Source organism: Trifolium pratense, linkage group LG6, assembly GCF_020283565.1.
Source record: "Trifolium pratense cultivar HEN17-A07 linkage group LG6, ARS_RC_1.1, whole genome shotgun sequence".
NCBI lineage: Eukaryota > Viridiplantae > Streptophyta > Magnoliopsida > Fabales > Fabaceae > Trifolium > Trifolium pratense.
This window is the reverse complement of record NC_060064.1, coordinates 40,054,468-40,126,556: the sequence shown is the minus strand read 5'-3', so window position 1 is coordinate 40,126,556 and position 72,089 is coordinate 40,054,468. Positions and strand designations below refer to the sequence as shown.

Genomic DNA, 72,089 nt, shown 5'->3' with positions numbered 1-72,089 from the left:
CCACTACCATCTGCTCACTCCCTTGCATAGCCACCGAATTCTGCTAGTCATTATTAACAGAGGATGAAGACGAAGACTCGACGGAAGACGTTCGACGACTCACGGAACAAGATCGATTAATGCTATCCCCTCCTCTACGGCGCCGAACATGCTTTTTTAAAATTTTGAGAACCTCACCACGGTCTTTGCTTGGCATCCTAGCTACTTTTTTAATGCTGTGAAGCGGATGACGCAGCAACCCTCCTCCTTTCCTTTTCCTAGGGTCAAGTTGCCTAACCCCATGAGTCTGATCATGAAGCCATTCCAAACTCCACGGCCCCGAGATGACAGAATGACTCACCTTTGGAGGGCAAGAATTGGTACGTTTACTTCGACACAACATTCTATCATTGCGACCAGTACCCTCGGTTTCTTTATGAATAAGCAAACGCTCATGTGAGTCAAGAGTAGAAGGAGCACCACTGGATCTTAACTCCCGGTCCTCATACTCTCCATGTGTAATAGCCAGTGGCACCGCACGATCACTGACCGGACTAAGAGAATCCACAATCTGTTCGGCCTCATTCGCATTTTCCCCCTCAAAAGATAGATTATTAACTGGCTTTCCTGCCTTCTCCGCCCCACTTTGAACAAGGCAAGCTTCACCAATCTCTTTCTCCAGCCCCTCCGCAAAACTCTCAACTATAACGTCGACATAACGCCGGGCTTCTGGGTCAACGTACCCTTCTCCCAAGTCAGATTGAGTCTCCTCGGACCCGCACTCTTCCTCAAAAAGACAAATGTCCTCCCCCAAAGCATACCCCCATTCCTCCATTATCTTAACCTCCACCTGAGTGTCATCCACCAAAACAGTCACAGCCCTCTTAATTATCTCTAATTCGGGCGTGGCTATAAGAACCCGAGCTAAGTCCAGTCTGTCCCTATCAGCGGAACAACTATCCGCTCGTAGGAAACTTCCACAGTCAAAAACACAAAGCTTGAAAAAGTCAACATTCCAAGCATGCAGCGGGATACCATACAAACGAACCCACGCACCTCTCCGATAGGGCGTTACTGCCTCTCCCCAACGTACCCAGTTTGAAAAAACGAGACTGGAAAATTCTTTAGCTCCCTTCACAATTGGCAAAACATCTACTCCCTCGGAGCTTCTTACAAAAACTTTGTCAGCCCCCATGGGGATAATAACGAGATCGCCAAAACCTGCGTCAGATATTCTGTTCTGGATCAGAGGAATTGCTTCACCATTTAACACTGTCCCTACCAACCCATTTTTAACCCACTTAATATCATCTGACTTCGTTCGATAATTTCGCATGAGAATCTTTCCCCCGATCTCCTTCTCAGAATCCTTAGATAACTCCCCGATGTTCTGATCAGCTTTCCGAACTCCCTGCTTCTTACTAGCTCCAAGCTTGACGAGAACTTCCCCCACCTGCACACCTTCCGGATGACCAGAGCCCTCCTTGTGAGAAACTGTGGTACCTCCTCCGAGCATCTTTGTTGAACCCCTTTCCCCCTGAAACAAAGACTCCGTCCCTAATGTATTACCAACACCACCGTCAGAAGAGACAAGCTTCGCGGGAATTTTGGGACCGTCCTTCTTAGGAAGTTCAAAAGATCCCTTCAGTAGGTCAGCCTTTTTCTTCTCAGAATACTTCTCATCCCCCGTATAATGACGATCGAAAATGGCCACACTGGCGCGAACACGGTAGTGTCCGAACCAAACATTGTTAAGGGCCTTCGTCATCTTCGAAACATCTTTTACTTAAGAGAATTTTACAAATCCATAGGGTTCGCCGTATCTATTCATTTTTTTAGCGACAAAAACATCCTCCAAAATACCACATACTTCAAAACCTTTTCTTAGAAAAAAATTCAACAATAATGGTGGAAAATTCGTGAAATAGAACGTAACGTACCGGTCGGAGCCTAATTTTCCACCATCACCATGCTTACCTTGCTTTTCGCCATCACCAAGCTTACCATTCTCACCTCCCCCTCCAAATTCCGATTGTTTCTTCTTCTCCAACCTCGGATCGCTGCCATAGCCATGAAGCTTCCTCACGCCATCCTTCCTAACTTCCGGCCGCCGCTGATCATCGCTGAAGCAAAGGTTAATACCGGCGCGGTTTGAACGACACCGATCATATGGCGGTCGCGATGAACACCCACCCCTTGTTGAACGCCGCTCACGATCTGATACCTCATTGTAACGCGTTTGGCTCCTTCCTCTGAGAAGATGATCGCGCACGCCATGGTTGTTGGGATCATGATGCCGATCGTGCAAAGAATGAAATCTGGGAATGGAAAGCGAACGATCATGGTGTCTTCTGGTGCAACGCGTTCTGTGACAACCTCTATCCTCCTGTCTAAGCTCTCTCTGATTTCGCCGACTCACTTCGAACCATTCCCCGCTATCTGCTAGAGAGCCCTCCCGTTTGTGCCTTGCTTCCGGTGAAGGCGGTGACCGTTGCCGCCGCTTTAAGCTTACCCTATAGGTGGCGTAGCGCTCTCTCTCTTTATCCCTCTCTCTCATCTCTTTCTACTATAGTCTTGCGAATGATATATTTTTGCGTAAGATCTTTGAAAGATTTGATTGAAGAATTAATCCACGCCTTTTAATTTGTGTGCCAACACACAGGTGTTTCCAGAATCTTCAGAAAGCGGTTTATGTGTTATTTGTTCCTCGAGATTGTCATAAAAGATTTGATTCTAAAATATATTTTGTGAAGATTGTTGTAGAAAATATAAAAGATTTATTTCAAATAAAAATAAATCTTTATGGTTCAAGGAGATTATTATTGAAAATATATTCAAGGAGATTGCTACTGAAAATATATTTATGGACAATAAATATATTTATGGAAGGAATAAATATTTGGTGAAAATATATTTGTGGAAAATATATTTTTCTTCTACAAGGTTGCTTTGAGCTGAAGTATTGTGCACTAAGTAGCGCCTTTTCTGATGTTCTAGAAAGCGGCCATGACCTAGTTTTGTTTCTCAACAAATCAACTATTTTAGGAAACAAAACATTTGATACAAGAATATTCCTTGAAGTAACTTCTGGACCTGCTGCGTTTTTGAAGCCCAATTCAAGACCTAGCTCGTGCTATATAAAGGAAGATTGAACCCTTGTGCAACTTACTGAAGCCGAAATTGAGTTTTACAAAGCGTGTGTTTAGGGTTTTAGTATTGTTAATTGTGTTCCTCTTCTTGTATTACCTTGATGCAAGATTAAGGACTGTGTGTTACTGTGTTGTAATATCTCCGGAGCTTCTAAGCAAGGAGATAGTGTGTATGAACCATTCCAAAGATTTGAAGTACGGAATTGGTGGATGTTTTAAGAAGTGTGTCTTCATCTGTAAACTGTAACGTGTACGATCACAGTGGCTGTGATTAAGAGGAGTTGAGCGGAGGTTCTCATACCTAGGTGTGACTTAGGTAGAATATAGCACGGGTGGTGATTAGGTGAGAAGTCATAAACGGGGCATTTATTGAGGGCTTTGAACTAATACTATCATAGTGGATTCACTCCTGGATTGGTATTCCCCAGAGTAGGCTGTTATGCTGAACTGGGTTAACAAATAACTGTGTTATTCTGTTTCGTGCATTTTATATTTCCTTATTGTTCGTCTAGTTCAGTGTTGAACACAGTGTTGGATCATCGGATCAAACATACAGTGTTGGAGCATCGTGTTCAACATCGTGTTACTAGTGTGCCAGAATTTCAGGCATGCATAACAACCAAAAAAATTAGAACAAAAATGGATAATTTTGACATTTTAAAATAATTATGAGGACAATTATGTCAAAATAATTAAAATTGTAATGATATATTTCTCCTTCCCTCCCCTCCAAATCCCCCCAATTTGGGGGGAAGCAAAAATTGGGATTTGGAGGAATTTTGCTCACCTCCTCTCACCTCCCCTCCCCTCCTAAAAATTGAACCAAACACAATTAATTTAAAATATCTCCTCACCTCCCCTCCCCTCCAAAACCCCCGAACCAAACAGACCCTTAATTTCAATATCTCTCTTTCGGTAAAAAGTTTTAAAATAATAATGAGAGAGAGTGAGATTAAGAGAGAGATAGAGGTGATGGAGAGATGGAGAGAAGAGTGAACGAGAAATCCAAATCTGTGTTGATGATCATGATGTTTGTGCATATGATGATGATGATGATTAGTGAAAGAGAGAATATAATTTGTCAATGTTATTCATATTTTATAAAATTTAATAATTAGAATAATTTTTACTAAAAAAATAATTTTAAAAATAAATATTATTGAATTGTTGTAATAAAATAAAATTTTAATGACATGGATGATATTTGGTCAAGTGTGTAGTGCCACGTCATCAATGTTCTTGACATATCATCAAAGTTGTCTTTAAAATTGGGAGGGGGACCAAAACTCACAAAAATATAAAATAAAAGGATCAAAAAGTTAGTTTTTAAAATAGGATGACTAAAACTTCATTTTATTTAAAATAGGTGGACCAAAATTGCATTTAAGCAAAAAAAATAAAAACTATATTAAAATCAAATAAAAAAGGAAACAGCACTTTAAAATCAAATTTTTTTCCTCACAAGTCACAATCCTTACAAATTTGTAGAGAATAAAAATCTGAAAATCTTAATAAAACACACATTTCATTACTCATGAGATCTTTATAAAAAAAAAAGTTCCTAATTTTCCTCCACCTTCCAGTGGCAGAGCTAGCCAAAAAAGTTGGGACGGATCGCTACGAATATAAATCGAATATGCAAAGAAAATACTAAAAAAGACATCATATTGAGGGTGTGTCTAATATGAATATCTCAAAAAGAGTCAATAGGTGGACCATTACCATTTTGAATAAATAAATATAAATTTTTTTAACAAAAGTTTGATCAAACATGAATTGTTATACACAAACTTTATTTTAAATAAAAATTTGAGTACTTTTTTCTCCAAAAAAATATACTTGAATACTTTTACAAAATAAATTACATATTCTAAAATATCTATAAATATTAAACAATAAAACATTAGAAGAGATGCTTGAAAAAAATAAATTAAAAAGGATATTTGAATTATTATTAAATAATGGAGAATTATGGGTCGTCCAAATAGCGGGGGTTTGAAACCTCCGCAAACTGAAAACCTGTTAAAGAATTCTGGTGGTCCAAATTGAGGGTGCTTTAAACCCCCGCAAACTGAGAAGAACAAACGATGGAGCGGGGTTTTAAAACCGCCGCTAAATAGTATACCTAAGGAAAATATTAAAAATCTTGGAGCGGGCCATGACCCTGCCCATGAGGGGCTCCACCCTTGCCACCTTCCCTTTCTATTATCAAACCTAAAAAAACTATCGAGCTTAGATCGCAACTATTCATTTTCACTATGTGTGATACTTGTTAATTTCAATCTGAAAAAACATAAAACATATGATATGTACTTTTTGAAAGATTAAGAAACAATGAGATTTTGTATAAATTTTAACTTTAAAGATAATGCTAATAGTGGACATGGTATGGACTCGTCTGTCAAACTCGGAACAAATTCAAGAAAACTCATATTTGAGAACAAAAAGAGGATTCAAAAGACGAGAATGAGCGAGACGGTCGCTCATTAAGATAGTGTTCTAATTTTTCGTTACAAGAACGTGAGAGGTGTGGGCTAATTTTTATTCCATTTAAATTTGAGTATTTTTACACCGGCAAAAGAGTTGGGGTTAATTAGCAAAAATTAAATTTATTTTTATTTTTTTCTCACTAAAACCGATAAAAAAATAAAGGTGTCCCACGCACACCTGTCCTTTTTCCAAACATTGTGCATGGTGCACAAATTGGACAATTTGTCCAGTCCAGGCCACCAACTTTTGTCTCACTTTATATATTAGGGTAAATCATCCTAATTTAAATTTTGTTGTTATTTGCCTTGGTATTTCCATCGTTGTTTCATTTCTAATTTATTTTAGTTTTTTTTTTTTAGCTAAATCTGTGAAGTGTTTTCTTGTTTGTTCATTTCTAATTTATTTTTGTTTTTGTTTTCTTAGCTAAATCCGTGAAGTGTTTTCTTGTTTATATTTTACACAACACACTAATAAAAATCATTGTCTTCTGAGCCTCTGAGGCATTTGAGTTTCACTTTTGCTTTTGGACTTGTTGCTTGCTATCACCACAAGACTTGTGTAAGGTATCTATCTTTCTATTCCCTTTTTCTTCATATTTGCTTCTTTACGTCTTTCACTATTTATTTAAGATTAGTAATTAATTAATTAATTAATTTAATTCCTTGTAGTGTTTTTTTGACACAATTCCTTGTAGTGTTTTTTTGACACGATTTCTTTACCATTAATATGCTGCTTAATGGGTGGGTGTGTATTGTATGGGATAAGGTTTTTTGTGCGTGTGAACCTTCTAAAGTTGAAGACAATTGGACTATTAGGATGAACATTTAATATTGCACGATATAGTACTTTGTTTGTTTGTTTGTTTTTTTTTTAAGTAGTTTAGCAGTTAGAAATTTCATCTAAAGGTTAATAAATGAATTTGGGGTTCGAATTCTGGCTCCTGCACATATAATGCAATGTAATGTCGCTACTAACTGAGCTAAGCTCACGGAGAACTTTTGTCCCTTATTTTATCTTTTCAAAATTTCATATTTTGTTTAAAAATCAGCTAAAATATTATACCGTTTATTAGTGTAAGATTCAATTGAAGCTAAAGTTATGTTCTGTATGGACTAAATCAATGTTCCGTCATTTTTTTTTTCGGCCATGTTCCGTCATTTATATATTTAAGAAAAATTGTATGCGTTCATTTTATATGTTGATCTTCTAAAAATATTTTTTGTATATTAATTTTTATAAATTTAACATTTCATATTTATGATAAATTAACACGGTTAATAAGAGAATGAGTAAATTTAATTAAATAAACATCATTATTTTTGTAACACACAATTCTAAACATGAAACAAGTTTCTTGTAAAGAAAAATCATGACAAATGTCACATAAATACAACACTTAAAAAATCATTGTAAAATTCGGTGCTTTATAAGCAAAAAATAATATGGAAAAGCTTAAATGGCTAAATTTAACTCTTACTCCTATATAAGAATAACTGACGTTACTAGTACAAAAAAAAAGTGGTTATTTTTTTTAATTTAAAAAATTTCAGTGGTTTCTTGAGTAAATAAAATTAGAAAATAGATTGTTTGTCCTTTTTTGATTTCATAGGTTATCGTGTGTAATTTATTTGGGTTGTAAATGAAGTAGCAATAAATGTCACGAGAAAGAGGGGGTTTGAATTGTGACTCTTTTTAAAATTATTTTATGTTAGTTTAAAATAACTCAAAACAATATTTCTTTTAAATGATTAGTTAACAATTAACAAAGAAATATAGTTAGCAACAATAAAATAGACAATATATAAATGAACAATATAAATACTGAGTTAGTTGCTTGAATAAGTAAATGTTTAAGGCCCAGAGCACTCTGGTATTACTCAGTTAGTTAGTTTAGTATGTTTTAAGGATTTTAGAGTCCAAGAGAAAAACACACAGAAGTTATCCTGGTTCACCCAACTTGGGCTAGTCCAGTCCTCACAGTCCTTGTGAGATTGTCCACTAAAAATGCTCAGATCAGAACTTTCTACTTCGCATAAAAAACTTGATCACAACTGGATCAATACAATCTGTTTTTCTTCGCTCGAAAAGACTTTTACACAAATGTTTTTCTTCACTCGAAAAGACTTTCACTCAAAATGTTTTTCTTCACTCGAAAAGACTTTCTCACAAACACTCAATCTAACATGAAAGAAAGACTTGAGAGGGTTACAATATTTGTGGGGAATATGGGTTAAATCAACTCAAGTAAGAGATTGATAATAGCAAGCTTTATCTATTTGTTTTTCACAAATTTATGAATAATATCTTTGATGATTTGCTTTGCTTTTGAAGAGTTTATGACTTGTTGATTTTTGCTTCAACTAAGTATATGATTGATTCTTTTTGCAAACTCTTAATCTTTCGTTCATGTAGCTCCATTGTATTTATAGGCAAATATAACCTGAAATTCTGGTACACAGTAGACAAGTGTTGTCCACGATGTTCAGACACTTGTCATAACACTTGTCTTAGCTGTAAGAACAATAAAGCAGAGCATTAAAAACAGATACTGAAAAGCATAAACAACACACATAATTATTAACCCAGTTCAGCCTAACAGCCTAATCTGGGGGATACCAATCCAGGAGGAAATTCACTATCAGCAGTATTAATTCAGAGCTAAACTCCCCCGTTTACAACTCCTCACTTAATCCCTACCCAATGCAACTTCTACCTAGGAACTCCTAGATATGAGACCCCGTCTCACTCCCCTCAACCTTACAACCAGTAAGGATTTCAATAACAACAGAATGGAGACACTCTCCTTGACAAAGATGAAGTCGACACACTTCAATAACATCACCACCTAGCCAACGACTAAGTTCACAATTTCGAGTTGCTTAAAAGCTTCCTCCAAATACAATACTCAACTCATTACCTACAGGTTTCTGAGTGAGGACATAGTGACCATCTCACAACCCGAGTGGTTCACTTTACACCAACTCTCCTAGAGAGTGGCTTAAAGACACGAAACCCTTAAAAGACTACATCTTTGATATTCTATTTTTGCTTCAAGTTTCGGTGTATAAAATAGGGTTAGCAGCACCCTTTAAATAGCAGAGCCTCGTGGGCTTTTCACAATGATCCAGCTCCAAGAAATCTTCTAGATGCAAAATATATATTTTTACCAAATCTTTCTTTGCATCAAATATTCCTCCCATAAATATATTTGTTATAAATATATTTTAAAATTAAATCTTCTAATCTTCTTGAAGCACAAAGATTTATTTGAAATAAATCTTTTATATTTTCTACAGCAATCTTCACAAGATATATTTTTGAAACAAATATTATATTTTCTAAAAGTTATTTTATTCCTTTAGAAAATAGAACTAGGGTTCAGCTGCCTTCTGAAACACATTGATCACGTGCGCCTTGTTGAGTAAGAAACCACGAAACAATTCTTCAATCAAATCTTCGAAAGATTGAGTAGAAAATAAAAACGCTAGCTGGCGCGAACAATCAGACATACAAGTGTTGTTACATCTGTCTCAACACTTGGTGTACGCACATATGTCTCAACACTTGGCTAAAAGATGTTTTTGCAAAATGTAGCCAACATACAAAAACCCAACAATCTCCCCCTTTGGCAAATTTTGGCTAAAACAATATTAGACTAGTATTAAGAGAGATACAGTATCACCTTTCCTTCGAGTCAACATGAGCACACAACTAGGAAAGAAAGTAACATAGAAAAGCTACTTCCAAGAGAGCTCTTCAGCTACGAATAACTTGTAAGTAGTAACAGAGGCATGCAACAGCAGGAATAAACACATATAGCCTCACAGAGCAGATAGAGAGAAATAAACTCTCACAGTGGATTCAAAGATAGGAGAAATAAACTCCTACAATCAGAGTACATCCATTCAACAAAAGATCACCAGGGAAAAATAAATTCCCACAAACATAGAACTAGGAAAAATAAATTCCCAGCCACCAGAGAATAAAGCCAAGATGTCTCAGCATCTGGCATCACACTTGTCACTTATTCATACTACCACTCCCCCTGAATTTGTGCATGATAGAGCAAGAGCATACAATGTAGTCAACCATAGGAACTACAACATCCTTGTAATAGCAGAAGCATTCAATCAGAGTGATCAACGCTTAATGGTTGTTGTAGACACACATGTGTGCATTCATAAATAAGCATGTACAAGTTACCCATATTTCTATGACTGTAACTAACTAAGTCACCCATATTGCTATGACTGTGACCCAAATCACCCATATTTCTATGATTGTGATCCTAAGCATAAAAGTCATCCATATTTCTATGATTATGACTAAGCACGATGAATCATCCATATTTCTATGACTATGATTATGATCATGCCCTATGCTACAAGTTTAAATGCTTTTTGGAATTCTTGCATGCACATCACACAGAGCTGAAGGTAACATTTACTCCGCTCAGACATAAGCCTAAAAGATTAACACATCGCGGGAAGAACCGCAACAACATACACACCAGATGTCAGCACATCTGTCCACACATCACGCAGATAGATCTTACATATCACAGATCACTACTCCCCCTTTTTAGCCACAAATTCTGACAAATAAAGTCAGTGTGCATTAAACAAAAGAACAGAGGCAAAGAGGCACCATAGCAGTATCAGAAGTGCAAGTTACATAACAGAGAGAACTAAACTCTCACGAAAGAACCACATAGGGAGAAATAAACTCCCACATACTGAGAAAAATAAATTCTCACACATCAGATCAGGATGTCTAGACATCAGGCATGACATCACACATCAGGAACATAACACTCCCACAACCATCAAGCACACTATTAGAGCATAAGCTAGCAGAACACATTATCAAGCTAGCTACACACTACTACTCCTCCTGAATAACATTACTCCCCCTCAACACATGCATATATATATATATATAACTCACACTCCCCCTCAATACGAGCATAGAAGCATAAGAACATCAATACGAGCATAGAAGCATAAGAACAGCAACTTCACCAAATGTAAGAACATCGGTTCACACATTTGTCCACACACACACTACTCCTCCTTTTTAGTCATAATTTTGACAAACATCATACATATCAGAACACAGAGTAGCAAAAACAGAAATATCCAGAGTGCAGATATTCCAGACCATAGGCACATACAGGTGCTAGAAATCCATGGCCTAGCCCACAAAAGATACGGAGAACAAAAGTAGTGGAAAGAGAACATGCGCGCTTTCATCCACAATACCATGACCAAACTCCAACAGTATAGCATGAAGATCATAAGTAACAAGGCATAAACCTATACTATCTTCATCACATCAACCACATAGTGCACAGAGCTACTACAACCAAATATAACACCATGGGATACATAGTTCATCAGATATATATCAGAAGTGGAGGAACCATATCATATCTACCACATCAAACTCCATAGTTAACACTCATAAAATAGACATTTTCCCCTTGTTTCCACAACATGACAAGAGCATGAGAAAACATTGTTCTTGGAAACAACATGTACCAACCGACAGAGAAAACAATGTTAGGAACATGTGGTCCGACAAAAGAAATCTATAGTCAGAAGTCAAAGACACTCCTTTTTTGGCTTTGGAGTGCTTCTGATCTTTCAATCTCAAAGAGTTGTCTCATAATACTCTTAGAGATTACACCCATAAAGGTTATTGGTAGCTTCACCATAAACGATGTAGCTTGCTTCATAGTTAAAAACATACTCACAAAAATCCAGCTTCTCATAACATTATCTCCTTTAAAACACAAATTTCTATTTCTAGACATTTTCTTCAAAATGAATGAAACATTCTCTAAGAGGACAGAAGAGATGTCAACTTTCTTCCTGTCAAGTGACATGATGCCCAGAACATCATCCTCAATATTTGGCTCAGAGTCAACCACATTTTGGCATTTTGGTGACAGATGTTGTACACAATGTTGGAACACTTGAGATAACACGATGTTGAGATAGATGTTACAACATCTCGTACCAGAACAGACAAGTTATTCAACACAGATGAGTATTATTCAGTGTCAATCTCAAGAGACATATACCAAAAGCATCTTCAACAATAGATATATTGTCATCACATAAGAACATCAAACTAGAGGTTTCAGAAACAGGTCTGAAACAATCACTTACCATAGTAGTAATCACCTTTGATCATCACATATCTGAGCATTATCGCATCTGATCATAACACATTTGAACACATATAATACTTCTCAGCAGAATGCACATCCAAATAATCGTACCATGCTAGTTCTCTTTTAGTCACACTTTGAGCAACAACTTTGGTTAAGTGGAAGATCATCAAGATTAGTTTCTTCTACCACATTCAAAACCTTAATACTCCAAATCACCATTAGTTGATCTTCAACCTCATTAGATTGAGGACTCTCAGAACCATATCAGCATAAGTTTGGGGGATTGCAGAACAGGTTTCAACAACACTAACTGGTTGGTCCAGGATGTTTCAACATCCGATATGACATTAGACTTATGTTAGGTTCCTTTGGGGGACTCAACCACAACTTTAGTGAGGGATGACAAAGTGTCAGAACCAACAACCTTGGAAGATGACACATGCACAATTTCAACAATAGTGTCATCAACAACAGCAATATTCATACTAGATTGAAAGTTCCAGAGGTACATCTGACAGATGTTCCAACACTACCCACAACATTTGAACTGACAAAACCTTTAACATGGGTAACAACATTTGATTCGACATTAGGGGTTTTGATAGGTTCAAGATACAAACATGTCATAGTATGAGATTTATTGACAACAACAAAAGGATCACCATTCCTACCATCACTTTTAAGATTCATCTTTTCGTCTTTGTTCTCTATTAGCCAAGATGTAGCATTTACTCCCAAAGACATAGAAATAATTAACATTTGGTTTTCTCCCCTTCCAAAGCTCGTAGAGGGTAGATGAGAACTCATGACTAATTCCTTCAGAGGAGCAGAAGTTACAAAATTTAGCATTTTCAAATTCCTTCCGATGGTCACTTCTAATCCTGACAATTACACCCTCATTCTCTCTTTGGAGGCGTTGACAAAGGTCTTTGAAGACATGAAAAGTATTTGATTTTTCTTTAATAAAATTTACCCAAGTAAATCTGAAGGAATCATCAACAACTAAAAAGGCATACTTCTTTCGACCAAGGTTTTCAACTTGCATAGGTCTCATCAAATCAGCAATCATCTCTTTTCTGATCATGAAGCCCGAAGTTTTCTTGCCAGATGTTGCAACATTATGTGGAACATTTGTCCCTTCAACTAGTCTATAGTGCAATGTGAGAGGAGATTCCCTCTTACAGACAACATCAGAGCTGATCAAGAATAATACTACAAAGCACAGTGGGAAATGTTGTTGGCATCTTCACAGCCAAAGACTTAGCATGCTTAGTAGTTTAAAAAAAATATAAGAGTCAAAACCTCATTTGGTCTTGGTACCAACAATGTAGATGAAGTTACTCAAATCTATAGCACAGTCAGATAACTCTACCTCAGCTTCAGGATCTTCACTCTTGGCCAAAAACTTATTAATCACAGCAGGTGAAAATTCAACACATCAACCCATGTTAAAAAAACCTTCATGAATTCCTTGCTCAAAGGATCATCACAGTCTTCAGTTTATTGGCTTCAACAGCTCTACTAGACTCAGTAAAGTCAGTTATCATTTTCTACCTAGTGAGAGCACCAGCCTTTTGCTGGACAGATGTACCTACACCGGCATCTACATGTGTCCCAGACAGTAAATTCTTACTAACGGTCAGCTTACTAGCCCTTCTACAGGGAACATCAGCATCCACAAGAATAGTTGGATGTTGGTCAAGTATAATACCACACAGCAGGGTTGTAAATGCTATGGGCAGTTGTAGAGCAAAATAAACAGCATGTTCCAAAGTGGCATCAAACACATAAGAGCCATAATCAAACCTGGCCTTTACTCAGGGTTTTTTAGGGTCATCACAATTGTCAGCAACATTCACTACAAATTCCCTTATCAGCTTATCAAAACAGTCACCTAGATCAGACACTTTTCTCATCAAACCTTTCACACTTCTTCAAGATGTGCCACCAGATGTAGCTACACTTGTCTCCCTTTCAAAGTCTGAATCACTAGAAGAGGGTTCTTTTCTCTTTAAGCTCTTCTTCTTGACCTCAGAAGTTGGAATCACCTTGCTCCTGGTTCTAGGGGGACCAGTCACAATTTTCTTCCCAGCCATTTTAGCAGACTTCTCTGCCTCAGACTGATGGACAGGTGTACTAACAGTTGTCACACCTTTACCTGTCCTACTACTAGTTCTTTTACCAACACCAGTATCAGGCACTTCTGTCACAAGTTTGTCACTTGTAACGTTTTCATGCATGAAGACAACATCAGGATCACTCACTCCCTTACCTTCAGATAGGGTCTTACTGCTTTCATCTGATTCAGAGTAATCCACAAGATTATTACTAGATTTTGCTACCACAGGAGTTCCTTCTTTTTCAGTAGCATCATTATGAACAGTGTCACTTGTGACAATTTCAGGTACCCCAGATGTACCTACACTTGGTACAACATTTGTCTCCAATGCCATAGATGTGTCACCATCTGACACAACATCCGTCTCAGGTGCCACAGATGTGTCAATATTCGGCACAACATCAGTCTCAGGGACAGTTCCCTTGAGAGAATCAGCAACACATTCACTTGTGGTCTTAGTAGAAGCACCAACATCATAATTAACAACAGCAGGGGGCCACAAGAGAATCAACCATCAGTAGTTGATCAACTTTCAATACCAAAGAGCAATAATCCTTTTCTCCCAACAATAATAACTCCTCCTTGCTAGAAACAACTGAAATGCCTATCCTAGGTGATTTGGATGACACTCCAAAGTGCAGATAACAATTCACCCATTGGACATAGGTTGAAGCAGCTCCAATGTTCATAATCCCATGAAGCTCTTTTCACTACAACAGAACAAGAGTTTCATGCTCTCGTAGACTTGATAATATCAAGTTAGAGTAAACAACCTCCATCCTGTTTTAGAGAAATACCACTAGACATATTGAACAAAACAAAATAGGTTCTCAATATAAAGATGTCAAGACATTGAGTCTAACTTGTCTTCAAGATCTCACAACTTCAGAATAAGGACTCCATATTAATAACTTCTCAGAGCACTCTAGAGAATTATACATTCTCCCCTTCAATAGCTGCACATCTAGTGGTTGGTATACGCAAGTTACTCTCCTCCAAACAGAATCTATTTCATGGCCATAAACAAGATTCCATAAATCTGGTTCCTTTGATCAGAAGGATTCTCCAGATGTCAGAGAAGATGTCCTTGACATTTGAGCTTGACCTCCACATAAAGAATCTAAATGAGATACCTTTATCAAGCTTCCACAGGAAAATCAAAACACACATCTGCACCACCACTTACTTGGATCAGAAATAAACTCACCCAAGAAGTCAACCATAAGTTTCCAACAAGATTCTGCATACTACTGGTCAGATGTACCAACATCTGGGAAGACATCAGTCCCCTTCTCAAGGAACACACCAAGAGATCTTTTATCAAAGCCATTGGAGGTTGGCTTTTAGGGTTATAAGCAAAAATAAATTGCTCATAACTACCTTCAGATCTCTCTTCAACAAACTCATGTATGAGTGCCTTTATGAGTGGACTTGAGATCACCCTCAAGTATCGTTGGCATCTCCAACAAGTTAGTTGAACCTCTTCAGAGGAGAACAGAGTGTTGCACACTCAAAACCACCAAGAGTTTTCCATATATATATGCAGCGGAATTCAAAGTAGAAAAACTCCTCAATAAACTTCAGGCACACCATAATGACCTTTGCACAAATTCCACACTCCAGGTGCAACAGGTTAACAAAGGTTTGAAAATAAATCAAACCATACAGAAGCTCAACATCAAAGCTATACACCGTGCCATGAATAGTCCATCCTCCACTTCTAGGGACCATTCAAACAAATATGAACTTCTTCAAGTCCAAACAACTTTTCAGTATTCCTTACTTGTTCATAACCAGAAAGTATCTTCCCTAGGATCTCACCCAGATACAGAACAGGATGCCTGCTCTGATACCAATTGAAATTCTGGTACACAGTAGACAAGTGTTGTCCACGATGTTCAGACACTTGTCATAACACTTGTCTTAGCTGTAAGAACAATAAAGCAGAGCATTAAAAACAGATACTGAAAAGCATAAACAATACATATAATTGTTAACCCAGTTCAGCCTAACAGCCTAATCTGGGGGATACCAATCCAGGAGGAAATTCACTATCAGCAGTATTAATTCAGAGCTAAACTCCCCCGTTTACAACTCCTCACTTAATCCCTACCCAATGCAACTTCTACCTAGGAACTCGTAGATATGAGACCCCGTCTCACTCCCCTCAACCTTACAACCAGTAAAGATTTCAATAACAACAGAATGGAGACACTCTCCTTGACAAAGATGAAGTCGACACACTTCAATAACATCACCACCTAGCCAACGACTAAGTTCACAATTTGGAGTTGCTTAAAAGCTTCCTCCAAATACAATACTCAACTCATTACCTACAGGTTTCTGAGTGAGGACATAGTGACCATCTCACAACCCGAGTGGTTCACTTTACACCAACTCTCCTAGAGAGTGGCTTAAAGACACGAAACCCTTAAAAGACTACATCTTTGATATTCTATTTTTGCTTCAAGTTTCGGTGTATAAAACAGGGTTAGCAGCACCCTTTAAATAGCAGAGCCTCGTGGGCTTTTCACAATGATCCAGCTCCAAGAAATCTTCTAGATGCAAAATATATATTTTTATCAAATCTTTCTTTGCATCAAATATTCCTCCCATAAATATATTTGTTATAAATATATTTTAAAATTAAATCTTCTAATCTTCTTGAAGCACAAAGATTTATTTGAAATAAATCTTTTATATTTTCTGCAGCAATCTTCACAAGATATATTTTTGAAACAAATATTATATTTTCTAAAAGTTATTTTATTCCTTTAGAAAATAGAACTAGGGTTCAGCTGCCTTCTGAAACACATTGATCACGTGCGCCTTGTTGATTAAGAAACCACGAAACAATTCTTCAATCAAATCTTCGAAAGATTGAGTAGAAAATAAAAACGCTAGCTGGCGCGAACAATCAGACATACAAGTGTTGTTACATCTGTCTCAACACTTGGTGTACGCACATATGTCTCAACACTTGGCTAAAAGATGTTTTTGCAAAATGTAGCCAACATACAAAAACCCAACATAACCTTTGGAGGAGCGTATGAGAGAGGGATTTGAATTTCAAATCCAACTTGACATGTCACAATGTTGTGCTGTCAATTTGCTGTGAATAGTGCGTTATCGTTGCTTCAGTAACATTACCGTTATGGCAATCTGCACTTCACTTTTAATCCAATGGTTTCCATTGCATTTACGTGGCCCATATATGTCCATAAGAAGGAATCTTTCCTAATTTAGGGTTGGACAACTTGTATGCAAATGGGAAAAGAGCCATGTGCTCATTTGTACTTGTTTTGGTGACTAATGTCCTTTGTTTCACAAAGGGATAACTGTTGTTGGATTCTTGTCACCTCTATGTTCCCTTGATGAGAAGGAGACTTGCTACAACTTGTCTTACGGTGTGACTTCACCTTGTTGGCCAATTTTCGTCCAAGGCATCATTGTGTGATGTGGCTTTTATTTGAATTTCAAATCTTCTTCAATCATTGATGGAAGCTTCATTTGTTTGTCCAAAGGGGCTTTTAATTATTTTAGTCCAAAAAGACTTTATGGCCCATGATTCAATTTATGCCATGTTTGGCATATATTCCTTACATAAGTGTTTCCTTAAAATGTTACCACTTTTGATGAGGCAAAGGAATAATATTTTTGTGAAGCACTTCATCATTTAAGTCAAGACCTTTGTTTCTACTCATGCTTGTAATGTTTTGCTTGTCCTTTAGTTCCTCATCCATAACGTTACCGTTGACAGATGATATCATTATCGCTGAAACAAATCTTACAAAACACATTAGTAGATAACAAGATAATTATAATTAAAATTAATTAACATGTTTGTTATCTTTAAAACATCAAATAAGGATTTTTGTCCTCAACAGTAAATATGGGTTTTGCTAACGTACACCCACTTGTTTTTTAGAAGGTGTGTATTAGCCGGTCACAACTAAAAAGTGGTAACATACACCTTGAGGTGCATGTTGCTAAAACATTCCTTCTAAAAAATAAAGTGGGTGTAAGTTAGCAACTTCTATAAGCATTTGCTAAAATACACCCACTAGTTTTTTAGAAGGTGTGCTTTAGCAAGTAATAACTAAAAAGTGATTAAATACACCTTAAGGTGTATGTTGCTAATGCACACCTTCATAAAAATGAATGGGTGTGTTATAGCAAAATGAATAAAAAGAACATAAATTTAAATACTTTTGAATAAATAAAAAACGTTTTTTTTTTGTCAAAAATAGAAAGAAGTAGTTTGCTAATGCACACCTTCTAATTTTTTAGTGGATGTGCATTAGCATTACCTCTATATATATATACTAGACCCCTTACCCGTGCGATGCACGGTCTGATGCGTTGTTTTATATTATAACGTGAAAAATACAAAAGTAACAAAATACAATAGTAACAATTTTATAAATAATTTTACCTTTTGTTACATGGAATGTGCACCGGCTTATCCACGAAATCATTAAAATTCCTTCATAAAGAAATGATAAACTAAAGTGTTAAAAACCAATTTGCAAATAAAAGAAAACTACTAAAGTAAAATAGATATAAAATTGCGGCTCACAATAAAAATGAAAATACTTCACATTATCTTTAATATGAATTTCTCAAAATAATCTATTCAAAAGTTTGTATAAAATAATCTTAAAATCACTTAAAAATATGACAAAATATACTTACATGAGCTACCATTTTTCATAAGCAAGGATGTAACAAAAGTGAAAATAGAAGCGTTTATCCTCTTCTCCTAATATATATATATATATATATATATATATATATATATATATATATATATATATATATATATATATATATATATATATATATATATATATATATATACAAGACAATACGTTAAGAATTCACATGAATTTTTATATTTATATTAGCCTTTAGAGGAACATTGTCCTAGCTACCCGAACCAAAAAGACGGCAATACTTACACGACCAATTATTTTTCATAAGCAAGGATACAACAAAAGTGAAAATAGAAGTCTTCTATTCTCTTCTCTCAAGTCAAATATAAAAAAAAAGTCATATAACACAATAGGATTAAAGAAATTAAAAAATAATTAAAGTTAGAAAATATTAGTGTTAAAAGATACACATATACTTACATGAGCAACTATTTTTTATAGACTTCCCGAACAATAATGATGCAACAAAAGTAAAAAATAGAAGCCCCCTCATTTACATGAAAAATAGTCATGAGTAAAATTCTCTTCAAGATATTAAGACCCAAAATAAAATAATTGTACTACAAATAGTTACATTTTCTTGAGAATAAGAATAAAAACTATACAAAGTTATATTAACCTTCCTTCAAAAGAAGTTGTCCTACCTAAACATGAAAACATGAAAGTTGGCAATACAAAATGAAAAGGTCAGGTGTAAGAATGGAACTAAATATATATTGAAGAATCACATCACTTGGTCTTTAATTAGTGCAAATGCAAATAAATATGTAAACTAAAAAGTTACTTTGCGTTAGAGAAAGCCATGTGTAATTAAAATCTATTGTTATGCAAATAAAAGGTCTCATGAATAAGAATTATGGGTAAACTTTCCAATTTTTATAATAAAACTTATTTATAAGAATATGGTTGTAGGTTTATAACATAAAAAAGAAAAGAAAAGAAAGGATAGATAGAGATGACCATTTCTTCTCCTCTTCCCGGCCTGTTGTTGAATATTTTTCGATTAAACTCACTCTTATATTAGACAAGATTAAGCATGGATAAAGGGTTTGATGAAAAACGCATAGTAATTTGATATGAAATCTTCTTCTTTTCTTTTCATCGGATCTTGAATCAATTAATCAATTAATAGAGTTAGTGGATCAAAATCTTTCTTTCCTCACATTGCCATTGATCCAATTTACTGTAATATCGTACCTCTTTCAAATTGGGAATGAGTGAAATGGTGATTTTTCACCCCAATTATTTTTTAACACAAATAATGTAAATAAACTTAAAAGGCATAATTTTTGTTTTTTGAGTGAAATGGCTCCTATTAATTGATTCTAAGATATGAGAACGACGACCATTTACTGATGCCGAAGAACGACGGAGAGGAGACCATGTGCTTAATCGGAGGACGACGGAAACGACAAGAGGGAAGAAGACTAGTGGAAGAAATCGGTGGCAGAGCGGTGCTTAATCGGAGGACGTCGGCAACGACAACGACAAAAGGGAAGAAGACGAGCTGCCGAAATCGGTGACGAAAGTGTGAGAAGAATGAAGATGAACAGTTCTTTGAGTAAGTGAGAAAGAATGTTGGAGTGAGAGAATAGAGTAAGGGAGATGTTATTTGAGTGTTTAAATCTCAACCCTTCATTTTAATCTAAAGGCTAATAATTCATTCTCATATTCTCGTATAAAGATGTCATTCTCATAAAATATGCCCTCTATAGAGTAATGACATCTTTATAGAGGTCACACCCATTAATACACTCTTTTCAACACCTTACCATTTATTGGTCCACATCATCACTTTTTTAAAATTAGTTACTTGCTATCGAACAAAAGAAAATGTGGGGGATTTTCCCTTCTTTTTTATTATTATTATTATTATTATTATTATTATTATTATTATTTGGTTTCACTCATCCCATCATCTTCCCAACTCATTCTCTCACCGATTTCACCTTTTTCTACATTCTCCACTGATTTGTTTTCCTTTCCCTCATCTTCAATTCCAGTTCCACACACTTGTTGCTGCACATGTGCGTAAGGTTAAAGCATCAACAAAAGGAATTTTGTTTATTGCCAAATCTTGTAAGGTTTAAAATTTTGCAGTACTTTTGGCATAACCATTATTCCATCAATTTGGAGATAAAAGAACTAACCCAAATATATCTGACAAGACAATAAGCATTGTAATTTACTCTCAAAATCACAACACACACAACACCAGTTGAAAACAATTTAGCAACTAAATTGGAAAAACCTGCAACATTATTCAACTCAATTCGTCGTCATAATTAGCAAATAAAATCTAATTTAGAAAACGATTTAGATCTCGCAATCGCAAAGCCAGATATGAACTCGAAATCGCAAAGACAGACGAAGGGCGGGTTGACGACGCATGATGGAAGGAACCAAATTGGAGCTCTGCAAAAGAATAGATCTCAGGACAAAGATGATCGAGACAAATCTTCAAAGCCATGGAGCTTGCCGAGAAGGGGACATTCACATTGTCGCTATTTATTTCTTTCTCTCTCTTTTGTTGCCTCACAACCTGTTTAGCAGGTTAACAGATAAAAAAATAAAATAAGGGGCTGACGTGGCTTCAGATGATAGGATATGTTAAAAAAAGGCAAATGCGCCCCAAGGGCATATATTAAGGTGCATTTAATTAACTAATATCTCATTTAATTTACTTCAAAAATAGTAATAATTAATTTTATTAATTAAAAGATATAGTCCACTATATTTATTATCTATTTAAGAGAATTGGAAAGACAAAATATGATATGCTGCCAAATTTGATTTATGATCACGCGATTGGTAATACGACCATAATTATATGCATCCAATTTTTTTTTTGGTTTGTTAACAATCAGACTTATAGTACTCCTGGTAATACTTGATTTATGCCAACTTGTGATTTTTGTTTTTTTTTTCGGTGAACAAGACTGAGTATTATAGTATTATGTTGTAATGGTAACGATTGTTAGTACTATTTTAGGTTTTGAATTGCTAATATGTTTTAGAATTTTATAATACTTACTATAATTTATTTTTTTTTCCATCTTAAAAAAAAGTTTGAAAAAAAAATTTGACCAATCGCGTGATCATAAATCAAGTATTTGGCAAGTATCATATTTTGCCTATGCAATTTTTTAAAATTGGCAAGTATCATATTTTTTTTCGCGTGATCATAAATTGATTATTATTATTTTTAAAGTAAATTAAATAAGATATTAGTTAATTAAATACACCTTAAAATGTGCCCTTAGAGCACATGTTAGCGTAACCCTTAAAAAAAATGTAAGAGGGTGTGTCCCCCCTAGCGCTCCTTTTATATATAAGACTACTTACAATGGTGTTGGGTTTAGGGTGTTGAATGATAATCAACATGTTGAAACCATTGTAGTGGAGAGAAATTCTTAGGTGAGTCCTCACCTAAGCATTAATGATTAGGCACAACCAATCATATAATTATAAATAATGAATTTATTAAATAATTACTAGTAATAATTAATGAAGTAGTCATTAAAATCAAATCTCTTCTCTAAAAATAAGGAAAAAAAATGTGTGCATTAATTATTTTTCCAATCCCTCATATTTTTCTTGTTCCAGCTCTATTTTTTATTTTTGTTTATTTCTTTTTTTTTCTTCGATATTTTTGTTTATTTCTTTTGGTTTGTTTTAAATATTTTTGTTTATTTCTTGTTCCAATTATTTATTTTTTTGAGAAATTGTTCCAATAATGTTATTTTGCACTATTTCTTTATATCTTAAGTTTATCTAGGTGAATAATGTTTTAATTTTTTTTTATTATATAGACGAAATGAACAATTTTTTTTAGAGTAATGACAAAGTTGTTATAAATTGACACACATTAGTGATAAAGTTGAAGTTCAAACTCCGGTCATAAAATTCGGCCTAACAATTTCGACATTTTTTTTATAATACATATTCATATATCTTTGTTTTGTAATGTCTAATTTTGAACTTATAACTTATGGCTTATATCTTATAAACTCATACGATAAAAAAAGAAAAAAGACTCATTTGCAAATAATCTATTCGTTGTGAACTCATCAATAAGCTTGTTTATGAACAATCCACTATTTCTTTTTTACAAAACAAAGCCATAATAGTTTGCAATCTGTAAATTACCCAAAAAATAGAGAAAAAATAATATGTAAAAATAATTGAAACAAATAAATAAATAAATTAAAAAAGACAGATTAGTTAGAACCAAAAAAATTTGAGCAATTAGAATTTTTATAGTTATAAAGTTGTGCACATGTTTTTTTTCTTTCCTTATTGTAGAGATTTGGTTTTAATTACTACTCTATTAATTACTTGTAATTGTTTCATAAATTAATTATTAATTATTTATAATTATATGATTGGTTGTGCCTAATCATTAATGCTTAGGTGATGACTCACCTAAGAATTTCTCTGTAGTGGAATGTTTAATGTGATGTGGAGGAGGGAGATGATGAAATTATTCAACATGTTGAATCTGCCACTTGTCAGCTGTTGATTGGTTCGCTGGATTTTTATGATTTTTATCCTTTGAATTCAATTATCTCATTGCAAATTAATTTTTTATTTTTTTATTTTTTTTCCAAAATTCGTGATTTTTTTTTCTCTACAAATAGAGACTTGGTTCATTTCATTTGGACACAGAAAAAAAACCAAGTTTTTCACTATCTTAATCTATTATTATCTTTCTAATTAGTCTTTCTTTTGAAGTTTTAATTTTTTTTAGTGAAATGGATCCCAACAATTCTTCTAATTATCCCAACAATTCTCAAAATCTCAACAATTATCAAAACTCCAACAATTATCAAAATCCCAACAATTATCAAAATTCAAATCAATTTTTCAACCAACATCCTCAAAACACGCCTAATTTTGGTTTAACACCAAATTTCAACCAATCATCCTTTGTTCCAAACTTTCATCCATATTATGGATCTATGCTGAGAAATTCATCTCAAACACCCCCGTTTAATGGTTACATGCCGATGGTTAATGAAAATTTTTCGAGTGGTTGTATTGCATTTTAAGTTAATTTGTATCGTACTAATTACGTTATTTGTGTGATGTATTGCATTTTAAATTAAGAAAATAAAAAAATATTTAAATAAATTTTGTTAAGTGTATTATTTTAATTTAATTTTAATCGATAATTATAATTTTATTTAATCATAAAAACAAAAATTAAAATTTAAATAAGAATATGAAATAAAAAGTGGTGGGGTAAGGTGTTGAATAGAAAAACCATTGGAGAGTATAAAAGTTGAATGATTAGGTGGAAGAAAGAGAAAATGATGTGGAGTGAAAAAGTGGGTGTTGAAGGTGTTGAATGGTTAAAACCATTGTAAGTAGTCTAAGGGCGAGAGAGATTCTGTGAGATATTCACATGCATCGGCCCACATTTCATTCATGTGGACTATTATTCTTACTTTTTTTGGTAAAATCATGCACTATTATTATTATTATTATTATTATTATTTTGAAAAATGAACTATTATTAATTTTCACAGTCACAATAAAACTGCATGCTACTATTAATTAAAATAATAAAATTTTCGTAAAAAAAATAATGAAATAAAATGTATTACATTGTACAGTAGCGTTTTTCTTCTTCTTCAAACTATATATACTTATAATCAAACGGTAGATTTTATAAAATACTATCAATTAAAATGTTATATATAGACTCAAAAAATGAATATAAAATATTGCACACAAAATATATTTTTAAATTATTTTATTTGTTTATAATGATTTTTAATATTAGGCATATCCTTTATAAAATATTTTACCAAACATCTTTATTTCTATTTCTAAAGTACTTACTTTAAGCTTTGTTTTAAAGTAGCTTTTAAACCATAAAAAAAAAAATATCAGATTAAACGGTACCTTGATTTCACTTTTCTCTCGGTTGAACCCTAAATTATTAACATTCTCGAACTTTGATTGTTTCTTAAAATAATTTAGGACTATTAAAATTAAAATATAATTTATGAATGTAATTTATTTAAGAGAAAAATATGTTAATTTTAAATAATACGAAGCTGCTTTATATATTCGATTATTCCATGAAGGAAATAATATGGTGACCCACCAATCGTTAGTTGGTTTAGTGGTGAGTAGTGTTGAACTTGATAGAGTTGATCACAATTCAATTCCTCATAATTGCAATTGGAAGGGGAATTGAACCACTTGATGTCAAAACTGACCCTCGAATCAGATTTAACTGATGGTTAAAACAAAAAAATGGTGGTCCCTGAGTTGGACAGTCCCCATTAGACTACTTACAATGGTGGGTATTAAACCCCAAAATAAGAGTTGAATAGATGCAATGGTGAGTTTAATGTTGGAGTTGAATGAGATGGAGGAGAGAGGGGTTGAATTTATTCAACCGGGATTAAATTGAAAAGGTGAGAAAGAGAGAAAGTGGGAGAGTGGGAAAGTGGAAAGATGAGGGAGTGTAATGGACACGTGGCACGATCAGATTGGATACTTCCAGCAAGTGTGATGCACTTGCTTAATAGCTAGGTGAGTTTTGTTTTTTCGTTTTTTTTTTTAAATGTATATATATTTGTCATATTTTGATTGGGTGTGTATATTTTTATTTATTCTAATACTTTTAGGGCAATTATTGCATAGTATATTTTTTTAAATATTTTTTTTTTAATACCAAAATTCATAATTTTTAAAACTCTATAAATAGAGATATGGTTTCATATACTTTTAACATGAAAAAAAAAACTCATTTTTACACTTCCTTCTCTAGTTTTTATTTGTGCAATGGATCAAAACAATTACTCATGTAACAACCAAAACATGAATAATCATCCATTTCATAGCCAAAGTTCAAGCAATTTTCCGGTGAACAACCAAAACCCTAACCAACCACAACCTCAAAATCCATCAAATTATGGTTTTGCACCTATGTTTGGTATGCCTTCAACTGTGCCAAATTATCCACCACAATACGGATCCATGATGCATTATGGACACCATTCTTCCCAAACAACCCATTATGCTAATCCTCGTTTCTCAAACCAAAATTCAAATGTTCAAATCACTGAAATTCCTGAATTTTCAACTCAAATGTCGCTCGGAAACGCTAGTGGTGTTAATGTTGAAACTGAAGAAAATGTTGAGGAAATTCGTCCAAGTAGGAAGAAAAATGTCAAATGGACCACTGAGCAAAACTTAAAGTATTTTAAAGTGTGATTTACGAGTTTGGTTTATTTCATGTGTCGAGTAACTTGTATTGTGTGCTACACTTTTTATTTATTTATGTGTTTTACTAATTGTACTCCGTGTGTAACAATTTCTACTATAATCGAGTTGTTTTTGCGTATCTTAATTGAGTTAATAATAATAAAAAAATTATGGTCATATTCATAAATTTAGCTGATAAATTAAGGAAGAATAATAATATTAAATATGTAAAAAAATATTCATTATTTCAAAAAAATATAAATAATAATTATTATTATACAAAATTAAATAATATAAATAAAGAATGTGGGGTATATGAAAGTGAGTTGGAAGAGAGAGTATTTGGTTTAAACTAAACCATTGTAGGAGTGAAAGTTGAATAATAGTTTAATTGGTATGTGGAAGAGAGAGAAAATGATGTGGAGTATTGGGAAGTGAAAAAATTGGGGTTTAAACCCAAAACCATTGTTGATAGCCTTAGAACGACCATGCTGAGTGTACAATCACATATGTAGTCAATGGAAATATAATATTAATAGCCAACCAAATACTTTGTCTTTGTTTGAATTTTGAGCTAAGTGCTCTTAGTATATTATTAAACGTGACACTTACTATTCATGAGAAAAATTCAAATTAAATTGTAAGTGATCAGCCTTTTAAATCATTTTTAATAAAATATCAGTATTTATCACTTTACAAATTAGTCTATTTTTGGTTTAATCATTCATGAAATTTATTTATCTCAATAGTTTAATATTTTTCCATCCATGATTTTTAATCCTTTTAAAAAAAACAAGACACGATATTTTTCCTTTTAATCTTGCATTAAGTGAGTTTTTATTTTATTAAGTGAATTGGATAAAATTGTATAAGTTTATTTAAATTTATTATATCTTAAAACGACCAAAAATTTAATACGGAGAGAGTAGCACTTTTGATATAAAGGTATTTTAATTTGAATAAACTAAAAAGACTCTTTTTAAAAGAGATATGTTAAAAAAAACTATTCATCCCACAAAATACATCATGGACGGTGGCGGATCCACTGCCCGGTCAACCTGGACACTTGTCCAGATTCTGGTAATTATTTTTTGGTATTTTATGAGTTAATTTAAGGTAAAATTGGGATTTGTAAGAGTTAGTTTAAGACAAAACTGATACTTTTTTGTTCAAAATACAGATTTTCAATGTAAAACTAAAATTTTTGTTTAAAACTAAACTAAAATTTTGTCTAGACTTTATAAATTTTCTAGCTCAGCCAATAATCTTAGATTGTTAAAAAAAATGTCATGTTAACATGTATTCTATTTCAAAAATAGTAACTATTTATCGTAAAAATTAAAATTTAAGCTTTTGAAAAAATTGAATGACCACTTTATAAAATAAAATTTCTATATTTGATATCTTAACATGTGCTCTTAGAGTCTAATACCACGGGTTTGTTAAGAAAGCAGTTAATTCATCTTGAAGTTTGTTTTGTTTGATCCTAGGTAGTTAGTTGGTTAGTCTAACTAACTAAAGTTGTTAGGAATTAGTTAGGCCAAGGTAGTTACTTGTAGCTTAAGTAACAAGTATAAATACACCTTAGTGTATCAATTGTAATAAAACTTTTGGCCCATTAAGGATGAATAAAAATTCTATTTTTCTCTAAGCTTTCATAATCAGTTTTCACCAAAATCATCAAGAAACGTTTTCATCTTGTTAAACACAGTTTTTGCAAAACTGTGTGTGTGCTCAAGCTCAAGCCTTCCTCGCCTATGAGCTTGCCTGCAACCATCCTCTGAAGTGCAACAGAGTCAGAGGCATCACAACCTCTGAACCGTGCATCCTCTGAACCAGCCAAACTCTTGCTTCTGCTGCGCCAACAATTGGCATCAAGAGCCTGGTTCAATCACAGGTAACAAGAGTGAATTGTGAAGGAATCAAGTGGAGAAACACAAAGTGAGCTGTGTAGATTGATTTCTTGAAAATTCAAGATGAACACCCAAGGTTTTGGTACAAACATTCTGATTCTTGATGGAAAGAATTGGGATAGATGGAGTGCAGTGATGAAGTCCTTATTTGGAGCACAAGAGTGTCTTGAGGTAGTGGTGAATGGATACGATGAGTTGGGAGCAAATCCAACCAATGATCAGAGAAATACCTACAAAGAAAACAAGAAAAAAGACTGCAAGGCTTTGTTCTATATCCAGCAGAATTGTGATGCACAGCATTTTGAAAAGATTTCAAAATCAACTAAGTCTAAAGAAGCTTGGGATATACTCGAGGGTTACCATGATGGTGGAACCAAGGTCAAGAAGGTGAAATTACAGGCCTTTAGGAGGCAATATGAGTCTATGGTGATGGAAGAGGATCAAAAAGTAAGTGATTTCTTCTCAAAACTTCTTGCACTTGTTCATCAAATGCAAAACTGTGGAGAGACTGTCACTGATGAAATGGTAGTAGAGAAAGTGCTTAGATCCTTAACTCCAAACTTTGATAATGTGGTAATAGCTATAGAGTATGTGAAAGATACAGCTACTATGAAAATTGAAGAATTACAAAGTGCTTTGGAAGCACATGAGATTAAAGTTCTCAGTAGAGGTTCAGAAAAGAAAGAACAACAAGCCTTGCAAGCTCAAACCAACAAGAAAGAAGATAATGGCAAGAACTACAAAAAGAAAGGCAAAGATAAACCAAAGTGGCTTAAAGATCAGAGTTCAAAAACTGATGACAAAGCTGAATCCTCTAAAGGAGGAGGTTTTGCCAAAGGTAAAAACAAAAAGAAGAACTTTGATAAAAGCAAGGTGAAATGCTACAATTGTGAGAAGCTTGGCCATTTTGCAGATGAGTGTTGGTACAAGAAAGATCAACAAGAGGCTAATGTTGCAGAAGAAAGTGATGTAAAGTCAGTCTTGATGATGGCTACTATAGGGGATGAGTGTGAGAAGAATGAAGAATGGTTTCTTGATTCAGGGTGTTCAAATCATATGACACCACATAGAGAATGGTTAACCAATTTTGATGCAAGCAAAAAGTCTAGTATAAAACTAGCAGATGGGAGAAAACTTGCTGCTGAAGGTATTGGTAACATAGTGATCAAAAGTAAGAAGGGAGGTAAAGTGATCATCTCTGAAGTGTTATTTGTCCCTAGTATGAATTGCAATTTGCTCAGTTTAGGTCAATTGGTGCAAAAAGGGTTCTCTGTAAGTATGGAGGATAATGCACTGAAGCTGTTTGACAAAATGAAGAACTTGATCTTGATGTGCAGCTTGTCAAACAACAGAACCTACAAGTGTAGAATCTCAAGTGTAGATATGATGTGCATGTCTACCACAGTGATTGATGAGGTTGAAGCACTTTGGCACAAAAGGTATGGACACTTGAACTATAGAAGCCTCAGTGATTTAAATTCTAAGGAATTGGTGTATGGCCTGCCTAAGTTTAAGACTAAGAAGTCCATATGTGAGATATGTGTGAAGAGTAAGCACAGTAGAAAACCTTTTGTAGCTGAAATGCCCAAGAGAGCTAGTGGTGTATTGCAAGTGATTCATAGTGACATCTGTGGTCCATTTGAAGCTGCATCATTAGGGGGAAGCAAGTATTTCATCACATTTGTTGATGAATACAGCAGAATGATCTGGTTATACACTTTGAAGCTAAAGAGTGAAGCTTTAGAAGTATTCAAGAAGTTTAAAGTCTTAATTGAAAAAGAAAGTGAGAAATCAATTAAGATTCTGAGAACAGATGGTGGTGGAGAGTACACCTCAAGAGAGTTTGAGAACTTCTGTACTAATCAAGGCATTACACATGAAGTTACTGCTCCATACACACCACAGCACAATGGACTAGCTGAAAGAAGAAACAGAACATTGTTAGATATGGCAAGAAGCATGATCAAGCAGAAGAATTTGCCACACAAGTTCTGGGGTGAAGCAGTACTTACTGCAGCCTACATTCTGAACAAATGTCCAACTAAGAAACTGAAAGTTGTGCCAGAGGAAGCTTGGTGTGGGAGGAAGCCAAGTGTGAAACACCTCAAGGTTTTTGGCTCATTATGCTATAAACATGTACCAGATGCTAGAAGAACCAAACTTGAGGATAAAAGTGAAATAATGATACTCATAGGATATCATCCAACTGGTGCCTACAAGCTATACAATCCAGTTACTCAGAAGGTTCACATTAGCAGAGATGTAATTGTGAATGAAGAAGAGAAATGGAAATGGGAGAAGGAACCAGTGTACAATAGTGAAGTGCAGTCAACTTTCATCTATCCAAGTTCAAGTGATGAATCTGATGGAGATGATGAAGGTGAACCTGCTGTTGAAACTATTCAGAATCAAGGTACTGATAGTGATGGTAATATGAATTTATCAAGTGATGATGATGATAGAATTCATATGATTGCAAGGACTCAAAGAACCAAACGTGTACCAGCTAGATTGAATGATTGTGAAGTTACTCAAGACAATGCAGTGAATGATGAAGGTGATCTCATTCACTTTGCATTACTAGCTGATTCTGAACCATTGAACTACAGAGATGCTTTGAAAAGTAATGTGTGGAAGAGGGCAATGGAAGAAGAGCTGAAGTCAATTGAGAAAAATCAGACTTGGAAGCTAGTTGACTTGCCAGACAAGAAAAAGAAAATTGATGTGAAATGGGTGTTCAAAGTGAAATTGAACCCTGATGGCACAGTTTCAAAGCATAAAGCAAGGTTAGTTGCTAGAGGATTCTTACAGAAACATGGAATTGACTACAATGAAGTGTTTGCACCAGTTGCTAGAATAGAGACTGTGAGGTTGGTTGTAGCATTGGCCTGTAAGAACAAATGGAGCCTGTACCATCTGGATGTGAAATCAGCATTTCTGAATGGTCCACTTGATGAGGAAGTGTATGTATCACAGCCTCCAGGTTTTGAAATAAAAGGAAAAGAATCAATGGTGTATAAGCTGTATAAGGCACTATATGGCTTGAAACAGGCTCCTAGAGCATGGAACAAAAGGATTGATGACTTTCTGATTCAGATAGGGTTTAAAAAGTGTGCTGCTGAGTTTGGTGTATATGTACATTGCCCTAAAGATGAAGATATAGTCATAATCTGCTTGTATGTTGATGACTTGCTCATAACTGGAAGTAGAATTGCAGAAATTGCAAAAGTGAAAGACAAGCTCAAAAGTGAATTTGAAATGTCTGATCTTGGTGAACTTTCATTCTTTCTAGGAATGGAATTTATGAGAAGAGGAGATGGTATAGTAATGCACCAACAGAAGTATATTGGTGAATTGCTTGAAAAATTTGAAATGGAAAGCTGCAATCCATTATCAAATCCATCAGAAACAAATACAAAAATTGATGAGTGCTCAGATGAAGAGAAGGTTGATCCAACTGTGTTCAGACAAATAGTTGGCTCATTGAGGTATGTGTGCAACAGTAGGCCTGATATATGCTATGCTGTGAGTGTTATCAGCAGATTTATGCATGATCCAAGGAAGTCACACATGATAGCTGCTAAGAGAATCCTCAGATATCTCAAAGGTACTTTGGAAATTGGCTTGCTATTCCCTATTGGTACAAACAGTGCAGGGAGTACTTTGATAGGGTATTCTGATAGTGATTGGTGTGGAGACATAACTGATAGGAGGAGCACATCAGGGTATGTTTTCAAGTTCAATAATGCTGCAATCTCTTGGTGTACAAAGAAACAAGCTGTGACTGCTCTCTCATCTTGTGAAGCTGAGTATATAGCAGGCACCTTTGCAGCATGTCAAGCAATTTGGTTAAATTCAGTGATGATAGAAATCAAGTGTGAACCAGTGAAGCCTCTAATTCTAAGGATTGATAACAAGTCTGCTATAAGTCTTGCTAAAAATCCAATTTCACATGGCAGGAGCAAGCACATTGCTACCAGATTTCATTTCATTAGGGAACAAGTGACAAATGGAATGATTGAAGTACAGTATTGTCCAACTGAAGTACAGCTTGCAGATGGCTTTACTAAGGCTGTGAAGCTTGACAGGTTTGAGTTTTTGAGGAGGAGCTTAGGACTGGTTGTTTGCAATTCAAGCATGAATTAAGGAGGAGTGTTAAGAAAGCAGTTAATTCATCTTGAAGTTTGTTTTGTTTGATCCTAGGTAGTTAGTTGGTTAGTCTAACTAACTAAAGTTGTTAGGAATTAGTTAGGCCAAGGTAGTTACTTGTAGCTTAAGTAACAAGTATAAATACACCTTAGTGTATCAATTGTAATAAAACTTTTGGCCCATTAAGGATGAATAAAAATTCTATTTTTCTCTAAGCTTTCATAATCAGTTTTCACCAAAATCATCAAGAAACGTTTTCATCTTGTTAAACACAGTTTTTGCAAAACTGTGTGTGTGCTCAAGCTCAAGCCTTCCTCGCCTATGAGCTTGCCTGCAACCATCCTCTGAAGTGCAACAGAGTCAGAGGCATCACAACCTCTGAACCGTGCATCCTCTGAACCAGCCAAACTCTTGCTTCTGCTGCGCCAACAGGGTTAACATTTTCCTTAAAAAAAAAATGACACATTTTTTTACCTCAACATTTTTTTTCTTTTTTAAAGTAATTTAGTGGTTATAAATTTCACCCTTAAAATAAATAAATTGAGCGAAATTCAAACTCCAACCAAAATATCCTTTTAACTAAGATAAGTTTATAGTAACCTCAACATATTCATTCTAATAAACAAGAGACACACTCCTTAAAAGATACGGAGTATGTTAGAAAATTGACGGTTTTTATCTTACACACTCACCCCCAACCCAACATTTACATAATTTATTTATATGAGTGTGGATTCCTTTCTTGATTTAATCAATTGTACTTGTTGACAACACATTAAGATTTGCAGAGTGAGGAACATATATAGCCAAAAATGAACAAGTGTCTAGGATCACTATGCATACTTTTGTTGCTTCTCTTAGTTGAAGCTGCCCCTCAAGGATCTCTCATCACACAACTCCCTGGTTTCAATGGCAAATTCCTCTCCAACCATTACTCAGGGTATGTAACACTAACACATTAATTATAATTTATTTTTTGTAATAATTCAGAGGGAACTTTTTATTTGATGGTATTGATTAAATTTTGATTAATTTCAGGTATATAAGTATTGATGGAAATGCTGAAAATGGGAAGAACTTGTTCTACTACTTTGCTAGTTCAGAAAGAAATCCAAGTAAGGATCCGGTTGTTCTATGGCTCAATGGTGGACCTGGGTGTTCTAGCTTTGATGGCTTTGTTTATGAACATGGTATGCTATTGCTACTTCTTATATCTTAATATATAATATATGTATTCATTCCGTCCTAAAATATAAGAAAAATTATTCAACAAATATTGATGTATTTGATATAAATTTTAGATCAGATATTTTTGCATATATTTTTAGACGGAGGAAATATATATTTATATATGTCACGCTCATTAAATTTATTAAATTCTTCAACTGCCCCCTGTGTATGGGACGGGGCACATATATATAATAGTTGTCACTAATTGACCTAATCACTACCCTTATTGGATTTCATAGTCCTATGCAACATTTGAATTTCAAACATGTTTGATCACTTTTAACACTATGTTCTATTCATGTTAGGTGACTCTAATTTTTTTTTTTTTTTTGTCGTGAACATGATTAGCTTTACTAAAAAGCTAAAGTTTTATGTAGACTCCATGATAAAAAATATGTATTGAGTCAATCCCATTTGAACCATAGGATAGTTTTTTCTTTTAATAGAAAACCTTCATTATAGTTGAACCAAATTCAACCGAGTTAAACTTGCTAAAATGTGATAGGTTCAAATATTAATAATCAGTAGTACTAGTATATTTGTATTTTCACCTTTACACAAAAATAAATTTTGGGTCATTTGACTCTTTCAACATCTTCAAACATTAGCTCAAATAATTATTCTACCAAACAATTGTCTGATTTAATCATGTTTAAACCGATTTAACATAGAGATCATGCTTTGTAACAATTTTTTTTATATAGAGATTATGCCCCCAACGATTTTTTTAACAGCCGGTATTCAGTATTCTGCCAATTGACCGTCTAATCTGGTTTGAGAGTTCAGTTTTTGTATCAAGTGGTTCCAACCCCCATCCGATCACAGTTGTGAGAGATCGAACCATAATCTTTCATATCAAGTCTAACACCATTTGCACTATGGAACCAACTAACGATCCGTATAAAACATTGAAAAAGTGTCGGTTTCTCACATAAATATGTTTGTTTACTCCTACAAATCTACAATGCATATGCATACATAAAAAGGAAAATTTAATGTTGGGTCATTGACATGTACATACTGTAACACTATGATTGTTCTCTTGGTTCTTCCATCACGCACCTTCAATAAATGTAATTAATTATTTATTTATATTTATTTGTGAAATATATATGTTGTATGCAGGGCCATTCAATTTCGTGGCTGCAAAATCAAAAGAGAAGCTACCCACTTTGCATAACAATCCTTACAGCTGGTCAAAGGTTAACAACACACGTGATACCCTGAAATCAACAATGCTTTATTTCCATCTAATTATTATAAACTTTCTTCTTTTGAATTTTGATCAAATATATATTGAAAAAAAAGTTATCATAGTCCTTAATTTAGTAATTTTTTACTACAATGTATATAATTTATTAGTTAAATATTAGTTATGTTATATTTTTACAATAGTATTAATTTAGTGATATTTTTTGTAAATATGGATTTGAAGTAAATTTCACATACCTTAACTTATATTGATAATTTATGTGTATAATTAATTTCAGGTTTCCAATATTATATATTTGGATTCACCCACGGGTGTTGGCTTGTCTTACTCAAAGAACACAACCAAATACTCAACTGGGGACGTACAAACTGCTTCTGATACCCATGCTTTTCTCTTAAAGGTACTTCCAAAAAAAAAAATTAATAAATTTTAACATTTAAATGAAAGCATATGTACATTTGATCAAGTTAATTACAATCCTCTTATTAGTTTTGTTGTCACAATTACACCTAAGATAAAAATAAATTATGACATATACATATAATGTTTTTATTTTTCTTGGCAGTGGTTTGAGGAATTTCCAGAATTCCAGGCTAATCCATTTTATGTTTCTGGGGAGTCTTATGCTGGAATTTACGTACCCACTCTAGCTTTTGAAATTGCTAAAGGTAACGATATTTTAATTAGGGTTAAATATGTGTTTAATCCATACATTTTATCCAACCGTCAAGAATAGTCCTTATATTTTTTTTATGGTGTAAAAAAATTTTAGGACTTTCTTATCTCATAAAAAAAATGTATGGACTATTCTTTACTATAAAGTAAAATGTAGAGAATAAAAAGATAATTAACCTTTTTAATTAATTAGGATTATACTTTCATATTAATTGTCCTAATATCATATATTTTTATAACTTTGTAACATTTTTCTATAAGTTTGTCATTTCTAATATATAAACCTTAAAATTTTCTTTGAATATGAAGTTATGAACTCGTGGATAAAAGTTATCTCCGCCATTTTATTTGTAATGTTTTTCTTGTCAAAAATATTATTTGTCACTTTAAGATACACGGACACTATTTATTACGTAACTTTTTCAACAATGTTTTCATTTAATTTAACAGTTAACTATTTTCCATACTGTGCATTTGTATTGTAATCCCTCTTTTAGGGTTTTGTACTTCTTGTGTAGAGATGTGATTATTAATAATAATATATTTGTTGTTAAAAAAAAAGGTTAACTATTTTCCACTATTAATATTCTCAACCACTAACTAATATTATGTTCTAGACTTTTATGAAGTGTGTATAATCTAAATGGGATTTATAATTAGAGAAAGATAGTATAAACTAATCAAGGGTTAATGATACTAGTTTTTCAAAATTTGCATCAGTATATGATATGATATGATGTTAAATTGTAGCATAAAACATTTGTGTATGACATGCCAGGAATCCGGAGTCTTACAAAGCCCGTGATCAATTTGAAGGTACTAACCCAATCCAAAAAAAAGAAAAAGATAAAAGTAGCATATACAGTAGCTTAAACTATTTTAGCATTTAATTAACCGGTAAATTCTAATATGGACCACTTCATCAAATGATCCATGGTGGATCACATGAATAACATTATAACGAATACGAATTTTACAAAATTCACAGTTGGATTGAAAATTTATATCATATAGATCACCCATAGAAAAATTTAGAAAAATAAAAATCATTTGATACGTTATTGAGACTCATCAAGATTAACGGTTTATTAAATAACGTAAATCTTGATAGACCTCAATAACATATCAAATGATTTTTAAAAAATCTATGGATAATCTATACGATATAAATTTTCAATCTAACAGTAAATTTCTTAAAATTCATATTCAGTAGATCACTTGTCCACGATGAACCTTGTGAAAGTGATCTACCCTAACATTAGCCTTAATTAACCTGTTGTAAATTATGTAGGGTTACTTAGTGGGAAATGGTGTCACGGACCCAACATTTGATGACAATGCTTTTATCCCATTTGTGCACGGAATGGGCCTCATATCAGACGCTATTTATGAGGTTAGTAACTTTAATAAATTGATAAATACAGCCACTTTCTTTGACAAAAACAGATACTACCTTTATAATCTTTTTATTTATTTATTTTTAAGTTTGAGTTAACATTGATTATTATATTATCAATTTATATTTTTATTACACTTTTTTAAGGCATATTTTTACTTTTTTATTAAAATATGTTTGGCTTAACTACATATTTTAGGTTTATTTTAAGTTTAATTTGATTCCTTATATTTAAAGTACCAATTGAATTCCTTACATTATTACCGTCATAGTAAGTTAATCCTTTTCGTTAAAAATTAACTTAACACCGTAAAAAATGTACACGTGGCAAACAGAAATACAGACTTGGACATGATGTGGCTAAAAGAGTAATGTGTTAGCATTTCATTAAATGACTCACATATTTTAATTTAAAATAAATTAAGATTATTCCAAAAAATATATATTACCATAGATAAAAAGAAAAAAAAAATAGATTGGGTGAGGAGAACCATAAATTCAGCATGAACATCATCCAATCCATAATTTTACGGATGAAGAGGAACAAACCACATTGCACATTCATCCAGAAACTCCAGAAATTTCTCAAAAAAGTTATATCTACTCCACAGAAAAAATTTGACCTTCCCATTTGAGATAAAAAAAAAAAACAAATCAAATGAAAATGATGAACAAAATAATAAAGATGAGAGACCTAAAACTCAGGCTCAATTTCGGGTCAGGGTAACCAGGCCTCCAGCCCAGGACCTTAAAAAAATTGGAGCCTCAATTTTTTATTTCAAAACCATCATTTAAACTATAAGTTAAGTATTGTTTCTGATAACTAATTTCTTAAAAGACTCCCTGATTTAGTGGTGCGCACACCTGTCCGAAATTTAAGACCCTAAGGTCGTGGACAGTGTTTTAAAAACCGGACCGGCCGGTCCGACCGGTTGAACCGGGAATCGGAGGTGCACCGGTCTGGTCCGAATGTTGGATCAGATAAGCTATTGAACTAGAGGAAACCGGTGAAAACCGGTGAACCGACGATTTTGAAAAACCGACGGGTCAACGGCATTTTTTTTTCCTGAACCACACGACTGTCGTTTTACTTTTTAGAAAATAACAGTAAGAAGATTGGAAAATAAAACATAAACGGCGGATCTTCATCTTCTCCGTCCACCGCCGTTGCTTCATCACCGTGCTCAGGGGGCGGATCCATGTACAGGTGAGATAAAAACTGAAAAGAAGTGAAGTAAACGAATAACAAGCACTAGAATAAAGAAGAAGACGGGAAGAATAATAAACGAGTAATTAGTCAATTTAGTCCCTAAACTATCAATCTCTCACCAACTTAGTCCCTAAACTATTAAAAACAACTAAAAGGTCCCTAATCTATTTTTCATCCGTCAATTTAGTCCCTAAACTATCAATCTCTTACCAACTTAGTCCCTAAACTATTAAAAACAACTAAAAGGTCCCTAATCTATTTTTCATCCGTCAATTTAGTCCATAAACTATCACTCTCTCACCAACTTAGTCCCTAAACTATTAAAAACAACTAAAAGGTCCCTAATCTATTTTTCATCCGTCAATTTAGTCCTCGGTTAACTTGTCTATAAAATCCTAAAATATTATCACCCTTTCTTTTTACACGTGCTTCAACAAAAACAACCACACTGCTCGCCGCCAACCACTCCACTCTCCGGCAACAACCATTTTGCTCGCAACACAAATATAACCTTTAGTCGCCGAACTCAATTCATTCTTTTAGAATAATCATTTAGAACGAAAAGAGATCTTTAGTATGAAAAAAGTGGCAATTGTCGGTATTTTTTGTTTTTTTAACACAGAATAGAGATCATTTATGTTGTGATCTCATGTTTTTTGCGGGTCTGGGAGTTTTTTTATCCTTCTATTCCTTTTCTTCTGTTATTGTAAGGAATGTTTTGGGGTGTGTTAGTGTGTATAATGATGACATAAAGGGTACAAAAGTGTCATTATATGTAGTATGCTAACAAAGTCTTATTAAATTCCAAGTATTTGTATGGTGAATTATCTTTGCAGGCTGGTTGTGTTATTGGTAATACTAGTAGGAGCTAGCTTTTTTCATCCATGCCAGTGTGTTAAGAAGTGCCTTGGAGATATTATAACAGGTTTGTTAGGAATCATAAAATGATGTTTTAGGAATCATAAAATGATGTTTATGAGGGATTAAATTGAAGGATATGAATATAGTTTAGGGACCTTTTAGTTGTTTTTAATAGTTTAGCGACTAAGTTGGTGAGAGAGTGATAGTTTAGGGACTAAATTGACGGATGAAAAATAGATTAGGGACCTTTTAGTTGTTTTTAATAGTTTAGGGACTAAGTTGGTGAGAGAGTGATAATTTAGGGACTAAATTGACCGATTACTCAAGAATAAACAGGGAAGATGAAGTATAGAGAAGATGAAGTAGAACTTCTCTAGAAAAAGTGAAAAAAGAATAATCAATGAAGAAAAATGTGATGGCGGCTACTTTTCTTCAATTATATTTGACTTAGGGTTATGCATCTATGTATCTCAATGGGCTTGGGTCACTATCATTTTGGGCTAAGAGTGATTTCTTTTGATTTTGGACAATTTGGATCAAAGAATAATTAAAACGGTGATTTTTTTTGCCACTACTTGCATTTATATATGCATTGATATAGTGGTGATAAATATTAGGGTTGGCGTAGAGACTAAAAACATATTTATCCCTATATATTATATGTTGGTTGTGTAGTTGTTTTCTACTGATTTTTTTTTAACAGTTACTAAGTTTATTTTTTATTTCTTTATTTATCCCTTTTTATCTAATCAAATAATTATATTTAATCTCAATTTCCTAATTCATGTCTTATAAATATATTAACGAAGTAAAAATAATCGTTCTTATTAATAGCATCAAATGTGTATATTGGGCCTTCACAATAGACAACCTATAATAACTAATAGTTTTTTTTAAAGTCAAGTTCACAAGGACAATAATTGATAGCTTATAATAGAATAGATAAATACCCATTTTTATAATTTTTATGGTTTTTTTCAAAGATCGAGTTATCTTATTCGACCGGTTTAATAACTATATAATTTTATCATAGAGACCGGTTCATTCTATCGATTTAATCCGATTTAATCTGGTTTGTCATGCGGTTGAACCAGTGACCCAGTGGTTCGACCAGTAAACCAATGCACTCACTGGTTCGATGTCCGGTCCGGTTTTTAAAACACTGGTCGTGGGTTTCACTTCCCCTTGGGATAGTTTTGTTTTCTTTTATTTAAGATTTTTATAATGAATTTACACAACTATTATTTTTTTTTTATAAATAAAAAACTCCATAACTTATAAATAATTTGACTAGTTTATTTATTTAAAAAAAAAATTATATTAATAAAGAATTACTTTCTAAATTTAAGTTGTAATTTTTATTAAAAACAGTATCAATATTTCTTTTTAAAAGAATTGTATTTTTAGTAGTCGTCTGATAAAACTAGATCCAAAACAAACATTCCATGAAATTGCTTTGATTTCCATAAGAAAGAAACGAAATTAGCTTGCTTTCCGACGCGCTGGCCGCCGAAAAAGTTGGCCCGATAGTGATTTTTTGGGGGTGGGTTTTGTAGAGGAAGAAGAGAGGAGACTAACAGTTGTTGTGGCACATTCAAAGATGGACGACAGTGACCAAAAAAGACGCTAGAAGGAGATCTGGTGTTACCGGAATTTGAGCGGTGATGGTGGTTGACGACGGAAAAGAAGAAAGAAAATGAAGCAGTTGTTGTTGGTAGTTCATGCGTTGTCTCTTTGGAAAAAGAAACTGAAAAATTGGTTTTAATTATCCAAGTGTATCCTATCCACCAGCCAGCGCATCACCGTTCCGTTAGCACCGTGCTCATCAATGACAGGTTAAACCAAGATGTGACCGTAGGTTATTGAAGTTGTTAAAGAAGAGATATTGAAATGTGAAATATGTTTTTTTTTTAATAGATTTCAATATTGTTGAAGGTGTTATAGTATGAGAATATATATATAATTTTTCAAACGTGATAATTATTCTCTAAACTTATGATCCGGTAGAAAAAAAATCATTCATCAGAAAAAACATAAAAATATTTCGTAATGAATAATATAGTCAACAATAATTTTGTTATGATATACTTTTAAAATTGATGGTACTTATCAATTATTGCACATAATTTTAATCACAATTGGTATACTTGCCACAGTGGTTGGAAATATTGTCTTGCATTGAAGGATTGCGGGTTCGAATCCTAATCAAGACAAAATTGTATTATTTTTTAATAAAAATTGCAAGATAAAATGGAGGAAAAACGGAGAAAACAAATTAGGGTTTAGGGTTTACTTGTGTATACAAGCTTATAATATAAAAAAGATTATTAGGCTAACAAATAGTTTACTCAAAAAAAAAAAAAACTACATTGCAATTTTGGTCCCTCATGTTTCCTAATTGTGCGATTTTAGCCCCCCTAATTTCAAACGAGCGATTTTGGTCCCCCTAGTTTCAAACGAGCAATTTTGGTCCCCCACATTTAGGGATGACAATGGGTGCCCATGGGTGCGGGTTTGATACTACCCAAACCTGCACTCATATATTTGGGTGCCACCAAACCCAAATGTTGTTCGGGCGGAAAAATGAAATCCACACCCGCTGGGTTCGAATTTTTTCACCCAAACAAGAAGCTCGTAACAAAAACAAGCATAATTGATTATTTGCTCAAACCCGACCCGAACTATATTTGATAAAATGCAAAATGTAGCATAATTTGGTAATATAGTTTTTAAATTTCAAAATATATTTTTTTTTTTACTAAACAATTCATCAAATGTTATCATCACTACAACATGCACTAGTACATCATTCAAAAACTAAAAATGGAGCAAAATACATAGGGATAAATAAGTAATTTAATATATAAAGGGGTGGGTAAATGAGTTTCAGGTGTGAGTTTGATACTACAAAAACCGGGGGTAGGTGAGAAAGTGAGTGGGTGAGATGAGAAAGTGAGTGGGTGAGATGAGAAATTTTCGAATTTGGGTATATTGTATGTTCTTGTGGAAAATGGGCCGGCTACTGAATTTTGATTAGTTTTTGTTTTCGTCTTGATTTTTGTTTTTGTTAATAGTTTATTTAATGAAAAATTCATTGTATATGGTTCAATGTTTTATCTAACAAAAGTATTCCAACAATTAGCTCATCATTTTTGCACATGTTCTATTTTATGTGATTATGAATAAAGTTTTATTTTCCCACTCCCCCAGGATGTACAAGCTAATTGCAAAGAAAATTACAACTACGATTCTAATACCGGGGATGATACATGCTCTAAGAGCATGGAAAAAGTTGATAGGGTAAGATATTCATTGTAAGATTTAATTAATATACACGGTCAAAACAAATTAATGTCAATCTATCATAAAGTTATACAGGTGATTAGTTACAATGCACTGACAACGTAAATTATTATTATTATTATTATTATTATTATTATTGATTATTGATGAATGTTATATGATATATCAGGCTGTTGATGGTCTTAATGTGTACAACATATTAGAGCCATGCTACCATGATCCTGAAGTTGCAAGAAACAAAAGCTCTAACTTGCCATTGAGTTTCCAAAATTTAGGGAAAACAGAGAGACCTCTCCCAGTGAGAAAGAGGATGTTTGGTAGAGCTTGGCCTTTTAGAGCACCAGTCAGAGATGGTCCTGTTACCCTATGGCCTCAATTAATGGCTAACAATTTGGGACATGTCCCTTGTCTTGTAAGTTTTTCATCATATAATTGCTTCCTTCAGTAACACTTTCAATTATATAATGCAAATATCAGTAACACTTTCATACACTGCACATTAACAACTTGCGCTAAGGCTAGAAAAACTACCTATACATTACACATAGTTAATAGGTTATAATTTTATTTTTTGTCAGATTATAATTAAATCAGTATAATCAGATTATAATCAAAATGAAATGATATATAAATTGTGATATGTTTACTTGATTTTGGCTAAGCGCAGAATGATGAAGTAGCAATCGCTTGGCTAAACAACGTTGACGTAAGGAAAGCCATTCATGTTAATGAGGTATACAACAAGTAAAAATCAAATATAATTAAAATTAGGGTCATGCTAACTAGTGCTCCCGGGGCACTAGTTAAGGATACAAAAAAAACAATTTTTGCATTGGAAATGACACTTTTTATATTTTACAAACATTGACTACACAAGTTTCAATGTAATTTTACTATAATTAGTATCCTTAACTAGTGCCCCGGGGGCACTAGTTAGCATTTTCCTTAAATTATTACTCTTTTAATTTACTAAATTAAATACATCGGTTATCCGATAAATTTTAAAAAATAATTATGCATTCAAGAATTAATAAACTGGGGACTAACTAATTAATTTATTTAATTATAATTAATCACAGGCAAGTGATAGGTGGGAATTATGTTCAGATAGAATACGTTACGAGCATGATGCTGGAAGCATGATTCCTTACCACAAGAATCTAACAAGATTGGGATATAGAGCACTTATTTTCAGGTATGAACTTCCAAGCATGATGCATCTTGTTCAATTTGATTTGAGCAATGCCGTCTCATTTTATAAGATCTACTTTAACAAAATACATTGTTATATATTTTGTTTTAACGATATTTTTTAATAATATATAAATGTAGTATCATATAAAATCTTATTATACTCCCTCCGGTCCTTTTTATAAGGAACACTTTGGAAAAAAATTTGGTCCTTTTTATAAGAAACTTTGACCAATTTTCAAATGTTTTAAATGTTCAATTTCACTTATGCCCTTATTTATTATGAGAGAGAATTTAAAAATAAGTAAGTTTGTTGAATAAAGAGTAATTAAATAAGGGTATACATGAAATAAATTTAAATTTGTAAGAGTATTAAATGAAAATAACTATTTTAAATGTGCTTTCTTGGTCTGTGTAATTTTTTCAAAGTGTTCCTTATAAAAAGGACCAGATGAAATATTTTTTACTAATAGACAATTAAAAATATTCGTAATTAAAATTATGTATTGGTGTACGTGCAATGTTCAATGAATTCTTGTATTAAAGTATTAATATTTTTTGGATCTTGAAAACTAATAAATGCACGCATTAATTTTTTATGACAGTGGTGACCATGATATGTGTGTACCATTTACTGGAAGTGAGGCTTGGACAAGATCTTTGGGATACAAGATTGTGGATGAATGGAGACCATGGAACTCTAATGACCAAGTTGCTGGGTAATTAATTTCTCTCTCACTTTTTCAATATCTACCCAAAAAATCATAGTAGCTAGTAGTACTCTCTCCCCCGTTCCTTTTTATTTTTATTTTTCATTTTAGAAAAAAAAAACAATAAATTAATAAAGTGTAAATTATTTTTCATTTAAGAATACCTCTATCTTTCTATTATACCCTTATTTTAATTTACAATATATTATATACAATAATTTTTTTCTTCTATGGTTTTATTATTATTATTATTTTGCAAGAAGTGTATGCTATTAGTTTAAGTATATATGTGCCACCCAAATAAAAGTGTCATTACAAAAAAAAAAACTGCTTAAAAAAAACCCACAAGGAAAAAAGCATACGTGGAAAAAAATCCAACGTAAAAAAAAAAATCAACTTTTTAGGTCGGTTGATTATGTCCGACTTAATAAATAACTTCTTAAGTCGGGTACAAAATCAGACTTAAGAAGTCAATACTTCTAACAGACCTAAGATGTACTTTTTAAGTCAGGTATTGATCTGACTTAAGAAGTGGATTCTAACAGACCTAAGAAGTACTTTTTAAGTCAGGTCAAATGCGACTTAAGAGGTGGATTCAAACAGACCTAAGAAGTATTTTTTAAGTCAGGTCCAAATCCGACTTAAGACGTCAATACTTCTTATGTCGGCTTTTCTTAAGTCAGACGTGGAACCGACTTAAAAAGTCAATTTTAACCGACTTAAAAAGCGTTTTTTCCACTAGTGAATCTTTTATGGTTTCAACAACTACTCCTAAATATTTGGAATTTACATGACAATATAATAGACAAAATATAACCTTAAATTATCAAAACGACAAATAATTTGAAACAAATATTTTTTTCTAAAACGACAAATAAAAAGAAACGGAGGGAGTATAAATAAAATTTATTTTTTAAATTTATTGAACGATTGATGTTTGTAGTTTAAATATAGGCTAGATATATCAGTTGATCAATAAATTTAAAAAATAATTTTTGCTTATAAATAAATTCAGTGGAAATACTAATTTCCTTTATAAAGTTTTGCATCTACTTCAAGAATATATTACTCTTCCCATTTTTATTAGGGTTTTGCAGTGTCCCGGGCACTCTTTAAGCATTCTATTAAAAGAAACTTTTTATTCAAAAAATTAAACACTTTAATTTTCAATGCGTTGACTTTACGCATTTCCATAAAAATTCTATAAAAAACTTACTATTTAAGGACTTAAAGAGTGCCCGGGGGCACTATTTAGCATTTGCCTTTTTTTTTTTTTTTTGACAGTAAAAAGTTTATAGCATTTCATTATTTAGAATGTTAACAATACAAGTGGGTATATCAATGAAAAGGTGGAAACTAGCTATAGAAGTGGCCACCCTTGCTAGAGCATGAGCAACCTCATTGGCTTGTCTCCTAATAAACTCAACACTAGAGTTTCTAAAATAAGTTTTGTGCAAACGAACACAATCTCTAATAACATCACCAAGCTCAGACACATTATTGTGCTTACTATGAAAGCTTGTAACAACATTCTTGGAGTCTAGTTCAAAGTCCACATTTTCTAGCTGCAAATCATGAACCCATTTCAGAGCGCTAAGCAAACCAAGATGCTTTTTATACTATAAGAAATAAAAATGTCAATTCTTTTTATAAAAGAATAGCTTTGACTTCGTACAAAAGTATTAAATGTTAAATTTTATTTGTGCTTTTATTTATTTATTACAGAGAAAGAATATTTGAAATAAATAAGTTGGTGAAATATGAGTAGCTATGTAGACGTATTTATTGAATAAATTTAAATTTTAGAGATATATTAATGAAATCAACTATTTTCAAGATGCTTCTTTGGTCTTAATGAATTAAAGTTTTGTTTTTAGCTTATAAAAAACACTAGAGAAAATATTTATTTTTCTTAAGCAGTTTTTATTTTAAAAGAATCAATTGCTTGTACTAGTATTAAGGGCAGGACTGGTCCCGAGTATTTGGAGGCTCGGTTTGAAAATTAAAAATAAATCTTTAATAAAAAATACAATTTTGTTTAAAAGTCATTCTCTATTTGAATTGTAAATAACATAAAAAATAGTCATCATAGTAAATAATATCTAAAAGCGACATATTTTAATCAATAACATTAAAATACATCTTCAATCTAATATCATTATCAAATTTACTTATAAAATTAAGAGTGTGTCTATTAATTTTTTTTAGTACTAAAATATTTTTAGTAGTAACAAAGTCATTATTTTTTTTTTCATATATATATTTTTTAATAGACCGACATAAATAATTTGAGGCCCCTAAATGTTTGAGGCCTTGTGCGGTGGCTCACCTTGCACACCCACAGGGCCGGCCCTAATTAAGGGAATATCTTTATTATCTTATAATTTAAAGTGGATGTTGGCAATTTTAATCTAATAAATAAATATCATTAGAAAATGAATTCAACAATAAAATAATGTTGGATTAATCGAAATACATTTCGCTCTGCATGCAGGTACTTACAAGCATACGAGAACAACCTTACCTTCCTCACAGTTAAGGTGAATCATAAAATAAACACACCAAAGTTATTATCACATCATGTCACTAAGAGCCTATTTGGCCTTGCTTTTTTTTCTCCTCTCTTGAGTTTATGCAAACAGCTTATGCAATTTTTATGTATTATTATAAGTTTTTCAAGGTAGTTTATGATAAAATAGCTTATAAAAATACAATCTTGACTAATATATAAACTTATAAAATAACATAAAACCTAATTTATATTCCATAAGCTGTTTGCATAAGCTCAAAAGAAAAGGAAAAAAACTAGGTCATACGGTACCTAAGTGTGTTTGGTGATTTTATTTTATTTCTTTAAATTAAATGCAATTAAAACCCATTCATTTTATTATTATACATAATATTTATTTAAACTATAGTGATATGTATACATAATAATATTGATTGATGGTATACAGGGAGCTGGGCACACCGTACCGGAATATAAGCCACGGGAGGCACTGGATTTTTACGGTCGTTGGTTGGAAGGAAAACCAATATAATTAATTTTAAATGTACCAATTACCAAAATTATCATATATATGTAGAATAAACATATATTTGTGCACAAAGTTGCTAAGTGATTATTAACATCGTGTCTCTCAATATGTCTTTACTTTTGTAGTAGTAATTCATTAAATCATATGCAAAGGTTTTATATATTGAATTTTTTGGAAAATATATTTAGTGAAGTTAATGTGTTTCATGTCTCATCAAGGTGTGGAAAATATATTTAGAGACTTCCACGGATGTAAAATCATCGCTTTTCACATCTGCCAAAACTTTCCACAGATGTAAAATCTTCACTTTTTTTTAAAAAAAAAAATTCTGCTTTTTATTGGAACCCACATGCCAGCCAGCATCCAATCCCATGTTGCCTATTTATATGTAAACTATTGTAAATTTTCAAGAAAACAAAAATTATTGCCTAGTATTTATATTTGTATGTACAAATGTTGTATTTTTTATTTTTTTAACACAAATGTTGTATATTTTACTATTCAATTTAATAGCAATAAATCATGCACCTCCTTCAGTTCCAATTTGAAGCCTAATAACTAGAGTGTGAAATAATATTAGATTAATAGTTTATTTTAAATAATAGTTTATTCTATGTCATTTTACATTTTTATCCTTTAGGGTTGTATTTGTATTTAAAGGCATTGTGCCTCACTTTGAAAATCAATGAATGAATGAATGAAAAATTATCTTCTCTCAAAACTCTCTCATTTATGTTTGCATAATCTCATTTGTACCGAATTCTATTCAATTCATTAGAATTCCTACTTTGAGAATTGATTCTATCGGTTTCGTCCCTAGAATCTATTTATCCATTACAATTGGTATCTAGAGCCTTCGATTTGGTGCGCGCATCATGACTGCCAAACACAAATTGGTGAAAGTTTTGAATGCACTTGATGTGGAAGACAAGATGGAAATGGGTTTATGTTTCATATGTGATAAACCTTTTAATTTTGAACATCAATTGTGGCATCATAAAAATATTCAGATAGTAATGATGGATGAAGAAGAAGTTGAAAAAGAATGTGAAAGTTTCACGCAGCAACAGATTGATTTCAGTAAATTTGATGGCATGGTACACAAAGATGAAGCTCCTGAATTGAAGCTTGACTGCCACACTGCAACCCCAACCATACTTCTTCCAAAACCATAAGGTATAGACACATTCAATCACAACACAAATGTTCATGAACGAGAGCAAATTCAGAAAACGCCCAGTTCAACCACAACAATTCCACCAAAATCTCCATCCCTCACAAATTCAATTCCAGAATTCTCTAATTCGATGTTGTCTGACAAGGACGACAAAAAGAAGACACATGTTGAACAAGAAGTAGTCGGAGATTCAAATTTCGAGACCAACGTGGAGATGAAGAATATTGAACACAACTCCTCTTTCTTAAATGGTCGTAATATTGTTCTGACGCAGTCACTCAAGGAGGGTTTCACTGCAAACCCAAGTATTGATGCCTCTAGTTTGCTACAACCTACCCTCCAAGTGTTTGATCAAATGCCCATAAAGAGGTTGAAACCCACATCGCAGAACCAACAACAAGCAAATAAAACAGCATCTGTTCAAGTTATGGTGCGACGGCTAAAAGATGTCAACAGATATAAATATTTCGATCCTGGTGGAGCGATAGTTCCGAAGTCTAATGCACATGGTTTTTGTTGGATTCAATCACAAAAAGCTACAGCAACAGTTGAGTCACCAACGGTAGAGCAGCCTACTGGACCAGCTTCGGGATGGCCATGGGTACCGAGGATTATCAGTTTCCAAAATAGATTTATGGTTGTCAATGAAATGTGTCAAAGGGAAGTGCAATCGTTTCTTCTGGAGATGAAAGGTTTGTCATTCACAATTCTCTTTTCATTCTCTTGTTGTCGGAAACTGAGAGATTCAAGTGAACAAATTTATTCACTCCTTGTGGATGAAGGTAACATCACGTTAACCCTGCTAATGGAAGCAATACATGTAGTTGACTTGCTTTTTCTACTCTTGTTGCAAAAATGTAGCATAGTCTGTTTCTACTTCCCATTTATGTTCTATGTTTCTAGTGTTGAGTGCCTAATAGTTGATGATGGGAGTTTGACTAGCCAAGATTTAACCAATAGACTACATACTTTCAATCTAGTTTTTACTGCCAGGGACATATTGGTTTTGGAAGACTCTAATAAAACTCATGGTGCCATCATAGTTGAGATAGCTCTACTGAATTGTGTTTCCTTGGCTTCTTATTTTGCTCTGATGAGTTGCAAAATTGAGTATTCTAATCTTGCTGAAATAGAATTGGTGTATGTCTTGATTTCTTTGGACATTGTTTGGAAGATGATGAACAACTCAATTCATGGAAATGTGTTCAAATTAACATCTGGAGTTTACCTTTTAGCTATAAAGTGTTATGTAAGCATGAGGTGTAGTTCTAAAATTGGTTTTGTAAAGGTTGGAGAGTTGGTTGCATTTGTTCTTGGTTTATTGGTAAACCACATATTGAACTTACATGTGATTAATCAGATAACAAGCTTCTAACAATGCTCTGTTCTTAATGTATGCTGTTGCAATTGTCATCCAACATATACTACCTTGGCTAATGGAAAAAGAATGGTGTTTTCTATTTATTGGCATCTTGCTCTGAAGCTATTCACAACACCTATATTTGTGGTTGCTGCACACTATTCACCAAGGCGGTCTCAGCTAGTTTTTTACGGGTTTACTTGTGTGGCTATTTTTCACAAAAAGATGATCAACTGGGGGAATGTTCGAGATGCTAAAATTCTAATCAAATGGAAAGATTTGCCTCGTAAACATGGCACTTGTGATTGTTCATCCTTGAGGACAAGGATGTTTGAAGGGGAGGGTATTGTAACAGGAAATAATATTAGATTAATAGTTTATTTTAAATAATAGTTTATTCTATGTCATTTTACATTTTTATCCTTTAGGGTTGTATTTGTATTTAAAGACATTGTGCCTCACTTTGAAAATCAATGAATGAATGAATGAAAAATTATCTTCTCTCAAAACTCTCTCATTTATGTTTGCATAATCTCATTTGTACCGAATTCTATTCAATTCATTAGAATTCCTACTTTGAGAATTGATTCTATCGGTTTCGTCCCTAGAATCTATTTATCCATTACATAGAGGAAGGTATAGTTGCGCTTGATGCTTCCTCAGTTCCAATTCCCATTCCACCGTGCTTTTCCATGAAGTCAATCATCACAATAATAGCTTCCTCAGTTCCCAGGCGGTTAGGTCCAGATAAAATCTATTAAGAAAATATACTATTACGCATACAAGAAAATATATTGATTCAAATAAATCCATATTTCACAAAGAAGAATTAAGTACACTTAATCACCTTTGTATCAATTTAACAAGCAGTCCATGTGCATATATATTTTCATTGAAATCATGCTTCAATGGCCAGAACTTTAACCATGTTTGAACCACCTGCTTAAAAACATTATGATTGACGACAAGAAAACAAAAAAGTGGCAAGGAAAAAATAGCACTAGCAAACTCATGACATTATATTATATAAGTAATAAGATACAACCTGCACAAAACCTATTACTTGTCATATTCCAAAAAATTCAATTATATACACTATAAGTTTAAGAGGTTTTCAAGAGAAAAGTTACCACTTGCAGAGGCTTTAAATTGATCTCCTCCGATTTGAACAGTCCCAACCTCTCTCTCTCTCTGACAAACACACCCAGCCACACACACACACACATAGACACACACAATTTATAAAAAGGAAAAGAAAAAAGCAGATTACTTGTCTTTTCTAAGCTTGAAAGTGATCCTTGTTTCACTCATATCAAAATCTGGCCATCCATGTAAATGCTCATAAATTCCATAAGAGTAGAAGCCTGATGAACCACGGAGCAGAATGAATCTGAAATGGACCAATTACCTTTTGTCAATGTTTAAGGGGACAAGCTTTCCCTCAAGAGAATGATCCCACATTCTCTTGAATGAAATCTCCACCTGATCCTCATTTTGAACTATAACTAAAAAACATGTTCCATTAATCCTGAATCATGATATCTTGAGTTCAGATTTGATTCAAATCCTCAATCAAAATTTAAAAGATAAGATTTCCAATATAACAGTTAAACAAAATAAACGGGACTCGACAGCTGGTTTATATTTGTATTTGTATTCAGGTGTGAGATAAAAACCACTCACTCCCACTTTAATTGTAAACTCTAACAGGTGGATGGATTTGAAAATATCTTTCTTAAAAATTTGACAATAGTGAGTGAACGAATTTGAGACCACCAGTGAGGGAGAGAGAGAGAGAGAGAAAGAGATGACGATAGTGAGTGAGAGAGATCGAGATCGAAATGTCGTCAACTCGTCATCATAATTCATAAGGTTCGCTCACACATGAGATTCAAACAATTGCAGTTAGGAACCAAATGGATATTTCAAATTCATTTCAGATCTAACTATCAGTCACACTAAAGTAAGAGTAAGAGTGCGGTGCAGAAAACAACATATGAGAGACAGAACAGTTTCAAAGAGGGCTAATATTAACTTGCGCATTCTTTCCTCTAATTTAACTTAAAAGCCAGAATCCACATTGAGTACTTAACATAGATATCAAAATCTCACAACTCCAAGTAACTATAAATTGTTTCTACCCTCATTATAAGGACCTAAACATTTATGTGAATAAACAACAGTACTTAAATTAACTTTCAATTTCACAAAACTTATTCTAAATCAACTTCACTTTTCACCAGTTCCCTTTTGAAACTAAAAATTTAATATTAAATTCAAAAAACACATTCAAGAATAAAAAACTTTTTTTTTTAAAAAAAAAAATGATTTAATAAAAAGATATATTTTTTTTTTTTGTCAAGATTACCCCGCTCCCCTCCATCTACCTCGAACCAAATGGACCCTAAATAGAATTCTAAAATTCCAATCTTATGCCGCTATGAAGCTAATAACCAGAAAAACAAAATAGAATCATAGGCCAATATTCAAGGACAACACATAAAATTAATCTAACTCAAAACCAAGTCTTTTTTTTTTTTTTTAATTTAAAATACAAACTAAGAAAAAAACTAAATTTAAAAACTAGCAAGATACAAAATAGTAAATTTGGGATTTCTAACATTGAAGAAAGTTAGGGTTTCTAAATAGAAATTGGGATTTTCATAGTTAAAGGCATAACTGAAAGATTGAATGAAGAGAAATAAACTAACCGTTGGTGAAGAAACATCTACGACAGTAGGGAAAGGAATTTAGGTGCAGAGTGGCTTTGCTTCAAGCTACATGAGGGAGGAGAAAAGAGATGGATTTTCCTAAATCACAAAACTAATTGGTTCAATTGGAAACTAATTTGTGATTCAGTGAAAGGGATTGGAGGCTAGGGTTCAAATTCGCGATTCATCAGTGAGAGAGAGAGAGAGAGAGAGAGAGAGAGAGAGAGAGATGACGATCTAGGGTTGTTCGCGACAACCAAGTGTGAGAGAGATATCTCGCGTGTTTTTCTTTTTCACTTACTTCCAGACGACAAATTCTTTAATAGGGACCGTCATAAATATGATTTGCTGGGCACGCACCAAAAAAACATAAATATAAAAATAAAAATAATTAAAGTAATATAATTTGATGCCATAATTTTATTTTTTTAATTTTATTTTTGATTTATGTGTATTTCTATATTTTGTGTCGAAACACTTGTACCCAAGCAAATGTTACTCCTTCCAGACTTATAATTTTCATTCAAATAAAAAAAAATTTCTTGAAGACTTTTCACAATAATATTAATCACATGATTGTCACCGTGTATCTCTTCCACAAATGTAAAATCCTTATTAATAAGTTTTCACATATTCGTTTTGACATTTGGTATCTCTTCCACATATATAAAAAATCCTTAGTAATAAGTTAAATTTGTAGTAGTGATTTTTCAACTTAATATAGAAGAGTGAAGTCATGAGGATACATGATTCTATAACAAAGTGAGGGATGTCCAAAAATTTCAAGGGTATTCCTAGCACCTACGAATTAAGCTAATAAAGCAATTATTTTATATTTCAAAAAATTGAAATAATTCTAGAAAGTATAGTTTTTTAGGGAAACTAACATCTCATTTGGTTGGAAGGAAAAAAAATAGAAAGAAAAATACGGAAGCCGATAAATAAATTTAAATTAAATCTTAGTCTAACTTTATTTTTCGGTTTATGTATTTTCCTTTCTTCAAATTTTATTTCCTTCCAACCATCTAGTAACACTAATTTTATGTCTTTGCTCATATGTTTTATATATAAATAAAAAAATGCAGAAAATATACAAAGTGGGGGTGTCAAACCTTACCCAACTAAAAAATAAAAAACAAAAAGAACAAAGCAAAAAAGAAAGAAGAAAAAACAAAACAGAAAACAAATCCAAACTTAGCGGAATTATCCCTAACTTTTTTAAATTAAAAACAATATTAGAATGAGTTCAAAATCAAGCGATACTATGAAATTAATATATGTATATATATATATATATAGACACGTGAATAAAAGGTAGACGTGGAACAAGTTGTGCCGTCAAATCTTTTTGTAAAGTAAAACCCAATCTACAAACCGAAATTGTTAAACATGAAAAATACATTTTGTCCAACGTTTCTTTCTGTCGGCACTGTTGCTGCTACTCTTCTTTGTAACTACGTCCGCCTCTGACGATGTCAAACGCGATGACGAAGGGAGCTCCCAAGTCCAAATCCTGCAATAACCCCTTCCAATTTCAAATTTCCGATTTTAAATTTCTACCTAATTTTAGATTTCTACCTAATTTATGAGATCTTTTTATTACACAATTCAATTTCAGGTTAAGGTCAAAAACTGGGTCGACGGTGACGAAGCTATTACTCATAGCGGCATGACGGAGAGGAAGAGGAGAAGAGTCCATGACGCAGACGAAACAACGATGCAAAGATGAGGGGAAAACAAAAGAGTAAACTGCCACTTTGGTCCCCGAAAGTGGCACTCGTTGTCATACTAGTCCCTGAATCATCAAAAAATAATTTAAGATCCCTGAAAGTAACTTCCGTTAGTCAGAATAGTCCCCGACGTTAGTTTGCATCAAAGAACCGTTTGGTAGTGCTGATGTGGTCATTTTGTTGACTTTGTTGACCAATACCTGTCATTACTTTTTAAAAATTGATGCCACATAGGCAGGGTCCAAATTGATGGTAAAAAAAATCAAAAAAGGTAGATGAATGGTTTTTTTTTTTTTGACAGTAGATAGTTCTATTTGGTTTCATCTCTCTATCTCCTCTCATTTTCACTGTTCCTTCCTCAAAGTGACAAAGCAAACTATCACTCATCTTCTTCATCAATCACCCTTCCTCCATTGTTACTGGTTATTAAGTTCATCGGTTTGTTCATCATCATCGAGCAAGCCTACGATTTCGGCAAAACAAGGTAAAGTTTTTCGTCAATCTTTTCTATTTTTCGTCACTTTTGTGTCCTTAAGAATGGTGTTCTTGTGTTGGGTTTGGTGGTTTCTTAAGTTTTTTTGTTGTTGTTTCCTCAAAAACACATTTTTCAAGTTTACAGTGTGTTAGTGTCTATGTGGTTGTTAACAATGTTGCTATTTTAGGGCTTTTTTCATACTTGTGTTTCTTTTTGTTTAATGATGTTGTAGAAGTGTATTTGTGGATGTTTAGTTATATTCTATAGTTGTATTTTAAGATTAGGAATTTTTTTAGGGTTTCATAAAAATGTAATGTATTTGAATGTGTTTTTAAATTATTGTTTTGCTATCATTTTTAGGATGGAAACTGAAACTGAGTTAACACTGATCTTCCACCATGGTGGAGATTTCATCAAGTTTGGAAGCACCGACTTGCAGTACATTCGAGGTCAAATGTGTGTGTGTGAAGGACTTGAAGTTGATTTCCTCAACAAATTAGACTTAGAAGCCATGGTGAAGAAGTGTGAGCGCTACTTTAACATTAGCCATATATAACAAATCAAAATCAAATATATTACATAGTAATTACACAAGCACAAAATTGTAAACAAACATAAATTACACACAACCACAAAAATGACATACTTTGTTTAGTGGGCATGTGTAGAATTGTCTCCCTGGATTCTTCAATGTTTTTGCTCTAAGCATCACTGTCTTTCTCTCACAAAAACAGTCAGGCCTCCGATCAAAACGTGAGGATGATGATTGACTTCCAATTTGGGTAGTTGAAACTTCTCTTTGCTGTGAAATTGGTGGAACTCCTTTCATCTTTCAACTAATCGAAAATGGTTATGGAGATGAGAGAGGAAGAAGATGGAGATGAGAAGAGGAAGAAGATGGAGATGAGAAGAGGAAGAAATGAAGATTGATTTAGGGTTTTATATTTGGGGGTTATTTTCTATTTTAGCCAATTTAGTCTCTCAACGGTTATCTACCTTTTTGATTTTTTTTTTTTACCTTCAATTTGATCCCTGCCTACGTGTCATCAATTTTGAAAAAGAAATGACACGTATTGGTCAATAAAGTCAACAAAACGGCCACATCAGCACTACCAAACGGTTCTTTGACGCAAACTAACGTCGGGGACTATTCTGACTAACGGAAGTCACTTTAAGGGATCTTAAATTGTTTTTTGATGATTCAGGGACTATTATGACAGCGAGTGTCACTTTCAGGGACCAAAGTGACAATTTACTCGAAAGGAAAATTTCAGTTTTTATTAACCAAAATTTTTTAGCACAAAAAAAAAAATTAGTTCGTAAAAACCGAATTACCCCTAAAGGCAAAAATGTCAGTTTGATTATTTTGTTTACAGAGAATTGACCTACTCCACCAGATTGATACATTCACAAGTCATTCTACAAGAGTTTTAAAAGATTTGTTGCAGACATTGCAGAAATTGATTCGGTACATATGCATTTTATTTATACTAGACTTGGATTAGATTTGATCATTTTAGGTATATACTCCAATCTTCTCTATAAACTAGAACATCGACCTGTGCGGTGCACGGGTCTGATTAGCCGTAAAATATATAATGATTAAATAAGATATGATAATTCCAATAATGAAAGATATATGAAAAAAGTTGAGTAATATTAAACGATAGTTCAACAATAATTTTGGATAAATATTCATACAAAGAAAATTATGTTATATTACGGAAGACTTCCTTATGGACCACATTCGAAGTCTTAGTTGTGTCTTCACTGTCGTCATCAATGATCAATATTTTTAATCCTTTTCTAGAAGTAACTCTTGAAATTGCAACATACAACTGACCATGTGAAAACACTGGCGACGGAAGATATATCCCAACATGCTTTAAAGATTGTCTCTGACTCTTATTAATAGTCATCGCAAAAGAAATCATTATAGAAAATTGTCTCCGTTTAAATTTAAAAGGAATTCTCACGTCAGATGGTGTCAGAGAAAATCTAGGTATGAAAATATGATCACCAATATTACTTCATGAAATAATTTTTCCTTCAAGAGCACGTTTTCTCAATCTCGTAATAATAAGTCTTGTTCCATTGCATAATCCTAATTTTTTATTCAAATTCCTTAATAGCATAACTCAAACTCCAATGTTAAGTCTCAACTTGTGATTTGGAAGTCTCGACGTAGAAATTGTGTTAAAAAATTCGAGAGTATGAACATCATCCACTGTTTTACCGTCTACATTTTGTGTGAGTGGAGTATCATAACTCAAATATGTTTTTTCTTCACCAGGAATTAAATCCAACATATAATCATTTATTGTGTCGACTATTGAATTTTTAGGAGCTAGTATAGCTCTATTTTGGAAATACGTTATATCGTTCATGTTTTGTAAAAGTTGGGGATAAGTGCTTTCAACGATAGAAGCAAGAGGATCACCTGAATTAGGAATCAATAAATCTGATGAATGTCAAGTTCTAAATCATCGTCGTTGTCATCTCCAATTTCTCCATCGCCAACACCCAAAACCCATTCAGAAAACAATCTTCTTTGTTCAACGTCTGCACTCGAAGCACCACCGAGAAGTCTCATGTTTTTACTCAATGTTAAAACTTCACAAAAATCCCAAAGAACCGAAGAATTAATAGTAGCATGAACAACTTCTGGCCTTGTACCTCTGGGTATTATTGGTAGAATTTGTCTAAAATCTCCGCCGAAAACAACAACTTTTCCACCGAAGGGAATGTGTTTATTTTTTCCATCAACAGACTTGAGAATATCTTTTAAAGTTCGATCAACAACTTTGAAATAGTGTTTGTGCATCATTGGTGCTTCATCCCATATAATGAGCTTTGCTTTTTGTATTAATAGCGCCAAAGGGCTTTTATGAACTATGGTACATGTTGAAAACTCGTCAACATTTAGAGGAATAAAAAACCTTGATTGTGCTGTTCTACCGCCAGGTATAAGCAATGCAGCGTTCCCACTTGAGGAAACTGTTAAAACTATCTCACCTTTTGAGCGTAATGCGGCTGACATGACCCTCCAGATAAATGTCTTTCCTGTACCTCCATAACCATAAAGAAAAAACACACCAGGTTTGTTTTCGATAACTCTTGTCGTGATTGTATCATATACTTTACGTTGCTCTGAAGTCATAGTTGACATCAATCTAACATGTTCCTCAGCTAATGATTGTCTGTTATAATTCAATTCGTCGTGTATTAAACTATTTTGTATATCAGGAACTAATGATGTGGCTGCTCTAGGCATTGAAGGATAATCTTTTAAATTCTTCCCACAACTACGTAACATCATCTCAATATCTGCTAGTGCATATTGAATCAATTGATCATCGGTTAATATTAAATCTGCAATGTTAAAATTAAAATAATGAATGTGATTAGTGACATGACTATGGTTGTGTTTGGTTGTATTGCCAAAAAAAAATTGATTTAGCATAATTTAGTTTGATAATAACTTTTCAAATCTCACATGATAATTATTCTCTAAATCTATGATCCGGTTGAAAAAAAATCAATGATCAGGAAAGACATAAAAATATTTCGTGATGAATAATATAGTCAACAATAATTTTGATATGATATACTTTTAAAATTGATGGTGCTTATCAATTATTGCACATAATTTTAATCACAATTGGTATACTTGCCATAATGGTTGGAAATATTGCCTTGCACTGAAGGCTTGCGGGTTCGAATCCTTGTCAAGACAAAATTGTATTATTTTTTAATAAAAATTGCAAGATAAAATGGAGGGAAAATAGGGAAAACAAATTAGGGATTAGAGTTTGCTTGTGTATACAAGCTTATAATATAAAAGATTTTGTATATCAGGAACTAATGATGTGGCTGCTCTAGGCATTGGAGGATAATCTTTTAAACTCTTCTCACAACTACGTAACATCATCTCAATATCTGCTAGTGCATATTGTATCAATTGATCATAAATAATGAATGTGATGTGATTAGTGACAAGTCTATGGTTGTGTTTGGTTGTATTGCAAAACAAAAATGATTTAGCGTAATTTAGTTTGATAATAACTTTTCAAATCTCACATGATAATTATTCTCTAAATCTATGATTCGGTAGAAAAAAATCATTGATCAGGAAAGACATAAAAATATTTTGTGATGAATAATATAGTCAACAATAATTTTGATATGATATACTTTTAAAATTGATGGTGCTTATCAATTATTGCACATAATTTTTATCACAATTGGTATACTTGCCATAGTGGTTGTAAATATTGCCTTGCACTGAAGGCTTGCAAGTTCGAATCCTTGTCAAGACAAAATTGTATTATTTTTTAATAAAAATTGCAAGATAAAAATGGAGGGAAAATAGGGAAAACAAATTAGGGTTTAGAGTTTGCTTCTGTATACAAGCTTATAATATAAAAGATGTCTCACAATCTTGCACCCTAGAAGCTAGAAACGATAGATTTATTTTAGTTTCGGAGATAGAAAAGGTTTTGCAGGTCTCCATGGTAGGATGTGATAGTAAAAGACACTCGACACTATACGCCGGAATCCCATGATACGCTGATAAGTCTAGGGCAAATCAAGCTACTCTTGATAAGGTATTTTAATTATTTCTCTATTCTCAATATATTGCATGTGTGAGTGTGTGTGTGTGTGTGTGTGTGTGTGTGTGTGTGTGTGTGTGTGTGTGTGTGTATCAGAACTGAAACTCACAATCTCAGATCATTTGTTGATTGCATTGTGATTAGTTTTTTAAATTTCTTTTATAGCATTGAGATTTGTTGATAGCATTTGTTAACAAGGAAAGCTTTTATGATCCAGTATTTAATAGCTTTTCTGCATTGTTAAAATCAATGGTTACACAGGGTATAATGGGTTTGTGCATTGTCTATGAATCAATCCTAAAGTGATCTTGAGTGAGGAGGCTTGTATAAAAGTATTCATTTTCTGTTGTCCAGAAGAAATTATGTAGGAGAAAAATTAATGAATATACGGTCTACTAAGTTCTTATAATTTCAGGTACGTGAGGTGAGTTCACGTCCGGAAAGAGCTGGATTGGGAGCAGCATGGCAAATTCAAATGTTGGCAGTGGGTATGTTTATGGAGCTGTAATAAAGAAGACATGCTTCTTTCATAGGCTTTGCATGATTTAGTGCTAAGGATTAGGATGAGCTTTTTTGTATCTATTATTTTTTGAGTTTCTTTGACCCTGCTAATGCAGTTGTCCTTGACAATTGTTGCTCAATTTTGTTCACACAATACTATATTATGTTAATTTGGTTTGAAATTATATATCGTTCTATAGTTATGTTTTGATTGTTGCTATTTATAAAATTTTGGTATATGTAACTTTTGAATTCTGGTTGGTATACAAAACAGAATTTCTGCATATAAGCAGAAAAGAAAAAAAAAAACTTATTAGGTCGGTCGGGTAAATAGTAACCGATTTAAAGAAAATGTTTTTAAGTCAGGTCAAAAACCGACTTAACATCTCGAAACTTTCTTATGTCTGCAACTATTAAGTCAGGTTTGGAGCTGACTTAAGAAGTCATTTTTAACCGACCTAACAAGTGTTTCTTAAGTCGGGTCAAAAACTGTCTTAACATCTTAAAACTTCTTATGTGTGCAACTATTAAGTCAGGTTCGAAACTGACTTAAGAAGTCATTTTTAACCGACTTAACAAGTGTTTTTTCCACTACTGCGAATATAAGGAATATCAGACACTAACTAAATTGAATACAGTTAAGTAAAGACAACTCAGTTGACTCATAAATACATAAATCATATTCAGACATGTATCAGAAAGACCATAAATTTGTCTACAACAATATTGCTAAATTAAAACAACTAACAAAGGTCCAATTCTGTATTCTTTACATTTGAATAAATCTAATTGAGAGTGAGAGTGTGTGAGTGCAGGGAAGAGAGTTAACAGAGAACACTAGCTCCGTTAAATATAAGGGACGTGTTTGTTAGTTTGGTAACAAAATACGGGAGGTTAGTGTCTAGTTAGAGGACGTATTCGTGTTATTTAAGAAGACTTGGGGGTTTAGTCCAAAAAAAACTTTTAGGGGAGGTGGGTGTAATTTAACCTAAATTTATTGAAATAAATTATGATAAAAATTATGGTACCACAAAAATTATAGGTCCCGTGGTGTGGAAAACTAAATCAAGTTCATGTAAAAAAAATAAAGCAATTGCGACCATAATCTTTTTTTTTTTTTTTGACATAATTGCGACCATAATCTTAAATCTCACTCCTTAATTATTTTTGTAAAATTTAAATTAAAACTTCAAGAGGGATTTGATCCCACTATAGATAGTAATTTCTTACTGTATGAATATAAAGGAATGAATAAAGTTGTATATTGCATTACTTTTAAGGGTTTACAAGAGGTGTATATATACACAAGTATAGTAACCTAATTGGAGTAAATTAAGGAACAAATATCTCCAACAATTAAGGTGATTGACTCTATAGACTTTATACAAATCCTAAAATAATAATGATAATAATTAAATACTAATTATGATTGATATCCTCCCGCAAGTTGGGCGACCTGGAAGAAAGATGCAACTTGGATAGTAGAAACTCGAACCGAGGGCGAAGCAGAGGCTTGGTGAGAATGTCAGCAAGCTGGTCGTTGGTAGAGACGAAGGAAACACGAAAACGGCCACGTTGAACGTTTTCACGGACAAAGTGATAAGCTAAGGCTATGTGCTTCATTCTGGAGTGGAAGACAGGATTAGCACTCAGATGTGTAGCACCAAGATTGTCGCAGTAGATGACAGGACCAGCTGTAGGAGTGTGACCAAGTTCAGTGAACAAAGAGAGTACCCAAAGGAGTTCACTGGCCGTGTCGGCCAAGGCTTTATACTCAGCTTCAGTAGATGATCGAGCAACCGAGCGTTGCTTGCGGGAACTCCAAGAGATGGGGGTGTCGCCAAGATAGAGCAGGTAACCAGTGGTAGAAATGTAATCATCTTTGTCACCCGCCCAGTCCGCATCTGAGTACGCATGAAAGGTCAGGGGAGCAGTCGCGGAGATGAAAATGCCTTTGTCGCAAGAGCCGGCCAGATAGCGAAGTAGGCGCTTGAGACCCACTTACAACCAACCAAATTTTGAGCAGAGGAACGACCAACGAGTTCCCAGGTGTTGTTGCGATGTAGGGCATCAAATTCAGCCAACATGGCGGAACGCCAGTCCGGATCACGAAGGGCTTGGGTAATAGTACTAGGTTCCATCGGGGATGAGGGACGGACATGGAGGTTGAGTTTGTGGATGGGTTTGACGATGTTGTTTTTGGACCGGGTGATTACCCCACCGCCATGGGGTTCAGTGGTCGTTGTGGGGGGAGAGGTCGTTTGTGGTTGTGGGAGCAATGTTGGCTGTAGGGAGGAAGAGGGGTCATTACTGGTCGTTTCATTGCTCGTTGTATTTGAGGACGAGGATTGGGATGTGGTCGGGGAGGAAATGCCAGACGGGGAGGGAGGCTCAACAAGTGAGATATCCGGGGATGTGGGATCGGTGCTCGCAGTAGGTGGAGCGATGGTCGGCAAGACGGGCAGTTGGAGTGGACCAGTCTGTGAGGTCGTGGACGTGATCGGTTGGGCCACCAGTGAACGGAAGGGGAATTCAGTTTCGACGAACTTGACATGGCGAGAGGTGTAAATCCGTCCAGTTGAAGGATCGAGGCATAGATATGCATGTTGATCAGCTGAGTAACCTACAAAAACACACATAGTAGACTTTGGAGCAAGTTTATGGTTAGCATAAGGTTTAATCCAGGGAAAACACAAACATCCAAAACATTTTAATTTATGATAATCCGGACTAATGTGGATGAGTTTAGAGTAAGGTGATTGGTGCCCGAGGATTGGGGTAGGGAGACGGTTAATGAGGTAGGTTGCAGTGGTCATGCCGTGAGGCCAGTAGGTGAGGGGAAGGCCAGCGTGGTGAAGGAGGGAGAGACCGGTTTCGGCAATGTGCCGATTCCGCCGTTCAGAGATGCCATTGTGTTCGGGTGTATGAGGGGGAGTGGTGTGGTGACTTATGCCATGAGTACTTAGAAAGGAACGAAGACCAATGTATTCGCCACCATTGTCAGTGTATAGGACTTTTATTTTGTGTTTGTAGAAGTTTTCAACTAGTGTTTTAAATTTGGGAAAAATAGATTGCACATCAGATTTTAGTTTCATGGGATATAGCCATATATAGCGAGTATAATGATCAACAAACAAACAATAGTAACGAAGACCATCAATAGATAAAACAGGGGAAGTCCATACATCAGAAAAAATTATTTCTAATGGATAAGTAGATGTAAGCGTAGATTCATGAAAAGGAAGTTTATGACTTTTATTAATTTGGCATGAATTACAATCTGATTGCGGAAATTTATTTGAACCTAAAGAAAAATGATGTTGAATAAATTTAAAGATGGAAGTTGAAGGGTGTCCAAGCTTGTGATGCCAGGAAGCAGAGGATTCCACTTGGACGGTGTGGGCGGAAGGTGAGGTCGTGGGCAACAGATAAAGTCCATTCACACAAGAGCCTTTATGGGTTGTTTGGCGTGTCTGCAAGTTCATGACATAAAAAGAGTTTGGTAAGAAAACAACGGCAGAGTTAGTTTGTTTGGTGAGTTGAGAAACAGAAATGATTTGTTGTTTCATGGAGGGAACATAAAGAGCATTAGACAAGGATAAATCATTAATTAAAAGTGTTCCAGAGTGAGAGATGTTTAAACCTGAACCATTCCCCATGAAGAGGGAGTCGGGGCCAGTGTATGGATGGTGAAGTGCCAGATTTGTAAGGTCGTTGGTCACATGATGTGTTGCTCCACTGTCGAGCAGAAAACCAGGCGAGGATGTGCCAGCAGTAGCGGTGTGGGCCTGGGCCTGGCCAGTGGTGCTCGGAGAAGAACGAGGAGGTGCGGGGACGCTGGGGTGTTGGGTCCGAAAGAGTTGGCAGTCAGCGAGGACGTGTCCCTTGATGTTGCACCATTGACATCGACCAAGGAATGGTTTGCGATCACCTGGGCGTTGGTTGGTCGGTGCAGGTGCCTGACTTGGTCGAGGCTTGTTGTTGGTCGACCTTGCCTGAGCGTGCAGCGCAGTAACAGGAGCAGGTGATTGGCGTTGAGCAGCAGCAAGAGAGAGTTCCTGGATGAGGAGCTTTTCGAGGAGATCATCAAAGGTGATTGGAGTGTCCCTTGCGTTGACCCCATCAATGACTGCTCGGAAACCGTCATCAAGGCCGCGCAAGACATGGTCGGTCATGTCCTCGACGGAGACAGCAGATCCGAGAGAGGCGAGGAGATCAGCGGTTTGCTTCAGAGAGTGCATGTAGGTCGTGATGGATTGAGTACCTTTCGAGGCCATCCGAAGACGTTCCTTGAGTTGTTTAAGATGACTGCGGGAGGCTTTGGCATAGGTGTTCTTGAGAAGCTCCCAGAGGTCGTGCGAGGTCTTCGTCTGGGACACCAAGGAGGCCACCTCGTCGGAAAGAGTGGTGAGGATGGCACCATAGATGAGGCGATCCTGGCGACGCCATGTTTGAAAAGCAGGGTTTGGTGATGTTACCGGAGGCGTTGCGGTGGTGGTGATCGTTGCTGTCGGCGCAGGGAACGATCCATCAGTGTATTTGAGGAGATCAAAACCATCAAGGAAGGCTTCTACCTGGAGTTTCCAATTGAGGTAATTGGTAGGGAGAAGCTTGGTGACACCGCTGAGGGTGATACACGAAAAGGGTTTGGAGGGTTCATAGGGGTTAGCTATGGAGCGAGAGCCATCGGAAGCCATGGGAGGCAAAGTGTGACGGCAAAGTGTTAACAGGGTAGGGCTGGAACGTTACCAACTAATACCATATAAAGGAATGAATAAAGTTGTATATTGCATTACTTTTAAGGGTTTACAAGAGGTGTATATATACACAAGTATAGTAACCTAATTGGAGTAAATTAAGGAACAAATATCACCAACAATTAAGGTGATTGACTCTATAGACTTTATACAAATCCTAAAATAATAATGATAATAATTAAATACTAATTATGATTGATAATGAATAACTAAATCAAACCTGTATAAAATGTAAACAAATTTGGACCATAATCTTAAGCCTCACATCTTAATTATTTTTGTAAAAAGATTCACTTAAAACATCCGTTGATTAAAATATCAATTAATTATTTTTGTTAATCAATTGAGATAATAATATAACATATTTTAATCTATTTTAATAAACATTTTTTATAATATGATTTTTTTCATTAAAATAAATAATAATGCCATATATGCAGTTGTATCTACATAGCATATGCCACATCATAAATGATTTGGTCACATCATTTAAATTGATCTCAAAATGGGGTGGGGGACCAAAAGTCAAAATAAAATAAAATAGGGGACCAAAATGTTGGTGTTTAAAAAAGAGGGACCAAAACTTCAAAAAATTGAAAATAAGTGAACCAACAAAACTATATTTAAGCCAAGAATCTTTATGTAAAAAAAAAAAGTATGCCGTTTTTTTTTTCTTCTGCAAAGTATATTTACACTCAGAAGATAGAACGTCAGAACACACATAAAATCGACACATTACCTTCAAGCAACTAGTCGTCGAACATATAATTACCTGATCGTCGAACACACAATGACAAATTCATTTCGATACATCAAGTTTAAGCAACTAATCGTCGGGCATACAACGCTTAACGAACATAAGTGCCAAGTAAACTACACTTGACCATCGTTCAAAAAACAACTATATGACCATTTGTTAGGTAAATCAGACCTAACGAACATAAATGTCGAGTAAAACTACATTTAACAAACAAATAGTCGAGCATACAATGTTTGACGAACACTAATGCAAAAACATGTTCAGAACTACTTTCCTTTACACAAAATACAGCACTAGCACTGGCTATACAAGATGTTGATCAGAAGAGCGACAAAGAATATGACAACAACAATCATCAAAGAATACCAGATGAAACCAAAATGTTGATCAGCATGCTTCTCTGTACATGCACAACAGCTTTCAATGCAGAAAAATAATTGGTAACGAATACTGTGGTTTTGAAGAGGTCCGTCCTGCATATTCTCCCACTTTCAAATTGCAAAAAGATTTACAATCATTAATTCCCTTTGGTAAGTTTTCAATCAAGAATTAACTTCCATTGTAAATCTACTACGTCCATGCTTGTAAAAATTAATGGGACGGTCTGATGCTCGTGCATCAAGGACTGCTGTTTGCTGTGAAGATACCTATGCTAAGTTCCATTGTTTTTTATTTGAGAAGAGTGATTAGATGAGGAAGATTGGAGCGAAGACTGCGCAGCTAATAATCTGTCCCTTAACATCATGTTATACTCGTATAAATTTTTGAGATTCTTTTGAATATCAGCCATGTCCATTTCAGAACTACCCTTGCATTCTGCATTAAATTTGTATTCAAGCTATAGGTATGAGAGGTAGCAAAATCACTATGTAACAATAGAGTAGCAAAATCACTATGTAACAATAGAGTAGCAAAACCAAAGTTCATTAGCATTATATCAACACAAAATATGAAGCCAATAAAGACATTTATGATGGGGAGATAGTGGATCTAATATCTCCGTTTCACTTTTGAAGCTGAGCAAAGTAACATTCAACAAAACTTATCTATCATGAAATGAGATTGATTTCAGTATCACCTAATTAGCATGCTGCTCAATAAATCTATTAGTAATTGATATGAACATACCTAGTGAAGGTGGAGGAGGAATAAAGTTATCATCAATAATAGATGATTTTTGAGATTGAGATGGTAGGAAATCTTTGCTTGAACCAACACTCTGCTCCATATTTGAATCATTCATAGATTGAAGCGGTATGCTGCTAAATGACTGGAAGAAAACATTCAAATTAATTATTAAAAAAAGCTTGGCAACAACCATACATTATAGTAAAACAACTAGCTACAAACAAATCATACTAACTGCTCCGGTCTCGAATATAAGCAATAAAAAAAAGATATGTTTAGACACTTATGAGTAACACCAACATCACATCTTCCCATGCGCGGGTGACATTAGAAATGGTGAACTAGAAAACTAACAAATATATAGTGACAGCTTTACCTTGTTGGCAGGTAAACTCGTTTTCTTGTACAAATTTATAGAACTTGGTTTGCCCTTCTGCCTTTGCTTACGTGAGGAACCACTACCATGAATAGAATGCAACATAAACCCGTTGCAACAAGGTTCCGTTTTAGATTTATTATAGTTGTCGTCATCCATTGTAGGAAAGCCATATGTGTACTTTACATATTTCCTCAACTGGTTAAAAGCATAAATTTTGGTCATATAACCAACAAATAAAAAAAGCCTTTATTGAGAATAAGGAAATTAATGTGAAATATGCAAGATGTTTTGAGATGGCAACAAAGAAATTACTTTGTCCCAATTATCTTGAGCTTTACGCCGGTTTCTAATTGACCGCAAAACACTATCCTCGTTTCTGAGCTTCTTTACCCTGTACTCACACTAGAATTGTAAAACAAGGTGAGGACGATATTGAATATACTAATGCAAAGAGCTAATGACTCAATCAGGCTATAAGCAATCAAACATTTGTGATGAATTGTTAGAATATAGAGAAGAATGTGCAGTCTCACAAGAAAATAATAATGTGAGCTGTATAATATAAAGGAATAATATATAGGACTGTGTCACAGACTTTTTACACAACATGAAAATATCAACTCCTATTGATTGAAACATCGCACAGTACTTTGATTAATTGAGGAATTCTAATTGAATATTATCGAGAAAGGAAGTATACCTGTATCAATAGATAGAAAAAAATGCCTATGCTAATGCAATACAGGCCACCGAGGTCTGCAAGGAAGCTCACTGCAGATAAAATAATGGTGAAATTATCAACAGTGTGCACAAAAACTGGATATTCAAGCAAACAGGTAATGAAGATAATGCGGTGTCTCTATTATCCCACAATGGTGTGATCTACGATCAAAATCTCTCCTCTTCTAGCTAGCTTTTGGAGTTGAGTTAGACACAGTTTATTTTCAATTCTAATATTTCTCCAAAGCAGTTAATATATGACAAACTTTTAAGACAAAAACTCTTGGCTCAATTGGTTAACCTTATTTAACTATTGCAAGTGATCTTGTCTGTAATCTTTTAATTTCGATCAGACCTACCTAAACTAGTACAAAATAGTTTGTTAGTTTGAAAAGCCAGTAATTTTGTAATGCAGAATGTAAACATAAGGAAATCTCATTTTAGAAACTAATATATAGCATGGAAGGACTTGGTCGTTCATGGTTGAACTTGATGGTAAAGCAGTTGACATAATGCATAACATGGAAGAAAATAGCTAAAGGCTGAAGCAAACAACAAAGTAACATGAGAAAAACAAACATTGAGGATTACAGAGAGAAAGGAATTTAAGAACTAACTAAATTTGGGATATAACATATTAGAAAAATTGCAGAAGATAGCTTGCATATACAAAGATATAGAAAGACACTTACCAGGACCCAAAATACTCTCGTTGTCAACCTCCACAACATAAGCAGAAAGAAAATTGATATACAATGTGGTGTTGACTAGTCCGTCAACAGAATTTTCAAGGGACGTTCGAAGTTGATTTGTATCGCGAAAAACTGAACCAGGAAGGAACTCATGAAACAAAGGCTGAATGAGCTTTAGATCGTGTAAATTATGGTATATTCGGGGAAACAGATTGAATTTTAAAATATTTGATTGCCTCCCTCTGAATGTAACTGGCCTATCATCAAAAGCACTTCCATTCTTTAGTGTTCCATTTACAAAACTGACATGCTTTTTAGCACTATCCATTGCAGCGAGATTGAATTCATAACCAACAGCAGTGGCAGGATTATTTGGGAGATCAACAAATTGCCATGAAATGTACATGTTATCGGATATGAGCTTGCAACCTTTACACTTGATTGCTATGGTTGGTCCCTTGCTGGAATTGTGACATGAGTAGTTTGCTAAAGTTGACAGAGAAACAACTCTTTCGTCAAAAAAACCCGGATTTCCAGTAACTAAATTACCGAGAGCACGTAGATTTGCACAGCTCATACTTGATACGGTTGTTATATTGAACTCCATGTCATTGAGAAACGAGGTTAACTCTGGTGCACTTGTTGCTCGTACATTATGAACCTCAATTGATCTCTTTGATATGATCTGGTATAGCAACCTGATGGAAATTGTAAAGTTGTCAACAAATTAGTTTTTGACGAATCGAATTTGACGCATATGGTAAGGCATCAGAAACTCACGCGGCAAATAAACCAATGAAAAGTATCCAACTTGCTATGGAGAAAGCTCCACCAAGTTCAGTTTTGCGTTTGGTTACTACTTTCTGATCATCCTACAAGAAAATAAAATGGCACTCCATAAAGTATTTTCCATACATATAGTTGACAACTGACAATAATATACATATTGCTTCATGTGCTTCTGGTAAACAGAATGGATTGAAAAGGATAATAGCTTATAATCTTGATCTGTATTCAAGGTATGCCCTTTCCAGTTCTGTTGTAATATTGACTTCGGTTAAGTTTCTAAAGCAACAGTGACAATCAAACCTACAAGAGTATGCATATATTGTAATGCTGATTCAAGAACAGCTGCAAGAAGTTGTATCATTGAAGCAGTTTAGAAGAAAAGGCGAATTTCAGATTGTAACCATAACAAATTCAAACTACATAGTCAATACTGAAAATGACTCTTACTGTAAAAAAATATATATATACAGGCCAAATTTATATGCAAAAAACAACTCTTCAGGCAAAATATATATATACAAATTTATGAACGAAGTTGAATTGTGAATGAATGGCATGAAGCTGAACATCATCAAGACTCATGAAATCAAATGAAAACAAAACGAAGTACTACTAACCAAACAATGCCTTGTAGCAAAGCAAATATCCAATCGACTAACAATCCACCTAAGTTTAAACCACACACCACGACCATCACCAAGGCTCATAAACCTAAGAAAAAAGCAAAATAGAAGCCAAGAGAGAAGCATAACAAATGTAGCCTCCAAGAACACAGCTTGTGACTGTGTAAATTTCTTGATGGTATCAAATCCAGGAAGTGTCTCTGGGAGTTTAAGAGCATAGAAGTCAACCCCAGAATCTGTTGTGATGTTTGAATTAGCATCAAATAGGTTGCAACTCTTTTCCACAGCATCAAGAACATGCCCTGGTAAGCAAGCACAAAGGGTACCATTGTAGGTGATTGAATTTGAAGGACAAGCCATTGAAAAATTGAGGTACCCAGTGAGAAAGAAAGGGAAAGATTCTAACTTGAAGTTGAATTTGGGTGTTTGGACATGAGAGATGAAATGGGGTTGATCTTGTTTGATGAATTGGTTGAAACAAAAAAAATCAAGATTTCACGACATAGCAACAGAACCAAAGCAACTATTGTTTGTTTTTAGGATTTTTTAAATTGTTTTTGTGTGAGTGAGAGAGTTCCTTAGCGCCGAAGCACCGGTGATAGATAAAGAAAAGAATTGAATTTTGAGTTGTTGTTGCTGTTTTTGTAGCTGGGTTTTGGAATTTGGGTAACTTTTGTTTCTGTTTTTGTATTTGTTTATGTTTTGTGTGTTTGCGTTGCGTGTATGTTTTGTATTGGTTTGTGCTATCTTTTTTGTGTTTTTTTTTTGCAAAGCAGTAGTCACTAGTCACACAGCACAGGTTGTTCAGAACTTCCATTAACTTTCTCGTTCCTCTCTCTCTCTCTCTCATCCCAAATCTTGATTTCCTACAATCATTTTCTCTTCTCTCAAAAGTCAAAACCACCCATCTCCCAACCCAACACTTCCCCGACTCACAAAAACAACTAATTCTCCCAAAAGGGTATCTGAATCTACCATCAAAAAGAATCTTTTCAACTCCAACTGATAAACCCAAAACATTTTTACCCGATTCTGTTTATGGTTGAAGTTTATGGTTGAAAATCTTGATTTTTATTTTCATGAATTTTTATTTATTTTTGAATTTTATGGTTGAAGTTTATGAAGATATATGAGTTTTGATTTTTATTTTTGTAATTATCGTTGAAGATCTGGATTTCTAGGTTGTTTGAATTTTATTTTTGAGTTTGGATTCTAGGTTTTTTTGTTGACAAATGCTAAATAGTGTTTCGGAGCACCTTTAAGCCCTTAAATAGTAAGTTTTTTATAGAATTTTTATGAAAATACGTAAAGTCAACGCATTGAAAATTGTAGTGTTTAATTTTTTGAATAAAAAGTTTCTTTTAGTGTAATGTTTAAGAGTGCCCCGGGTTAGCAAGACCCTTTTTTGTTTCCTCTGGATGATGAATGATGAAGATGAATAGGGAAGATGAAAAAAAAGGAGAAAGTTAGGTGTTGGTGGTTCAGTATTAGATACTAGACTTTACAAGATTCGGTTTAGATTTTGACAAAATGATCAAACGGTTAAAATTATATGGTGGACCACTATTGAAATGGCTGGTATTATATTTTTTTCTTTTTTTTTTTTTTTTTGGTGAGTAGTATTATATTTTTTCTAATAATTATTATTATAATGATAATGATAAAATAATAGTGGGAAAAAAAAAATAATAAAGAATAGGTGGGCAGATTTTTTACGGGACAATATATATCCTCCTTCATCTTTATCTTATATTTTTTTACCAAAAAGACAATCACAACACACACAAGTCTAGAGCTTTCCTTATTTCTCCTCTCTGTTCCTATCCTCGTCTCCCTCACCTCTCATCTATCCATTCTATCTTTCTTCATTTTCTTACAACCTTTCCCCTAAATTCTATCATATGTTCTACTTGTTATGAACTCAAGCTTGGAAAGAATATTGAGTGAGAAGTGAAAATACCCATTCATGGAGAGTTTGATATTTGGTGTTCCTTGAGGTAAAAATCTATGATTTATGAAATTTAGAGATGATATTTAGCTGGGCTAAGTAGTGAAATGTAGTATAGATAGTTTAAATCTTAAATTTTCATGGACCCTTTTAAACCCTAAGTCTAACAAATTGGGGGGTTTTGTCCAATTCTTGTATTTACCATTATTGTGGTCTCAAATAAGTTTCTTTAAGTGCTGAAATTCTTGTTTGATATTCAGATTCGGTGGAAGTTGCTCCGGTGGCCGTTCCGGAAGGCGTTGCTAGGAACGGAGTTGCCTCTTCATAGTTGTGAGTAGATAATTTACCTTGTGACTAGTTTTCTAAGTTATTTTTATGGGAGAAACAACTTTTTAAGAAGAAAAGCTCATTTCAATCAAGAGTAATTTCACAAATGTATTTATTTTAAAGATTTGGTTTTAGTTTTGTAAAAATAGCAAAAGTTAGTGGCTTTAAGCAAGTTGTTATAATACTGTAAATTTATTTTTAGTACGGAAATAATTTTAAAGTTTATTTGAAAGCTTTATATGTGATACAAAGTTTGCCGTTCGCTGCAACGAAGAGAGAATGCAGCCTATGAACGAAGTGTTCATAGTATATTTTAAGTGTGTATCCGTTCTCCACAACGAAGAGATAATGTGGTATCCGTTCGCCACAACGAAGAGATAATGTGGTATATATATCCGTTCGCCACAACGAAGAGATAATGTGGTATATCCGTTCGCCACAACGAAGAGATAATGTGGTATATATGTTTATGAGCGAGAAAGAAAAATATAATTTGATCTTTAAAATGTTTTTAAGTTGCATTATGAGCTATTAGAAAGGAATTTTCATTATGTTATAAAAACTGGTTTTGTGCAACGTGAACTATTTCCTTTTTAAAATATTCGTGCGGTTATTATTTCTCCTTCATGTTCACTTGGTATCTTATGCTCTCACTG

General features: G+C 33.8%; 3 protein-coding genes, 2 long non-coding RNA genes and 1 pseudogene across 7 annotated transcripts; 3 read left to right on the top strand and 3 right to left on the bottom strand.

The window, feature by feature from the left end:
• The first annotated feature begins 32,550 nt into the window (after positions 1–32,550).
• On the top strand, positions 32,551–46,885 carry LOC123889002 (serine carboxypeptidase-like 20). Its single transcript, XM_045938175.1, has 14 exons — positions 32,551–32,856; positions 32,955–33,106; positions 34,272–34,348; positions 34,637–34,759; positions 34,925–35,027; positions 35,813–35,850; positions 36,326–36,427; positions 41,712–41,801; positions 41,974–42,216; positions 42,472–42,537; positions 42,884–42,999; positions 43,601–43,714; positions 46,200–46,245; positions 46,663–46,885. Exons 1-14 carry the CDS (start codon positions 32,729–32,731, stop codon positions 46,744–46,746), a joined length of 1,482 nt encoding a protein of 493 aa, XP_045794131.1. The 5' UTR covers positions 32,551–32,728; the 3' UTR covers positions 46,747–46,885.
• Positions 46,886–47,211: 326 nt separating this feature from the next.
• On the bottom strand, positions 47,212–52,333 carry LOC123889005. Of its 2 annotated transcripts, XR_006802413.1 has the most exons (5): positions 51,992–52,300; positions 50,411–50,670; positions 50,128–50,219; positions 49,907–50,034; positions 47,212–47,301 (listed from the first exon to the last, which is right to left on the bottom strand). It is a non-coding gene; the product is annotated as an uncharacterized LOC123889005 (long non-coding RNA). The 2 variants fall into 2 exon arrangements; XR_006802412.1 differs by having other exon boundaries at positions 50,128–50,670; positions 51,992–52,333.
• LOC123889003 lies at positions 47,462–49,728 on the top strand. Of its 2 annotated transcripts, none has more exons than XM_045938177.1 (2): positions 47,462–49,323; positions 49,388–49,728. In XM_045938177.1, the coding sequence occupies exon 1, from the start codon at positions 48,051–48,053 to the stop codon at positions 49,293–49,295; it is 1,245 nt and encodes a 414-aa protein (XP_045794133.1). In that variant the 5' UTR covers positions 47,462–48,050; the 3' UTR covers positions 49,296–49,323; positions 49,388–49,728. The 2 variants fall into 2 exon arrangements, with proteins under 2 accessions (XP_045794133.1, XP_045794132.1); XM_045938176.1 differs by having other exon boundaries at positions 47,462–49,326; positions 49,391–49,728.
• Positions 52,334–55,844: 3,511 nt separating the features above from the next.
• On the bottom strand, positions 55,845–57,530 carry LOC123889004 (annotated as a pseudogene).
• A 1,100-nt stretch (positions 57,531–58,630) lies between these two features.
• LOC123889006 lies at positions 58,631–59,492 on the top strand. Its single transcript, XR_006802414.1, has 2 exons — positions 58,631–58,803; positions 59,225–59,492. It is a non-coding gene; the product is annotated as an uncharacterized LOC123889006 (long non-coding RNA).
• A 5,507-nt stretch (positions 59,493–64,999) lies between these two features.
• On the bottom strand, positions 65,000–69,950 carry LOC123888652. The gene is made up of 8 exons (XM_045937766.1): positions 69,153–69,950; positions 68,527–68,618; positions 67,747–68,444; positions 67,035–67,105; positions 66,647–66,736; positions 66,332–66,529; positions 65,956–66,097; positions 65,000–65,643 (listed from the first exon to the last, which is right to left on the bottom strand). Exons 1-8 carry the CDS (start codon positions 69,516–69,518, stop codon positions 65,480–65,482), a joined length of 1,821 nt encoding a protein of 606 aa, XP_045793722.1. The 5' UTR covers positions 69,519–69,950; the 3' UTR covers positions 65,000–65,479.
• Between the last annotated feature and the right edge of the window lie 2,139 nt (positions 69,951–72,089).

Bases quoted from the DNA above. Each gene is read 5' to 3' on its own strand.
- LOC123889002 (XM_045938175.1), top strand. From the start codon at position 32,729: ATGAACAAGTGTCTAGGATCACTATGCATACTTTTGTTGCTTCTCTTA. The intron at 32,857-32,954 runs GTATGTAACACT...GATTAATTTCAG, and splicing joins CTCTCCAACCATTACTCAGG to GTATATAAGTATTGATGGAA. The intron at 34,760-34,924 runs GTACTTCCAAAA...TTTTCTTGGCAG, and splicing joins CCCATGCTTTTCTCTTAAAG to TGGTTTGAGGAATTTCCAGA.
- LOC123889003 (XM_045938177.1), top strand. From the start codon at position 48,051: ATGTTGTCTGACAAGGACGACAAAAAGAAGACACATGTTGAACAAGAA.
- LOC123888652 (XM_045937766.1), bottom strand. From the start codon at position 69,518: ATGGCTTGTCCTTCAAATTCAATCACCTACAATGGTACCCTTTGTGCT. The intron at 67,106-67,746 runs GTAAGTGTCTTT...TTTTATCTGCAG, and splicing joins CGAGAGTATTTTGGGTCCTG to TGAGCTTCCTTGCAGACCTC. The intron at 66,737-67,034 runs GTATACTTCCTT...TTACAATTCTAG, and splicing joins TTTTCTATCTATTGATACAG to TGTGAGTACAGGGTAAAGAA.